Source organism: Cervus elaphus, chromosome 13, assembly GCF_910594005.1.
Source record: "Cervus elaphus chromosome 13, mCerEla1.1, whole genome shotgun sequence".
Lineage (NCBI taxonomy): Eukaryota > Metazoa > Chordata > Mammalia > Artiodactyla > Cervidae > Cervus > Cervus elaphus.
Genome location: NC_057827.1, coordinates 37386601 through 37456288, shown reverse-complemented (window position 1 = coordinate 37456288; position 69688 = coordinate 37386601). Strand labels below are relative to the sequence as shown.

General features: G+C 52.1%; 2 protein-coding genes and 1 non-coding gene across 6 annotated transcripts; 2 read left to right on the top strand and 1 right to left on the bottom strand.

The window, feature by feature from the left end:
• The first annotated feature begins 22190 nt into the window (after positions 1–22190).
• CCDC33 (coiled-coil domain containing 33) lies at positions 22191–48643 on the top strand. Of its 4 annotated transcripts, none has more exons than XM_043921843.1 (10): positions 22191–22293; positions 39947–40112; positions 40359–40447; positions 40683–40775; positions 40871–40961; positions 41995–42143; positions 42527–42622; positions 43571–43657; positions 46018–46131; positions 46991–48643. In XM_043921843.1, the coding sequence occupies exons 1-10, from the start codon at positions 22225–22227 to the stop codon at positions 47093–47095; spliced, it is 1059 nt and encodes a 352-aa protein (XP_043777778.1). In that variant the 5' UTR covers positions 22191–22224; the 3' UTR covers positions 47096–48643. The 4 variants fall into 4 exon arrangements, with proteins under 4 accessions (XP_043777778.1, XP_043777779.1, XP_043777775.1 ...); XM_043921844.1 differs by lacking the exon at positions 42527–42622 and adding an exon at positions 42758–42769 and having other exon boundaries at positions 40644–40775; XM_043921840.1 differs by having other exon boundaries at positions 40644–40775.
• A 131-nt stretch (positions 48644–48774) lies between these two features.
• LOC122706571 (cholesterol side-chain cleavage enzyme, mitochondrial) lies at positions 48775–62494 on the bottom strand. Its single transcript, XM_043921837.1, has 9 exons — positions 62106–62494; positions 58653–58808; positions 56751–56950; positions 55510–55713; positions 54461–54618; positions 50569–50735; positions 50206–50284; positions 49549–49746; positions 48775–49178 (listed from the first exon to the last, which is right to left on the bottom strand). The coding sequence occupies exons 1-9, from the start codon at positions 62372–62374 to the stop codon at positions 49047–49049; spliced, it is 1563 nt and encodes a 520-aa protein (XP_043777772.1). The 5' UTR covers positions 62375–62494; the 3' UTR covers positions 48775–49046.
• TRNAK-CUU lies at positions 50906–50980 on the top strand. Its single transcript has one exon. It is a non-coding gene; the product is annotated as a tRNA-Lys (tRNA).
• Positions 62495–69688: the final 7194 nt, after the last annotated feature.

Sequence of the window (69688 nt, the reverse complement as noted above, 5' to 3'; positions counted from 1 at the left end):
ACTTATATGCAGAGTACATCATGAGAAACGCTGGGCTGGAAGAAGCACAAGCTGGAATCAAGATTGCCGGGAGAAATATCAATAACCCCAGATATGCAGATGACACCACCCTCATGGCAGAAAGTGAAGAGGAACTAAAAAGTCTCTTGATGAAAGTGAAAGAGGAGAGTGAAAAAGTTGGCTTAAAGCTCAACATTCAGAAAACTAAGATCACGGCATCTGGTCCCATCACCTCATGGGAAATAGATGGGGAGACAGTGTAAACAGTGTCAGACTTTATTTTCGGGGGCTCCAAAATCACTGCAGACAGTGACTGCAGCCATGAAATTAAAAGACACTTACTCCTTGGAAGGAAAGTTATGACCAACCTAGATAGCATATTAAAAAGCAGAGACATTACTTGGCCAACAAAGGTCCGTCTGGTCAAGGCTATGGTTTTTCCAGTGGTCATGTATGGATGTGAGAGTTGGACTGTGAAGAAAGCTGAGCACCAAAAAATTGATGCTTTTGACCTGTGGTGTTGGAGAAGACTCTTGAGAGTCCCTTGGACTGCAAGGACATCCAACCAGTCCATCTTAAAGGAGATAAGTCCTGGTTGTTCATTGGAAGGACTGATGCTGAAGCTGAAACTCCAATACTTTGGCCACCTCATGCGAAGAGTTGACTCGTTGGAAAAGACCCTGATGCTGGGAGGGACTGGGGGCAGGAGGAGAAGGGGACGACAGAGGATGAGATGGCTGGATGGCATCACCGACTCGATGGGCATGAGTTTGAATAAACTCCGGGAGTTTGTGATGGACAGGGAGGCCTAGCATGCTGCGATTCATGGGGTCACAAAGAATCAGACATGACTGAGCGAGTGAACTGAACTGAACTGAACTGTGCTACAATTAAGACCCAGCATACCAAATAAATAAAATAAATACTAAAAAACCACAAATACTTCTTGAGCACCTACAATGAGGCAGACACTAGGGATAAGTGGGGGTCCCTATTCACTAGTAACTTGCATTCTAGTATGGGGAGTGGAGGAGGGAGGCAGACAGTCAACAAGTAAACACATTTTTTGAAAATGAATTTTCTGGTAAATACCGTGAAGACAGTAAAATGGGATAGTGTGAACAGAATGTATTGGAAGAAGGGTACTCTGGGTGGGATGGGCCTCTATCTCCAAGGCAGGGCCTCTCTGAGAAGATCCCATCTGGGCTGAGACCTGAATGATGAGAAGTGGATAGCCATGTAAAGACCTAAGGGACTCTCCAGGTAGAGAGAACAGCAGAGGCAAAGGCCCTGAAGCAGGAAAGAGCTTGACTTGTTGGAGGAAAGGCAAGGACAGTGTGGTTGGGGGAAGTGAGCAGGAGGCAAGGTGGTAGGAGGTAGACAGGGGCCAGGCATGCAGGCCTCCTGAGCCATGAAGAGGAATGGCTTGGGGGTGTGGAATGGCATGTTTATGGTAAAAAAAGTCACAGAGCCATGTCTCTGCACCTTCTCTCCACATAGGCAAGAAAACGTCTTGACACCAAACTACAGCAAAGGCCTGCCCGTCCTGGACCCCAAGATCTCAGATGAGAAGCTGGGTGTCATCCGTGAGTTCTGGTTCAAGGCCATGGTGAGCTCCATGACTGTGCCCATCATATTCACTTGGCAGGAAACAGAGGCCAAGTCTCAGGTGCCCAAGTTGTCCGGAGAAACGGTGAACGTCTCCCCGTCCCTTATGTCTTCTGGCTAGTAGGACCAGAGTGGGGATAGGGCCTGGGGAAGGGGCTTGCCTGCCGCCTGTGGGCTATTCACTCCTCAGGTGGCCAGCAGACCTTCCCTTTAAGCTCCTTCTGTATATGAGTCACCCTAAACAGGTGAATTCTTCATGTTACCTAGTCTCTTTTCCTTCTGAATGGAGCTCCCATTTGCACTTCCCAGGTGGCAGAGTGGTAAAGAATCTGCCTGCAATGCAGGAGACCTGGGTTTGATCCCTGGGTCAGGGAGATTCCCCTGGAGGAGGAAATGGCAACCCACTCCAGTATCCTTGCCTGGAAAATTCCGTGGACAGAGAAGCCTGACGGGCTACAGTCCATGGGGTTGCAAAGAGTCAGACACGACTGAGCACACACACACCAGGGATTTCTTTTCAAACAAACCCCTGCCACACTTGTAAGACCGGGTTCCTTTCTCTGACTCAAGTTGCCATCAACTCAGAACTTCCTTGGGAGCTCGCCCTCTGGGTAATGGGAAGCCCCCAAGAGATCAGTTTGAACTTTTGAAAAAGAAAATCGGGGCTCAGAGAAAAGGAGACTCGGTCTTGGGTCACAGAGTCTCTCCTTAATCCCGGGAGTTGGTCTGGCTTCCTGTTGACCAGATGCTGGGAGAGGGATGGTGCAGGTGACTGAAATGATGCCTTCCTTGGATGAGGGCTCATGGCCCAGTCCCAGGCCCTTGAGGCGGAAAGCTCCAGACTGGCCGCCGGAAAGACAGCATAGTCCAGGGCCCCCACTGAAGTCCTGCCCCAGCCACCACGGGTGAATTCATACGTGGCTTTTTCCCTTCTCCGCCAGCGGATCCCATGGGGAACGCTGCTCCGGAAGACACTGAGAAAAGCCCCAAGCCAAGGCCACCGGCCCCTAGGGGAGCCCTGAGCCTCTTCTTCCCAGGACTTACCCCTCTCCACCAACAGCCTCCGCATCTTCCCCTGGCACTTCTGCACCTTCCTGGAACACGTCCCACCAGACCAACAAGACGAGAGCCATCTGCTGGGTGTGCCAGGATGCCCCCATGTGGAGTGCCCCTGTCCACCCCCAACGGTGCCCTGCCTGGAGACCCAGAGCCCTCATGTCATCTTCTACATTCACTCTTTTCACCTCTGCCCCTTGGGAAAGCGACTCGCAGGCCTGACCTTCCTGCCCACCCATCAGTTGGGTTGAAAATAAAGATTCAGGCCTGACTTTGGAGACTTTGGGTAGTGTGAATAATCCAATGCCTGCTGCCCCCACAGCCCGGCCTCATGACACCCCTCTTGTACCTCTGAGCAGAGGATGTGCAGGGGAGAAAGGAGGAGGGGAAACAAACAGGGAAGAAAGGAAAAGGGAAGATGCTGTGGGAGAGGAAAGGCAGATCGGGAGGGAGGAAGGAGAAAGGCAAAGGCATTCCCTCCTTGGTCACAACCCTGCAGAGACCTCACCCCTCCAGGGCACTCTCCTCCCCTCACCTCTCCAGCTCCGGGGGGTCTCCCCTGGGATGCTGAGCCAGCCAAGCCTCGGTCATCACCCAGTGAGGCCCCACTTACTGCTGGATGTGGATCTCACACATCCCCAGGGAGCAGAACGAGCCTCTCATCTCAGTCACTGGATACTGGGCCAGTGGGACCAAGGAGGGAGCCGTATGGGCCCCACTCCGGGTACCGTGCACGGCAGCCCTGTCTGGTTTGGAGTCTGGTGAACATTTCTGCTTGGCAGGGGATCCGAGGTCTGAGTTGAAGTCAGTGGCTCTGGATTATTTGAGAAATTAGATAGAGATGGGGGCTTCCCAGGTGGCGCTAGTGGTAAAGAACTAGTGATGCAATAAGAGACAGATTCAATCCCCAGATCAGGAAGATCCCCTGGCAGAAGAAATGGCAACCCAATCCCATATTCTTGCCTGGGAAATCCCATGGACAGAGGAGCCTGGTCGTCTATGGTTCACAGGCTCGCAAAGAGTCGGAGTGACTGAAACACCTTAGCGCATGCGCACAAAGATAGAGTTGACTTAGCGTGGTCTTTGTATTTGGTAGGGGAGGGTATGACTTATTAATAGAAAGGGTTGGAATGGGCTGAACTGGACTTTTCATTCTGCATATAAAATGCAATGGTGATAATGGTGATGATGGGGGTAAAAAGAAGAAAAAATCAGAGCTGAGGGGAAAGGGCATTTACATATAAGATGGATCCAATAGGTAGGCAAATTTGAACATTATATATATATATATATATATATCCTTTAATACTTAAAGGATAATAACTTGGGTAGTGGGCCAGCTAGTCTTGATCTTCTCTAAAGGATTAGGCGGTGGAGATGAGACCAGACTGCACTTGAGAAGTCACAGTTAGCCACCAGGGGGAACCATTTTTGAGAGAGGGGTGGAATAAATATCATGAGTGACAGAGGGTAGGAGGAGAAATAAGTGGCCCGAGGCACTAAGGCAGGATGTGAGGAGGCCTGAGTATGAACAAGGGGGCTCAGGACTGCCCTGTACCCTGTCAGAGGTGCTGTGAGCTGGGTCTATATGGAGAACTAATTCAAGCGTGCCCTCTCTGGGTATCACCGAGGCACTCTCGTTGGTGGATTGAGTCCTCTCCCCTCCTCCTTGCTGGGTACTTGGCAAGGTCTCAAGCACTGGCTGCTCACCCTAGCTTCCTGTTGCATTAGGTACCCTCAGCCAGCACCTTCCAGGACTTGAACTAAGAGCCCTTTGGCTTCCTCATCTCTGAGCTCCCGGGCCCAGGGCAGGCCTGGTCCTACACAGATGTAGGTAAATGCTTTGGGGGCCATGTGAGAGAATTCCTAGCTGGAAAGGGCATCAGAAAGAACCTGAGAGAGAGTATCCAGGACAATCTCCTAGTTTTGCAAGATGTCAGTGAGGAAGCCCAGCCGTGGGACGACCTTGCCCGAGGCTTCCTGACTCCACTACCCCAGGGTGTCTTGCACACAGCCGAGCGAACACCAGGTGGCTGCAGAGGCCAACACATCCAGCCCTGGGCCCTTTGGCCACCCTGACACACTCACAGAGTCTTCAGGCCACAGGCCTGCCTGTCTCCCTTTCCCATTCATCCTGTCCTGGGCCCAGCTTCCAGCCTATTCTCTGCTGACTTTTGGCTCCATTCCCTTTACCCTCCAGCCCAGCCTTGGTCCTCCAGTGCATCATTGTTCTGTCTCTCTCTGTCTCTTATCAGCACAGATTTACCATGCCAATTATTCCCACCTCTGCCTTGGTTGAGTCCGAGACTCAGCCCCCAGCTCCAGTTCCAAGCCTTTAGCCAGAGCCTCGAAGGACCAGGGCAGGAGCCAGACAAGCATTCATGCAGCCAGTAGGGCCCAGGAACAAGCCCCAGTCCGTGGGTGGGTAGCAACCGTGCGCAGATCCTTGACAGGGAGCATGTAGCAATGGGTCGCTGTTCCATAGCAACCAAACAAAATTACATAGCAATCAGGGAGCTCATGTGACCGAGAGACACAATGACAAGCTATAGGACACGGCCAGGGGGCTGTGGAGTGTCGTTGCATAGCAATAGACCCAAGCCTTGCACTGATATCACACAGCTCGGCGTCAGAGGAAGACATAGCCATGGAACACGGCAGTGGGCAAAGACCACAGTGTGTACACTGCAGGCGGAGCCCCGGAATGTGGAACAATACCTGACTGCCCTAGAACACCTCCCGGTAGCAGTGGCCCTGTCCCAAGGCGTGTGACTCCTGGATGTGCCGTCAGGGAGCGGCCAGCAGCAGCCTCGGAGGCTGGGGGACAGCAGTGGGCCCCCGTGACCTGGCAGTGAGCACACGACTGACTGTGTCCCTCGGCTCTCAGCTGCTGTATGCAGACCGTGAGCCTCTTAGCACCACCTGATTCCAGGAGTCATTAATCTGTGTCTGGTCTTGAGCACACTCCCCAGAGCCCAGAAACGATTCGGCCACTGATTTCCTCTAGAGCCTAATAGGAAATTGAACATTTTCTGGAGAAAGGATCACCTTGGGAACAGAGAAGGGAGTGGAGACTAGGGTCTGTGCCCCCTCTTCCAGGAGGATTTCGCCGATGCTCTCTGCTGCCCTGGGCCTACCTGTCCCAACCCCACACCCCCCTTCCCTTACTGGCCGCCCTTACCCTAGTATGCCTTTGGATCTGCCTTCAGGGCGGTCAATTCTTCCTCCCTTCATTCAAGACACCTGATTTTGACACAGGCTTTTCAAGTTCCATTCTGTCCAAAGGGTGCAAAGTTCCAGTCCTGAGTGGACCCAACTGGGTCAGGGCCTTGTGGGTGTGACCTTGGGCCCAGAGTTAGTCCTGGACAGAGCTAAGGAAAGCTTTCACTTCCCTTCTGAGCAGCCCAGGGAGCCTTCTTTGGAAGAGGTGGGCTTTTGAGTGAAGGTGAAGAATGAGATATTAAGAATCATCCCAGGGGACTTCCCTGCTGGTCCAGTGGCTAAGACTGAGTTCCCAATACAGGGGGGACTGGGTTCAATCCCTGGTCAGGGAACTAGATCTCACATGCTGCAACTAAGACCCAGCACAGCCCAATAAATAAATAACATTTTTTAAAAGCCATCCCAAACATGCTAACTCTTCAAACTCCAAATAACTTGTAAGCATTCCCTGCTCGCTCCCTAGATACCCTGAGCCCACCTCCTGCTGAGCCAGGCAATAGATGAGGGGCCCCAGGCAGCCTCCAGACAGAGCAGCTCCATTCACTGGGGCCTGTAAAACCCTTGCCTCTGCCCAGATTTCTGTTCCCCAGCAGCTCCATCAGCAATTCCTCCAACCAGCCAGGAAAAAAAGAACTCGCCCCAGCACCAGATGCCCAGCCATGTGCCCAACTGTGCAGGGGTCTGGAAGGTGGTGGGGGGTGTGGGGTGGGAAGAGGCCCAGGCACCCAGCTCTGGGATTTCCCAGCAGGTAGGAGGGGCAGACTAGGTGCACAGTAGCCAGTAAATATTTGCCCTTTTCTCTGTCTCTGTCCTCCAGCACCACCACCCCCAACCATGCCCCCTCTGTTTCCTTCCCTCCCTCCTTTGCTCCACTGCTCAGAGGAGATTTGTGGCAGACCAGAGGGCCCTCATACCAGCAGATGAATAATTGACGAGGGTTGTTTAAAGATTCAGTGGAGTTTTTCCAACCTCAACATGCTGGAATAACTCATTTCTTTCATTCTCTGTTTGAAAGTCTAGCCCCCTCCCTTCATCTTTCCCCTTCTTGGTCCCCACATGCCTGCCCTGCTCTGAGCATCACACTTTTGTTTCTCTTCCTCTCTTGAGTCTGCTGAACCCCCGATGATCCCTTGATCTCCGCCTACCCCCTGTTTCCTTTGTGTCCCCTTCGCCAGCTGTCCCCACCCCCATTTAACCTAGTAGGTTGACTTCAGCTCCTCTGGACGTCATTTCCCCAAGACAAAGGGCCCCATTTCAAGGATGAGGTAAGGAAGGAAGGCGGCAGGCGCTGTGGCTCCTCCCAGGTCACACAGCTGTGGAGGTGAGGGCTCGGGCGACCCGGGGGCAGACCTCCAAGCCCAAGGACAGCTTCCTTCCCAGACAGGCAGAGAGGGCGTGGCTCTGCTGTGCCTTCCCAGGGTGACTTGGAGCCCTTTGTGTCCCTGGGCCTTGATTTCTCCATCTATAATTGAAGAGAACCACTTACCTGCCTTGCCTGCCTCTCAGGGTCAAATGGAACTGGTGAGGGGCCTTCAGGAAGGGCTGGCATGTGGCAGAGATACCTGTGAGCCTGGGCCTACAAGTCTGCCTGGCATGGTCTTCATGGCATCCAACCGTCCCTATTTCCCCAAGACTGAGGGATCCGGGGACATAGGACTTGCAGTGCTAAACCTGAGCCCCAGGCAAATCGGGATGGGGTCGTGGTGTGGGCGCTCCCCTGCCCCTGCCCCAGCCCTGCTCCTTTCAAGGTAGTAGCCCCCTCAGCCCCCCTCAGCCCTCCACAGCCATAGGACATATACCCTCCACCTGTCAGCCCAGCGCCAGACTGTGACCCACACTCACAGCAATCTCACCTTCTCCTTGAAGTGACCTTGAACTTCCTTCCCTTTTCTAGGCCCCAGTCCCTTCTTCTGTCTGCAGAGGAGGTTGGAGCAGATGTTCCCCAAGCCCCCTGGGGCCACTGGGCTGTGACTGGAACCTTGGTCCTGCCCCCCAGACTCTGGCCTGGGAAGAGGTCTGCAGACTGATGAGGTGAGATTCAGCACCAACCTCGGCTCCCCGAGCACCACGTGGTTAGCAGGTGATGGGTCCTGGGTAGGAGGCAGCTGCCAACAGTGGTCCCCAAGTATGGACGCCACGCACATCAGTGGCAGCCAGGAGCAGGAACATCAGCTCAGGTTGTGAGCATCACAAGGCCAAGAGTCTGGGGTCAGCCCCCAAAAAACCAGGAGCCCACCCTGGGAGGCAGGTCACCCGGGTCCTGAGAGTCTGAGCCCCACCCAGATCTTTGGTCCACAAGAGGGAGGAAAGATACAAGAGAGACAGATGGAGACAGAGCGAAAGCACAGCCCTCTGGTGCCCACCTCAACAGCCTCCAGTCAGATGGCCCTGACTCGGTGCCCGCTATGGGCCACCAGCTGTGTTCTAGGAACAGCACTGTCACCCCATCCCTCCTGCTCCAACACCCCAGTCTCCGTAGTCCCGACTCCGCAGCCCGGTGCCCATGGTCTGATGTGCCAGGTCAGGCTTCTGTCCCTGTCACTCCACAAGCATCCCTGTTCTGGCCACCTGGCTTAAGGCTCATTTAAGGAGCCACATGTTCGTCGCACACAGGCACCAGATCCACTCCCATCCCGAGCCCAGCTCCTGCAGGTAGAAGGTCTTCTCAGGACTCCAGCCTGCCTCAGCTCCTCCCCTGCACTCCTGCAGCCGAGTGGTAAGCCCTGCATGCTGGCACTCGGGGGCTGTCTAAAAATAAATCTTGTGAGGGTGCAGCAGTCACAGCTCCCGGGCTTGGCTGAAAGCCGTCACCAGCTCCACTCCGCTTCTACTCTGTCCTTCTCTTCCTCCTCCAGTCCCTACAGAGCGAGAGAGGAAAAGGTGCTTACCAAGCATTTGAGAGAAACATGGATCTCATCCTACCCGCCTCTGTTATCTCCCTCTGCAGACCCCTCCTCCCCACCTCCTCTCAGCCGTGCAGCTCTAGCTGGTCTGAGCCTGTCTCTACCTCTCAAGAGCTGTGTGACCTTGGATAAATCACTCCACCTCTCTGGGCCTGTCTCCTTGTTGTTAAAGTGCAAGAAATCCACCCCCTCCCCACCCACACACAACCTCTTGAGGCTGTAGGGAGGATTAACCAGAGAGTGGATGACAGCACAGTGCATTAGAAACTGTAAGGGGCTGTCCACTTTGCAGGAAGCTTATATAGTCACTGTGTTGGTGGGGCTTTTGGAGACAGAGAATGAAAGGGGGGAAGCACGCATCTCGCAGGCCTCCCCACCCTGACCCCTTCTGCAGAAGTGCTGTTCCCAGCCTCCTGACCCACTTCTCCCTCCTTCCCCCCATCCCCGGCATCTCCCCGGTGGGCCATTCTCCTCCTCCATCCATCACCTGGGACTAAAGAGATTAATAAACGAGACTCATAACTCAGCTGCTGGGATGCGGCAGATATTTACAGCTTCATTTCAATTTGCAGAAAGATTAAGTGTTTGTCGATTTATTGTCTTGCTGTGTGTGTGTGTCTGTGTGTGTGTGTGTAGCTGAACGAGGCCCCCTGCAGGCTGGCTCCACCTCCCCCACTCCACATACTCTCTCACTTGTGGGCTCACTCCCTCCCACACCATCCCACACCCCTGCCAGGTCCCTGGAGCTGGTGGAGAGCCTAGGGTCAACCAGCAACCAGTCCAGGGAAAGCCACTGGCCGCTGGAGTGGGTTTGTTTTTCTAACCAACTTGACCAGAGTGGCAAGTGGCTTAGCCACAGGAAAGGTCCCCAGGGCCCTTGGAACCAGGGTATTAGACAGGATGGGAGAGGGATACCATCCTTAGATGATTTAGAAGGGCCCTTTCTGGGCTCCCCCTAGCCTCATCTCTCCCCAGAGAGCAAGGGGTCCACAGGGCCAGGTAAATGTACTCTGGAGCCCAAGCCCCGCAGTCTAGACCAGTCTTTTGGTATCCAAGCCCCCAGAATTCCCTGCCTGAGTGGACCTGAGCCTGCTTCTGAGGGCTATGCAGGGCTCTTGCCAAAGTCTATCCTCCCAAGATCCAATAGTTTTGGGGCTGCACCCATAAGCCAAGGAGAGAGCTGTGTATCGGGGAGTGTGGGCACCTGCTGGTAGCCTCCATTTGGGCCCTTATCCTGGGCCTCATAATTGTCAGGGGCAGATCTAGAGATGGGGAGGCATGATTCCATGGAGAAGGCCCCCAGCCTAACTGGGAGGAGTCTGCAGAGGCCAAGGGAAGTGGGCCAGCCTGGGGAGGTGAGTGAGAAAGCAGTGCTTCCCCCAGGGACTGCAAAGGAGAAAGAGCTCTGCCCTGAGTCTGAAAGGGGCTTGAGGAGCTAAGACAAGGGCATGTGGGCACAGGGAACAAAAATGTCAAACACTCCTCCACCCCCACATGCCCTGAGACATTCCCCTTCCCAGCAGACTTTGCAGTCAGGCATATGAACTCACTTGTTCATTCATTCACTCATTCATTCATTCAACCAGGTTTTTGAGCATCTACTCTCTGCCAAGCCCTGTTATCTCCCCCTGCAGACCCATCTACTCATCTGCGCAGCTATAACACATTTGAGTCCTGTCTCCACCACTCAGGAGCTGTGGGACCTTGGAAAAGTCATTCTACCTCTCTAGGCCACCTCATCTGTTAAAAGGAGGGAATCCTCTCCCCCTACCCAGTTTTTGAGGCTTTTGAGAGGATTTATAAGAGAGTGGATGGCGGTACATGGGAAACTCTAAAGGGCTGTCCAATTTGCAGGAACCTTATTAATAGTCACTGTATTCATGGGGTCCTTCCAGATGGAGAGAGAAAGAGGGAGGTAGCACAACTCACCCAGACCCTGCCTTTTGATCCTTTTCCAGAAGCTTGTCCCCAGGCTCAGTGACAGCAACATGACGATAACCCCCTACAAAGGTCCCTGTCCTCAGGAAGCCCAATTCAACAGAACAGTCGTTGTTCAATCGCTCAGTCATGTCCAACTCTTTGTGACCCCATGGACTGCCCCATGCAAGGCTTCCCTGTCCTTCACCACCTCCCTGAATTTGCTCAAACTCATGTCCATTGAGTTGGTGATGCCATCCAACCATCTCATCCTCTGTCGTCCCCTTCTCCCCGCAACATCAGTGTCTTTTCTAGTGAGTTGGTCTTTTCTGATGAGACAGAAGAGACACAACAGAATTCACTGGAGGAGAGTGTGTCCACAGCTGGGGAACAGTCTGCTCAGGGGATTGATTGTAGGAGCACAAAAGGGAGTGTACCTAACCCTAACCCCACTGCCAGGCAGGGCACATTTCATAAAGAATGCCAAGTAGGGTCCACAGACAGCACTGCTGTCAGGGGTTGTTGGTATGAAAACTGTGGTAGATCATTGATTTGCCAGTAGAAGAGAGGTGTAGGTGAGTGAATTTGTTCCTGCAAGAGCAGTCTGTTGAGTGGAGATTCCATGTGTGTGTGTGTCTGTGTGTCTGTGTGTGTCCATATCCCCCAAGTGGGACCCTGGCCTAGTATCTCACCAAGAGATACTGTGGAGCCTTTGGGATAGTCTCTTCCGTCTCTGGACTTCAATTTCTTTATCTATGAAATGGAAATTGGCCAAATCAGGGCTTAACCCCAAGCACCCAAAGACTGGGCTCAGAGGGGGAGAGGATGAGGGGGCCACCAGGAAGAGGGGAAATTAACAACTGGGAGAGCACTGGATGGGAAAGGCATCTGAAGGCCTGGGGCCCAGTTTCTGCTCTGCTACTGACTTGAGGAGACACCCTAGCTGACTCCTTCCTTCTCTGGGCCTCCGCCTCCCTCCTCTGTGGAGTGAGAAGCCTGGTCTTCATGATGTCCTCCTTCATCCCAGCAACAAGGCAGGCAGAGGGCAGGATGGCCTTCTGGCTCGCTCCTTAGTGAGAAGGCTCTTGCTACCCTGTATCACTGTCCATCTCAGTTCCTTGATTAAACAGTGGGTGGGTGGGGCAGGAGTGCAGCTCTCTCTGTAAATAAAGCCAAGATGATGAGGCCATAAATTGCTGAGGGCTCCAATCATCGATTGCAGAGGGTAGGAGGGGACTACAGAACCAGGGGAGACTGGGAGAGATTTGCTAAGCTGGAAACAGGGACCCATCCTTGTCCACAAATAGCCAGCTTCGCCCTCCTTTTAATACTACTAGTTATTCCATCAGTATTTTACTGAGTCCTTACTCTGCTCCCAGATCTTTGTCATAATCTTATTTCATCCTTGAACCAATCTGATCAAGGATGTACAATGATCATCCCCATTTTCCAGTTGGAAAAACTGCTGGAAGCTTAATAACTGTCTCAGGGCCACAAGGTGAGACTGACGGAGAACATTCATTGGTCCAGCACAGGTCTGGGGTCTCAGCCCAGGGCCTGCTCCTGCAGCTGCCTTGGCCAAGCCTGGTGACTCAGAAGTCAAGGCCCTGACTCATTGTCTTCCCAGCCTGTTTGGGTGGGAGGACTGCCTTGGTCTCAATTAAACTCCTAAACAGACCTCTGTGGCTGCAGGTCCCCTCTGCAAGTCCACCCCAAGCCCTGGAGAATACACGTGGAGATAGATACATCACATTACCGACACCCCAAATAATAAGTTATAAATCAAGCCGGATCCCACTAACTCTTATATACATTCTATTCTTCTCTTGACAAATATATAATATATATATATATCTTATATATGTTAATAATATATGTCTTATATATGCATATCTTAGAAACAACCTCAGAGGATTCTCAGATTCCACACTGGATCCTGGCGACATGGGGAGCACAGCTTCCGGCCCCCACCCCTAGCGCCTCCACATCACACAGGAGGCACCCCCTTTCCTTCTCATCCGGCTCAGTTTCAGCCCCACACCCTACTGACCCAGTGGCGTGGGAGACCTTTCACCTGTGTAAGGGTGCACCGTCCCCTCTAGGAGGACAAGCACTAGAAGCAGGAGGGGATTCCAGGGTCCCCTGTACCAGGGTGTGGTCTAGAGCGGTACTCAGACCCTGCATGCGCACAACCCCTCGGCCCCACCAACTCCTCCCACCCCAAGGGGAGGGTGCGGCCCTAGGAGAGCTGGAGTAGGACTCCATGTAAGACGCAGGGCCCAGAGCAGGGCCCCTTTTTGTCCAGGGCCAAGGGCAGAACTGTTCCTCCTCCAGCTCAGTGACTCTATTAGGGTGGGCTCCTGAGCTCAGATTAAATGCTTTTCAGTACAATCCAATTTCCTCCCGACGTGGACTAGAAAAGCCCAGTTCATGCATGTGCATGCGCACACACACACAGACACACACACACTACACTTGGTGTTAAATATCCAATCAGGTCCAAAGATAATAGAGAAGGGCCAGTTCACTCCCAGTTTAATCAGATAAAATGCCCATTCATCGCTCCTCCAGCCGCAGCCCTCCCCTCCTCGGCGCTGCAGCCAGGACCAGGCTGACGGGGTGGGAGGGGTGCAAGGGGAGGGCTGAGAGGCCGGTGGGAACTGTGGGAGAGGAGAAGGGGGTGAGTAGGAGGGCTGTGCCTTTAAATCTTCAAGGAGGGGGGGGCAGCGTTGCCCACAGGGGACTAATTATCCTTCAGCCTTCAGCCAGCTCTTACTCAAACAGACAAAAGGGGGCTCGAAGCCCTGGTGGCGCTAAGCTTTTGCGGCAGAATGCTTTTTTTTTTCACCCTCAGATATGCAAATCCACCTTGATGTGGTGGACACTGGGGATGGCCAGATAGCGGCTCGGGGATTTTGAAGAGCCAGCCAGGGCATGGGCCTGGCGGCTGGACTGCCTCCGAGGACTGGCGGCATCTCACGGTCCCTGAGTCCTGCTCGCCGCTGGGGGAGAGTCTCCTGGAGGCCAAGATGAGGGCCCCTCCCTCTCACCTTCTCCTTTCAGAGGTAGGGGCTCCTGAGGCCTGCCGGAGGGGCTCCCTCGGGAAGCCAGCTCGGGGTCCAGGAGCCCACAGTCCAGGTGGGCCTCTCCTGTACACTTGACCCCCTCTGCCCTGGCACAGAGCCATCGGGTGTGTTGCTCCCAGCTCTAAGGAGCAACACACCCGAGGAAGGGAACCCTTCCACAGTTCCCTTACCTGCTGCATGAGCCCCTCGGCCTGATGACCCCTGTGACCTCTGAAGCCTGTGCCCCAGCCCAGAATATTCTACCCACACCCAACCCTACTCATGCTTGCTCACAGCTCAAGGCCTTTGCTCCTCTGCGCTCTCTGCCCACATTCTGGGGAGCCTGGATATGTGCTCCATAAATGGGTCCACGGATGCATAAAATGTCCCTCCTAAGCAACCACGTGACCTGGGGAGAAGACAGGTCTGGATCGGAGATAGGAAGTTTGCTTCCCACTCAGCACCCAGCCAGCACCTATAGGAACCTCAGTCTTTTCACCTGTGAAATGGGAATAATGATAATGCTTACGCTAATGCTACAGACTGGTTTTAAAAATCTCATGGTGACTGGAAAGGGTTCTGTGAGCTGTGAAGGGGCTTAATATTCACAGCAGGAGGTGAGGAGGACAGTATGGGATAGTTTGGGGAATGCGAGGTGGGGAGACCAGATTTCCTTTCTCAGCCCCTCCAAAACGCTCATATCAGACAACATAGCCACTCCCTTGGGGAATCCAGTCCCCCACTGTGTATGGATCTCTGCCTTACCCAACCCAGACCTTCCCAAATCCTCTGGAGCATGTGATCTTACTGCTGTCTCAGGAGGAGGGACTTGGGACCTGACATTAGAAGTGGGAGGGGAGCTGGCCCTGAGGCAGGACTTGTGCTTGGAGCAAGTCTGACTAGTCAGGATTTGAACCTGGGCCTTAGCTGGCCAGGGGCATGGGCACCCTGAGAGACTGGGTAGAGAGGGAGCCCTCAGCAGCAGCACCACCACCTCCCTCCACCACCCCATGAAGCCCATCCCCTCATTGCTGCCTGTCTGTGAGGACCAGGGCCCGGTGTGGGGTGGGTGGGATTCCCAGGATGGGGAGGGGGCGAGTCATGAGGGCAAAGTGCCTAAAAGAGGCTGGGTCACCAGTCAGGTGAGAAGGAGCTTTGAAGGGACCCACTTGCCTTGTGGCTCAAGCTTCTGAAGGCAAAGCGTAACATAGTTATCCAGAAGCACCACCCAGGAGCCTGAAAGCAGAAACACTCTGTGAAGCTAGGGGCTGAGCCTGGAGCCTGGCAGAAATGAGCCCAGTCTCTAGCACTTCCGGGCTGGAAGGCAGACAGGAGGGGACAACCAGCCAGAAAGGGTCCAGCCACTGAGGGTGTGGGGCAGATGACATAAAGGTTTCTTAAAAAGAAACTCAATGGGGCTAGAGAGGCACAGACAAGGTCAGTGAGCTCCCAGGGGTGGGGAATTACACCTGCCCATCCCCAAGTACCCTAGGGCATTGCCCAGGCATGCCAGCCTCCCCCAGAAAGTCCTGGGAGTCTGGCCCTTGGGTACATCAGGTCCAGGCCTTTGGAGTAGAGGACCCTGGCTTTCCAGAGGCTAAGGTGAACCCCGGAAAGAAGGAAGAGAGACCCCACCTCCAACTCCTCTGTCACCCCAGCCCCTCCCCATTCGCTGTCCCCCTCTCAGCTCCAGATTGTCTCAGCCCCCTTGAATCAGGCAGGAGGTCCAGACGTCCAGCCTGGGGCTCCTTCCTCCGCACCAGACACCTGGCAGGTAGCCCGAGAACCTCTCTCTATTGCAGTCTGCTCCAGGGCATCTTTGTTTCTGGCCTAGGGAGGGGATACTGAATGAGAAGCAGTGGACACACACCTTTACAGAAATGATGAACTGTGGAGGGGAAGGGTGCTGAAAATGAGTCTAGAAATCAGGCGTGGAACACACTAATCAAAACAAATGATGTTCTACAAATAATCTCAACTCCTCTAGCCGAAGATAACCGAGAAGGTGGGTAGGGACCTCAGGAAGCTGTGCTGGCAAAGGACAGGAAGGACTCGGGCTCCGGATGGGTGATTCAGGGGAGACTTCAAGGACAGAGGGCTTTTCTCTAGTCAGATGCTCTCAGGAGGGGGATAGTTCTATAAGCAAGGATTTTAGTGATTCTCATCCAGAAGGCAGGGAAACAACGAGAACTGCAACTGTTCCTGGTAAAGAAGCAGCAGGCACTTGTATTAGCCAGGGAAGCCTGCTGTCTTGTCACCCTTGTGGTTTGGGCAATGGTCACGTTTCATCTGTGTTCAGACATGATTACAGAGTGTCTTGCTGGTCAGAGAGTAGCCTTGTATGATGCTGTGAAATTATGTTCAATAGGAGAACACCAAGGTCCAGCTGGGCGTGCCAGGCCAGCTCCTGGCATGCAAGGGGCTGCTGCCTTCTTTCTCGGTGACTTCAAGCAGAGTGACCAAGAGGAGAGGGAAGGGCTGTGTTGCACATTCAGCAGTGCCAGGCACGGTGCTTGACTGTCACAGACACTGCCTGCTTAGTCTTCACCCCAGTCCTGTTCCCATTGTACAGATGAGGAAACTGAGGCTCAGAGTGGCCAAGTGCCTGGTAGAGCCAAGAGTAACTGGCAAAAGTGGAAGGCAAACCCTGAGCTCCCTGGCCTCAAAGTCCCTTCCACCCCGCTGCCTTTGGTCTGGAGGCTGAACCTCTGCCCACTCTTAGAGGCCTGGGACCCTAAGTCGTGTCCCCCTATGCTTCCCAGCTGGGCATCTCTTGCTGCAGCAGCTCAATCCGCCGTCACAGGCCAGCCGGAATGTCAGCAGCCGCCACGGCTCAGGTTGGTCCCCTGTGACTAGAGGTGTGAGGGGTAATGAGGCCCCGTAATTAAGGTTTCTGGAGACACGGCCAGATTTATAGACAGGCTTTGTCAATAACCGCGCTAGCGACTGCAGACCCAGGGAGACATCGATAAGTGCTCGTTACAGCTTCTCACCCGTCCTCCCCCCACCCCCATCCCTCCCAGGCCTGTCAGCCTGCCTGTTCTCAGCACCTATGTACACAGGCTTCGCTCAATTAATTTGCACTTGTTGGCACCATCTGTTCTTTTCATGTGTCCTTATCGGGAGTGTGTGGGTCCTGCCTCCCTGCCAGACGTGCTCCCGAGCAGGGCCACGGCTCCCCCCTCAGACTGGTGCTCCACAGGCTGGGGCACTGTCCCCTCCCTCAGTCTAGGACCACCCCCCTGAAGGTGGGGCCAAGTCTTCCTCGTCCTTCACCTCCCTCCCCACCTCTAGCCCCTCACCCTGGTGAGCCAATGAGCCGGGCTGACCTGAGGTCCTTGCAGACCCCCTCTGAGCCCTCCCCCACCAGGCAAGGCTTTGGTCCTCCCATCCCAATCAAACCGTCCCCCAGAAGGCTGGCTGCCCCAGGGGGAGCTGAGAGGCACAGCCTGAGGTTTTCAGGTTCCTGCTCTAAGAAGAGGGACATTACAGAGCCACAGGGTGGGAGGGGGCTGAGAAATCCTGGCTAAGTCTGCTTCCTGTGAGGTGAGGTCGGGCTGGCCTGGTGGCTCCAAGATGTCAGGATAGGTGGCCCACCCAGAGAAAGGGCAGTATCCTAAGTTTACCTGCCGGAGGCTGGCTCGCCATCATCCCCAGGTTCTCAGCGGCCAACATCCCAGCCCTACCCCTTCAGGGCCACTCTTTCCTCCAGAAGGTCTCCATCCTTCCCACTCTGATAGACTGTGATTTCCAACACCACCCACGCCCCCTCACCCCGCATGGACCCTGAGGCAGCCTGGCTTTCCCAACTCTGATGAGCTATGAATGCCAAGCTGGCTCTGCCGCTGAGGTCTGTGGGAGGCAGGGCAACTCCCTGCCCTCTCTGGGCTCTGGTGCCCTCTGCAGCTCGCTGGGCATGGTTACAAGGCAACCAGGTCTTATCCTGGGAAAACTGTGAAAGTGTTAGTCGCTCAGTTGCATCCGACTCTTTGCAACCCTATGGACTGTAGCCCTGTCCATGAGATTCTCTAGGCAAGAATACTGGAGTGGGTAGCCATTCCCTCCTCCAGGGGATCTTCCTGACCCAGGGATCAAACTGGGGTCTCCTGCATTGCAGATTCTTTACTATCTGAGTCATCAGGGAAGCACCCGAAGGTCTTGGGAAATTCATCATCAGGCTTGATGCCAGCATCTAGCTCCGGCCCAGCCCACCTCTCTTGACTATGACAGGCTTAGACCCCAGCCTGGCATTAAAGTCCCCATGACTGGGCCCTGGAGCCACACCAGCCTCATCTCTCACCACCCCTCCTCAGCACACATCCGGACTGTCTGCCCTTCACCAAGCATGCCAGGCGCCTCTCACCTTCCCGCCTTTGCTCCTGTGGCTCCCTCTGCAGGAACCCACCCCTTCCTCACTCCTTTCTCACCTGGCACACTCCTACTCACCCTTCAAAACTCATTTCAGCTCCGGGATACCCTCCCTTTACTCCTCTGCTTGCATGCATCCTAGGGTGAGGAAGGGCTGGCTGAGGGGCTCCCCCACTTATGTGCTGACCATCCTGTGTATCATATCACACTCTGCTTGCTGCCACACCCACTATAGGCTCCCTGGGGACAGTACAAGCCCCAAGCCTTGGTCACATCTGTGTCCCTGGTGCGCAGTAAGGGCCTGGTCAAATGGGGCTGCTGGGAGGTATGTGTTGAATAGATGAACCCTAGTGTCCTTATCCCAGGTTGGAGAAGAGAAGTACTCAACCCTCCCCAACAGGTGGGGGGCTATGCCTCACCTTCTCCCTGGGCTGCCTGCTGATAGAACCCTGGAGGTCTCAGAGGGGGCTGTGGATTCATTAGGGCCCAGTGCAATGCACCATGAGGGAGGTACCAAAGGAGTGGGTGCTACCCAGCTCCCTACTGACCTCCCCCAGCCCGACCCAGCTCCAGGCCCAGCACAAGAACCCCATGTAGATGTTGGTGTTAGAGTCATAGTGAGTCCCCTGCCACAGCTCCAAGCTTGTCCTGCCTGGGCTCCTGGAGCAGGGATTTGCCTGGGTGGCAGAAGGGGAGGGACGTGCGATTCATGGCTTCCATGTGTATTTCAGACCCACTGGTGGCATTTCTGCCAGGAGAGGCTTTTAGAAATGGAGACCCACACCCCCTCGGCATATGCCGGGCCTCTGGGGCATATGTGCATATGTGCAGGGACACAGAGCGCGGGGTGCCCACAAGCCCCCTCCCAGGCTGAAGCAGAGGCCCATAGCCTGGCAGGGCCCGAAGAAATATGGTAGCATGCCAGCAGCAACGGGACAAACCGCCTCAGCCCCGGTCTCCTCCTCTCCCGTGTGTTGACGTGCTTTATCGCAGGGAAGGGCAGCGTTCAGGACAGCCTCAGAATGCTGGAGCCAGACTTGGAGCCTGGAGGATGGGGGGAGTAGGGCAGGGTGGTTATTATAAGACCTCCAGGCCCTGCTCTGAGTTCCCCTGAGCTGGGAGCGGGGAGCCCTAGGCCCTGCAGTGGCAAGATCCCAGCCCTAGTCAGTGAGGAAGTGGGAAGCATAAGCCCTGCCTCAGGGGACCCGAAGGCCAATTGAGGACAGGAGAGCCAGCCTCAGAGTCTGGGCAGGTGGTTAAGAGAGTGGACTCTGGAGCCATCTCCTGCACTGGGACAGGTTCCTTGACCGCTTCCTGCTACACTGCCCCCTTCAGTAGGATAGATGTAGTGGCAGCTGCCTCACTGGGTTCCTACAGGGATGAAATCAAATTCATCTCTACAACATACATAGAACAGAGCCTGCCTATGGTGAGCGCTTCGGGTCTGGTTCAAGCTCTAGAAACTCAGCAAAGGAAGCTGCCATCCCTTCTCGCCAAGGAGAGTGGAAAGGCTTTGTCAGGAGGGAGACTCTTGAAGGAGGGATCTGCAGAGATAGGGTGAAGGCGCCTCCATCTTTCCTGTGGAAGAATTGCAAAGGCTCAGAGGAGAACAGAACAGAGCCTCTGTTCTTCCCCCAGCCTTGATTCTGAGACCGCAGAAGCGCTCGTGGAAAGGGAGCTGGGCTTTGAGGCTGGAGGGGGCAGGACCAGGATCACATTGGACCTTGACCACGGAGTTGGGTGAATAACCCCTGCCTCAGTGTCACCAGGCTTCTCTCTTCTCCCCTCAACTGCCTCCCCACCCCAGCCTGGTGCCTACTCTGCTTTCCTGGAACCCACAGAGGAAGGACATCCCGCAGCCCCACAAAGAACCCTAGAATTCACCTAGCAACTCTCTGCCATGCCTCACATGCTTTAAGGAATAGGGGCTCCTCAGCACCCATTCTACGGATGAAGTGACTGAGATGAGGTTTCAAGGGGGCAGGCTCAAGTCTTTGAGTCCGGCTTCTTCCCACCTCCCAACATCCCACATTTATGGGGTCCAGTGATGGACCCCCGAGGGCTCCACTCCTGCCTCCCACCAGAGCAGACTGGAAGACAGCCATGTCTGGGGCCTGGCTGATCTCAGCAATGCCTCTGCATGGTGCATTATTGATGGGGCTTCTAATTGTGCGTTTCCCAAAGTCTACAGGCCTTTGATGAAAAATTCATGGCACGCCCGAGGATGGGAGCAGATTCAATCGATAGCCAGCGCAGCAGGCGTGGGAGCCCAGGGCCCCTCTCAGTGAGGGGGCGGGTGGCTGAAGGCTGGGCTGGGAGGGGTTGTTACCCTGGCTTTGCCTGTATCCCAGGCTTCTGCCCTGGGATCTTGGGATGGAGGTGGGTGGAGATGGGAGACGCAGCAGAAGGCAGCAGCCTGTTTCCCCTGCGGGGAGGCTGAGAGGCAGGATCAGGAACATCTAGGCCCGTATCTGAGACGCCATCTGAGAGGCTGGCACTGCCCAGAGAGGGTGGCCAAATCCCTCACAAGCCTCATTTCCTTAGAGAAGGGTTAGAACCCCCAGGGGTCCCACAGAGGAGATGATAGCATTTCCAGAGCTGCTTAGAGCTCTACCCAGCCCCCTGCCCCAGCCTCAGTATCTCTGCCCCCCAGCAGCTCTGGGAGGTGGGTGTGGTCACACTCCCCATCTGACAGAGGAGGAAACTGAGGCCCAGGGTGGGACTCGAACACAGTGCTGGGCAAACACAAAACCCACTGCCTTCCCACGGTTCCCAGCCAGCTCAAGTATGAGCCCCAGAGCTGTGAGGGCTTATCCTGTTCCACACCCCTGCCCCTGTGATATCATATCCCTATGATAGAGAGGAAGAAACCCCATGAGTGAATTCTACAGGGTCTCAGAGTAAATTCAATGAGAAATGAGGCCTGCCAAGGAAAAGAGTAAGAGCCCACTCACAATACTGACAGGGGCCCCCACCCACGCAGAACCCTGGGCTAGCACCCGGCAGTTGGGGGTGGGGGTGCCTTAGACAGGCTGGAGCTTTGGAACCAGGTCAAGCTGTCTGTCTTGGACTGTCTTCTTGAACCACCACTGAAACCCCAGAAACCCCCGTCATTCCTCCATTCATTCATTAAACAGGTGAACAAATATATATGGAGTCCCAGCTTCACGTAGGCGTCTTGCTAGGGGCAGATGGAGGGGTGGGGCTATCAGAGAAGGCTTTGGGACCAAGCTTGCCTGGGATAGACAGGCTGGACCCAGCTCAGCTGGGGCAAAGCCAGACAGACAACTCCAAGCCCTAGGAGGGTGTCTCTGCAGTCCCAGGCCAAGGGCAGCTGTAGCAGATGGCTTTGCCTTGGAGACCAAGGCCGTTTCTAGGTGGTGGGCTGCCTTGTTTGGGTTTGTTTTCCATTTGCTTCCCAGGGAGTTCCTTTTAAAGACATCCACCCATGTTGTCTCCACTGAACTAACAGGAAAGGAATTTGTCCAGACTATCAGGACAGCGGAGATGGGAAGGCCTGGGGGGCAGGCTTGGGGCCCTAGGCCTTGCTGGGCAGCTGCAGGAGAAAAGTGAGCCCAGCCTGGACCACTGCAGAAGGTGGACCGCTGAGGGTTCAAGGGCCAGAGAGAAGGGAGACTGGGGGATCCAAATAGGAGGAGGCTAAAGGGAAGAGGAGAGGGGAGCCTGAGGGTATGGGGTAACCCGAAGGCAGAGACAGTGGGGATGGAGGGGCGAGACTAAGGGGAGACTGAGGTCTACATAGAGGGCAGGTCAGGGGAGGGTGCTGAGACTGGGGTTGGGGAGACGGAAGCTCAGAGCCCTTCAGGGTCTTGCCTGTTTCCTGGTCTCCTGGCCCCACAGCCCTTTCAGATCCTGCCATCTCCTTGCAGTTCCCTGGCTAAGGAATGAGCCTAGCCTGATTCCAGCCACCCCACCCAGATGCCCTCACCCTGGAACAAACGGGGGGTGGTCCCCTGGGCCAGCCTGCTTCCAGCTCAGGGCAGGGCTCAGTCACCAGGCAGGCACTTGTTGTAGCAACGGTCCCCTGGGGCCCATCCTGGGGAACAGAACTGCTAGCGGGAAAGATGGGGGAGCCAGAGTCTCCATCCCCTCCAGCCCCCCAGGCTGCCCCAGGCCTCCTGGACAGCTACTCCGTAAGTCTGCCCCCATACCTCTGGTTCTGGGAAGATGGGTTGGCTCACCTAGCAGCCAGGTGTGTTGGGGGTGTGTCGCCTGGCAACCAATAAAGGTATTCCCAGAGCAGGGCAAAGGGAGAACTAGAAGATCAGGCCCACAGCCACTGGCCATTGGGTGCCCGTGGTCACTGGAACCTCTGTGGGGTTCCCAGGCCCAGCCCAGGCTACCTGAGCCCACACCTGGGAACCCAGAAAGGGAAGAGAGAAGGACTTCTGGGAAAACCCCTTGAAGTGACCACTGCATCCTGCTAACTTGGGGCTTGGCTCTGGTCTCTTAGAGGTCCAGTCCTATATCCTAGAAAGTGGCTGGGGCTGGGCTAGCCTGGGGCAGTCAGGCCAGAAGGTCTTATTGATAGGGCCAGAGCTCATAAGGGCCAGTGAGGGTGAAGAGCAAGGCAGATTGTTCAGTCATTAAGTCGTGTCAGACTCTTTGCAACCCTATGGAGTGCAGCAAGCCAGGCTCCCCGTCCTTCACTATCTCCTGGAATTTGCCCAAATTCAAGCCCACTGAGTCAGTGATGCCATCCAACCTTCTCGTCCTCTGCTTAGCCCTTCTCCTTTTGCCTTCCATCTTACCCAGCATCAGAGGCAGATGGAGTCATCCAAAAGGAGGGGAGTCAGCCTTGGGCCAAGGGGCCTGCCTTGCCTGGGATAGGGACACCTTTCTCCTTCAGACCCCAGGAGCCAAAGCCTTTATTCTTTCTTCGTGGCAAGAACCCAGAGCAGGCCCATGAGGCAGCATATCTCCAGCCCGCAGATCAGGAGACCTGGAGTAGGTCAGGGCCTTGCTTAGGGTCACACAGCTGATTTGAGCAGAGGCTAGATTAAAACCCAAGATTCTGGACTCCAACCAGGGCTCTCCTCACACCCCACATGGAGCACTCAGGGACAGCAAAGCTCTAACCAGGGAGGAGGCTTGCAGCAGGAGGTGAGCACAGGGGCAGGGGTCCTTTATGGGAGAGTAAGCAGAGCCTGTAAAGCCAGGACAGGGATCTGTCTGCTCACCAATGCCATGAGTGCCGGGTCCTCGACTTCCCTGGGCTGAGGTCAAAGGCCAACTCCAAGCTGAGTCTAGGAGAGGCAGGTCTCTGATCTCCAAACCTGAGGAGGTGTGATGGAGGTGGCCCAGGAGGTCTTCCTGGAGGAAGAAGGTCCAGAGTAGAGCCTTGAAGGTCCACAGGGATGCCTGGGAAGGGAAATGGGAATGGGAGAGAGCATCCTCCAGGAAGCCCCTCCCCCAAGCCAGCCCCAGTGGTTCGGCAGGGGCCACTTAGGCAGAGCCTGGGGTCAGCAGCCAAGGCCTTGCCACCACCCCTCCAAGCTCCAGTGCGCTGAACACAAAAGCTTTCCAGGCGCCAGCTCTGCTGCAGCTGGAAGGAAAAGAAAGAACAGAAGAAAAGGAAATTTCGCTCCTTTTGTTTCATTGCTGTAACCTTGGGCTGAACAAAGAGGCAACCGCCTCCCCCTCAGGGAACCTGTTTTAAACTGCAATTTGCACAGATTTGCTTGTGTTTGAGAGGCTAACATCTGAGGAGTGGAGGTGTTGGGTGGAAGCACCAACTGGAAAAAAATATCACACAACCTGAGAACTGTGAGTTCAGTTTTATTTGGGGTCTTAGGACGATAGCTCAGGAGACAGCCTCTCTCGTAGCTCTGACAGAACTCCTTCAGAGAGGTAGTGGGGAGGTCAGCAAGCACATATGTGACTGTGGAGAAAGGGGTCCATGCCATCAAGCACACTTCTTGGCAGAAGACTGCTCTTAGCGACGAGGAACAGATATCTCAGTTAATGGTTTTAGTGCTTTTCTAAGGAGGGGAAGATGCAAGATTCTGGATTCATACAATTTTCTCCTGAAAATATACCTAACTATCTGAAGGCTTATTCTGCCATTTTTCCCAGAGCATAGAGTGCCTCATTCCTGATATTTGCCCTGACTTTCTTTCAGGGTGTACTATACACGGAACTGGATGAGGGAAAGCATTCATAAATTCAACCAAGTTTTGGGAGGCGTTGCATGACCAATTTTTAGTAGAAATGCTCTTTGCTGAGTCGGGCAGGGATTCCATTGCTAGGTCCCTCAATGGACTATTACTGGACTAGACCCTGTTGAACGCAGCCAAAAGTCTCTGGACATGTCTATCTGTTATGGTCCACAAGAAGATTCCCTCTTGCTGTTTCTTCTCGTATCTGCAATTACACTATTGCAATCATTGATCTTATGTAGAACTATTTATCTGGTCGGTCATTTCAAGTCACCCAGTCATCATTTTTATCAGTAGCTGTCACACATTGGACAATACAAGGAATAATAATCTTGTAAAATAGGCAGAATATAATAATATGCGAGTGAGTCTTAGTTGCTCAGTTGTGTCTCTTTGAGACCTCATGGACTGTAGCCCACCAGGCTCCTCTGTCCATGGAATTCTTCAGGCAAGAATACTTGAGTAGGTTGCCATTTCCTCCTCTAATATAACTAGTAGGCTTTATAAGGTCATAAGTAAGAATTTAAGCCAAGAACTTCCATTAGATGCTGCCCAGTACATCCCTGGTCAGCTGACCCAATCTGTTTAGTATCCATCGCTATCTTTAAGGGCAATGATGTATTGGCCCTGTTTGTAAGGCACCCAGCCCCAATTTCCTAGTGTTATTAGGCTGATTATCCTTAGTATGATTTAACTGTCCCTGACATAAGGGGAGGGGGGTACCTTCCATTTAAGCCATAATAGCCTGATGTAAGCTGTATAAATCCATCCCATAACTGAGGGGGGGTCCCTCCTAATAATCGAGAAGTTGTATTCTTTGATTGAAATTTAGGTCATTTCTCTGATTGAGCCTGAGTAAATTTAAAGATCTTGCTTAGAGTCAGTATGATTGATTGGCCAAGTGGGTTCCATCTAGTAAGATCAATAGTGACTCAGACAGAACTACAACTTCTTTCTTCTAGAATAAATTTCCTAAGGGCTATCCAATTAGAGCCTCAGAGAGGAGAAATCCACCAAGAAGTACAGGTCATATGTAATTGACCATAAACCCAACAAAATGGATTAATTTTGAAGTTCTGCATAGGCTTATGCTCATGGTAGAAAAAAACTTTTGATTCATGTGCAAAAGTTCAAGACCACAAAAACACTATAAATAATCACACAGGTCAAGTCCAGCACCTCGGAATTGCTGTTGACTGCTGTGGTCAGGCACAACCTCTGTCCTCTCCCATGCCTCCCTGAGATAGCTCCCCTGAACTGAGCTCTTGCTCAGACTTCTGATCTCAGGAACTACAGAAATTCATACAAACTGAGTGTTTCCATTTTAAAGAAATGTGGTTAATTCCCCCTTAAAGCTACAGATTAGCCAAGAGTGACCTCTCAGATATCCTGAGGGGACCTATAGGAGCTCTGCCCATCAAATGAGGACAAATCTGGCAGGGTCCTTGGCCACCAGTCTGGGGTGTGTGGGGCGGGGGTTGGTCTTTCTGACCCTACTTCGCCAACTCAGAATGGCAACCAGAGGTTGTGGAGAGGAGGAGAGGTCCTTCCATAAGTCAGGATCTTTCACGAGCTTGGTGGCTCACACAGTAAAGAGTCTGCCTGCAGTGCAGGAGACCCAGGTTCAATCCCTGGGTTGGGAAGATCCCCTGGAGAAGGTAATGGCAACCCACTCCAGTATTCTTGCCTGGGAAATCCCATGAACAGACCGTGGGGTCACAAAGAGTTGGACACGACCGAACAACTAACACTTTCAAGGAGCTAAGCGGAGACTGGTGGGATAAGGAGTGCCAAGCTAGACTGGGGGTGGAGGTCAAGGATGGCTTCTAGATAGAAGCAGTAAGATTTCAGAGATAGGGAGGAGCCCAGGAAGACTGGCCCATGAGCTTAGTGGCCAGGTGATATAGTTGTGCTGTGATAGATGGCCTTGAAATTGAGTTGGAAGTTTATTATGCAGGCTTGTGGAGCCATTGGAGAGCTCCAGAGGCCAGAGAGAAGGTTCCAGTTACCTGTTGCTGCATAATAAGCATCCCAAATTTAAAGCAGTAATGTCTTCTTTTGTCATTCTCAGTTTTGCGGTTCAGGAGCTAGGCCGAGGCACAGCAGGGAGGCCTGGTTTCAATCCATGGTATCTGGGTTCCCAGCCGCCATGACTTCCCAGCCCAGGGAGGCTGGGGCCAGGCAGGCATCTCTCTCCCACACACTTAGTTTGGGCTTCCTCACAGCGTGGCCACCTCAGGGTAGTGGTCGTTCTTCTCTGGGGGAACAGCAAGACCTCCAGGAGGAAGGGTGGAAGCTATGAAGATTCTGATGACCTGGCCTGAGAAGTCCCAGAACCTTGCAATGTGGCAGTCTGCAAAGTCTCTGAGGTTCATCCAGTTATATGGGGAAGGAGATTAGATTTGATAAGAGGAGGAGCACAGCCTTTTTAGCCCTCTTTCATTGATCAGAGAGGTAGGCTGTGTACTGAGGCAGCACAAAGAAAGACCAAATGTAAGAGAAGCGGAGAACCATGAGGCCTGCCTGCAGAAGGCTCCAGAGATCAGACCAGTCAGCCAGGAGCAGTGGAAGAGGCTGCCCCATCCTTGTGCCCTTCTGGGCAGATGGAATCCCTGAGGGGAGGGTGGATATATCTACATTCTTAGCTGGTTTCTCAGGGGCCACAGGCTTCCCAAGTGGCCCTAATGGTAAAAATCTGCCTGCCAATACAAGAGATGCAAGAGACGTGGGTTTGATCCCTGGGTTGGGGAGGTCCACTGGAGGAGGAAATGGCAACCCACTCCAATATTGTGGCCTGGAGAATCCCATGGGCAGAGGAACCTGGCAAGCTACAGTCCATGGGGTCGTGAAGAGTCAGACATGACTGAACACACACACACACACACACACACACACAAAGGCAGAGGGATTATGAGGGAATAGAAATGGGCCCTCCTTGCTTGTGTAGGAGTCCAGGAACACCAAGGCCTGGCCAGACCAGGGTAAGGGGTTGTGTGGGCAGGAATCGTTCTGGTCTCTGACTCAAAAAAGCAGCTTCTAAGGGCTCCAAAAACACCTTGCTTGAAAAGAATGTTCACACACCCACCCCCAGGCAGACACATTGCCTAGGAGATAGCCCCAGTCCTTGGAGAATGGAGAAGGTCAAGGGCAGGGTGGCAACTTATCCTGTCCCCTTGGAGACAGCAGCTCAGTAACCCTACCCCAGGCTTGGCTTCCTGGGCTCCATAGCAGCCTCCCTCAACAATGCCCAGAGCGCCCCAGGTAGAACTGCCGCTCCTCCTCTGTGAGTGGGGCAACCGTGAACACATCACTCAGCTCCTCCTGCTCTGGACCTCAGCTTCCTGCTCAGCAAATTGGGTCTGAAAATGCCTCCCTCACAGACTCATTGCTCAGGTCAGAGAAAAAGTATATAAGGGGCCTGGCCAGTGACAGATGTTCAACAAAGGGGAATTGCTGTCATGAGGCTCCATGACCCTTACAGGTCAGCCTGGACTTTGTGTATCTTCCTGGGTGGATAGAGGACTTGTAAAGATTTAGGCTTTGGGGTGTGTGCGTGAGGGGGTGGCGCACACTTTTTAACTGCATCCAAGTCCCTCTCAACTCTTCCTTTGGCACAATGGTAAGCTGTGTATGTGTCACTTCCGTCAGGGTCAGTTCAGTGGTTTGAAATGGCTCTTGTCCCAAGTCCCATCTCTCCCTACTTAACCCCATCATTTTCCCTGGGGCTGGCTCAGGACAGAAGTCCCAGTGGAAGATCAGGATTTGCTGTGTGACCTCAGGTAAATTACTGTACTTCTCTGGCCTCCCTGGGTAGTTCTCAGCAGAATCTCCTAGATAAGAGTTCTGGGGCAGGAGGTGTGAGATGGCAGGCTGGACTACCTGGAGGAGGAACACGTGTGCCTGGGGCTGGACAGCAAGACAGCACCCCTAGACGTGTTCCCCAAGAGCATCGGGCCCACTCAGGCCATCCTTGTTCCCACTGCAGGCTGAAGCCAAAGCATCCGTGGAAGGCGAGTGCCCTCTGCCGGCTGCAAAGGCAAACCACACTGCAGGTAGCCTGCCAGTCAGCCAGTCAGGGATCCCTGAGGCCTGGAGACCCAGATGTTGGGTGGTTCCCCAGGGAAGGGCAAAGTCGGGAGGGTGCATGCCCAGCCCTGCAAACCCACCCCCCTGGCTGGGCCTCCCCACCCACCCTCTGCACCCACTCCACCCCCTGCAGAGCCCTGTCACCCATGCCACCTTTGATCCAGACACTCCAGGATTCTTCCTTCCGCTTGGAGCGTGAAGCCCCCGCCAAGGCCCTCAATCCTTCTGCTCTAATCCATGACCCCAAACACCTCTCCCTGCGTGTCTCCTCATCCTCCAGAAAACCGCCTCTCCATCCCCAGGTCTCTCTTCCACCCTGTATCCCCAGCTACCTCTGTCCTTTCTCATCCTCTGTCCTCCTCCTGCACACCCTCCTCCTGGAACTCAGAGCACTGGCCAAGGTCACCAGGGGCCGTTTCCTTGAGGTCACGCCTGGAGGCTCCCTCTGCAGATTGGAAAGCTAGTGAACCTCACCTTTTATCAAAAGCCTTTTAAATTGTGAAATACAACCCCTATGGAGACAATTGTGCTGAACAGAAAAATTAAACACAACCAAATTATCTTAAAGTAAACATCCATGAAACCACCACTCAAATCTAGAAATGGAACATCACCAGCACCCCAAGACCCTGGTGCTGCTCATCTCCTAGACGTGACCCCTGGACCCGCTCATGTCTTATACTCTGCTGCTGCTGCTTCTTTTTAAATATTTATTTTGGCTGCGCTGGGTCTTAGTTGTGGCATGTGGCATCCTTAGCTAAGGATACAGGGTGGAAAAAAACCTAGGGATGGAGAGGGGATTTTCTGGTGGATGAGGATTTTTAGTTGGCCGCACTTGGGATCTAGTTCCCTAACCAGGGATCAAACCCAAGCCTCTGCGCTGGGAGCTCAGTCAGCCACGGGACCACCAGAGAAGTCCCATTTGCTTTATTTCTTTATATTATCAACACCTCCGTACACCTCCCTAATCACTATGGCCTAATAGTCCCTGTTTTTAACTTTCTATAAAGAGCATCACACAATGTATGTTTTATTTTGGGTATGGTTCATTTGCTCAGCTAAATGTGTGAGAGTCATCTGTATGGTGCTGGGTGCTGTGGGTCCTCTTTTACATTGCTATATAGTATTCTACCATATGGGTTCCTCCACCCCACCCCAGCCTCCTCTCTTACCTATGTCCATTAATTCCTCACTGTCACACCAGTCCTTTATATGTTTAAGAAGGTGATTTCTACTTTGTATCCAGCTTTGCAGCTTATCTACAAGGAAAGTTGGTCTGTGTTACTGCATCTGCCATTATCCAAAGCAGAAGGCTATCTCCCCTCCTTTCTTAAGCTCTGTGGCCTTGGCCAAGCCAGCCTGCACCCACCCCTTTTCCTCCCACCCCTCTGGCAATTTCCCTGAACTTGAAGTCTCCTGTCCCACCACCATCCTTTTCCTTTGTCCTTGAACCCCTCTCCCCACCCTACACTTCCTCTGACTCTGGAAAATCTCCTCCCTTCAAGGTTTCCATCACACTTTGGAGGCTGTCTTCCCACCCCTTTATCTCCAGCTGAGATTCTTTAGAAGCTTACCACCATCAGCTGCTTGTGACGACCTTCACCTGAAGGCCACACAGCCTCAGCCTCCGTACTCCATGCACACACCTCCTCCCCTGAAGACCTGCTGCCTCCCCCTGATACAGGTCCCAACGAGTTCACCTGGCTCACTGTTCTCAGCCTTCATTCTCCTGATTTGTCTTCTGGGCTCAGCATCCTGAGAGGTCTTATCACAGGCACTCCCTGCCTCACAGCTTAGGCCCTTCTGTGGCCTTCAGAACGGAGTCCTAGGCCCTGAGACTGGCCTGCAAGGCTGTCTTCTGTCTGCCCGGCTACCTCTCCAACTGAACCCCTATTTCTCCTCCCCGCACCCTGCTCTCATCTGCTTTGCTCCTAACCTCACTCTCTCTCACCTCCTTGTCTTGGCCACAGCGTCTCCTCTGCCCAGGGGCTCCCCAGGTGGGTCAGTGGTAAACAGTCCACCAGCCAATGCAAGAGGTGCAGGAGGCTCTGCACCTCCAGGGTCGGGAAGGTCCCCTGGAAGAGGAAAGGGCCACCACTCCAGTATTCTTGCCTAGAGAATCCCGTGGACAGAGAAGCCTGGCAGGCTACAGTCCATGGGGTTCCAAAGAGTCAGGCATGACTGATCAGTGGAGCAGTGTACACTCCTTTGCCTGGAGAGTCCGCTCTCCACCTCCAGAGAGCTCATTCCCAAGAGTCAACTCAGATGATCACTTCCTCCAGGAAGCCTTCCTGCCCCACCCTGCCCCGAGGCTGGGTTAAGAGCCTCCTCTGAGTTTCCCTCTGTCACGGGCACTTCCTGCCAACCTCCTCAGTTTAGAGGGGAGCCCACCACAGCCTGGAACAGTCTGGGCTCCTCTGAGTTCTGAGGCCCCAGCATAGCTCACACATGGCACTCAGCAAGTGCTGGTTGACTGGGTGTTTACTGAGCTGCTCCCAGTCAAGGCTTTATAACTGAGTCTCTGTGACCTTGGGCACACTGCTGCCTTCTAGCCTCCGTTTCCCCCTCTGAACAAAGGCATACCTGGGCTTCCCTGATAGCTCAGTTGGTAAAGAATCTGCCTGTAATGTAGGAGACCCCAGTTTGATTCCTGGGTCAGGAAGACTCGCTGGAGAAGGGATAGGCTACCCACTCCAGTATTCTTGGGCTTCCCTTGTGGTTCAGCTGGTAAAGAATCCGCCTACAACACAAGAGACCTGGGTTTGATCCCTGGGTTGGGAAGATCCCCTGGAGAAGGGAAAGGCTACCCACTCCAGTATCCTGGCCTGGAGAATTCCATGGACTATATAGTCCATGGGGTCACAAAGATTCGGACACCACTGAGCAACTTTCACTTTCACTTTGGTCAATATAGCTGGTTGTGGCCACAGGGATATTTGAACATCCCCAAGTGGCTGAAGTGCCTCTGATTCCACCATAAGAAACTTCTTTGTGGGGGAGAGGGGCAAGCTTTGCCCTCTTCAGGCTTTTGTGAAAGATCACCACTGCCCCTCCTCCTTAATTAAAGAGGGCGAGGTGGACGCTGGGCCTCGGCTTCTGTAAAAGGGGATCAGTCAGATAATCACATCTTCTGGACTTGGTGCTCAGGGCTATCACACAGGTACTTTTTTTAAATCTATGTCCAATAATTCCTCGTTGTCTCACCTGCTCTTTATATGTGTAAGGTGATTTCTACTTTGTATCCAGTTTGTAGGTTATCAAAAGTGGTACAAAGATGGGAGGTAGAGAGAGTTCCCTAGTGGCCTAGTGGTTAGGATCCCAGGCTTTCACTGCTGCAGCCCAGGTTCAATCCCTGATCAGGGAACTCAGATCCCACAAGCCAAGGTGTGGCCAGAAAAACAAAGATGGGATGTGGCGTCTCCGGGCAGCCTATAAACCAGAGCCAGGCAGGCCCTCATCTCACTTCCTGACTCCACAGCCGCCGCTTGAGATGAGACTATTTTCCCATTCCACAGATGAGGACACTGAGGCTCAGAGCATAGTCACCACCCTTCCAGAGCCAGAGAGGGGTTCATGCAGCAAAGGCCACCGACACCCTGTAGCGGGGGAGTTATGAACCCAGGGCCACTTGGTGCTTCTCACCTCCGCTGCTCAGAGAGCCGGGGTCCCAGTGGGTGAGGGAGGTACAGTGGGCACTCGGGGTCACGCACTGGTAGAGTCCTTGTCCCTAGAGGGTGTGCAGACCCAGAGAGATAGGAGTGAGGCTGACGTCCTGCCCACAACCCCCACAGCAGAGCAGCCTGGGAGCTGGACGGGGAGGGGGCAAGCGGAGGGGCCGCGCACCACAGGAATCTGGGTCGTGGTGTCCTGGGTTTTCGCAAGGCTGCGCTGTGACGCAGAACATGGCCCTGAGCCGGGAGCCCAGCCCAGTCTGTGGGGAGAGGTCAGGGCTGCCATCTAGAAGCACGGCTCAGCTGGGGTGAGTGGAGTTGGAGATGGAAGGAGGTTGCCTCCCCTCTGGGTCCCCTGGGACAGAGGGAGCCGGCAAGAGTGGAGTCTGAGGGTGGGTGATCCAGGGCCGGGTCCCTCTCCACCCCTCCAGAGGAGATTTGGCTGGGGGGGTGGTGGTGGAGCCTGTGGAAGCTCAGTAGGGCTAACCTCCCAGGGATGGAGCCCCCAAGAACCCATCGGCCATGTGGCTGATGTAAGGGCCCCACCACCACGTCAGCAGGAGCCACATTGTCCTTCTCCATTTCTTTTTTTCCCTTCCCCTGGACCTCATCTTTCTTTCTTTGTCAAGGAGGAAGGGTGTTAAGAACAGAGCTTTGTTCGCCCCCAGGACTCCTGAGTGAGAAGTAATAGGGCATTAGAAAGGGTGAGCCCTGAATAAGAAGAGGAGCTGATTAGACCCGTGGGGTAGGCCAAGGCCACAGCCCCTTCCCCAGGACTCCCTCCACACACACGTGCACAGGTGCACACACATGCACACTCAGGAGCACACACACTACCAGTCCTCATGCAATTACAAATTACTGTTGTTGTTCGTTCACTCATTCATGTCCAGCTCTTTTCGACCCCATGGACTGCAGCACACCAGGCTTCCCTGTCCTTCACCATCTCCCGGGCTTGCTCAAACCCATCTCCATCGAGTCGGTGATGCCATCCAACCATCTCATCCTCTGTCGTCCCCTTCTCCTGCTGTCAATCTTTCCCAGCATCAGGGTCTTTTCCAATGTGTCAGTTCTTTGCATAAGGTGGCCAAAGTATTCGAGCTTCAGCTTCAGCATCAGTCCTTCCAATGAATATGCAGGATTGATTTTCTTTAGGACTGACTGGTTTGCTCTCTCTGCAGTCCTTTAGACTACAAATTACTGAGTGAACTATAAAAGATCAAAGATTGGGTAGTGGAAATGGGGGAGAGGTTCTCTGCAGATATTAATAGTTCAGCCTGAGTAGAGATGTGAAGGGGGAGATAAGAGTGCTGGAGGGGAAGGGCAGGGTTGATGGGCATAAGAGGGTGGCTTGTAAGAGGCCTTGAATGCCAAGCCTTAGACTTTGCCTCTAAGTTGAAGCAGGGCAGGAAGAAAGCTGCTGTAAACCTCAGGAGCTCATTCTGAACCACAGCCGTGATGCTCTCAGCCCTCCCCACCTACACACACATAGACTAAGGTGCTCAGACCCCAGCATCCAGAAGAGTTCTTCCCTGCCCAGGGCCTCTCTCCCTCCACCCCTACCTTGGGCAGGACCCACTGAAGGAAAAGCTGGTGAAGCAGCAATGGGTTCAGGCCAGCAGTTTTCTCACTGTGCTAGGCAGGCTGCATGCCCACCTGTCCCAACACAGGGAGACCCGGGCACTTCCAGCTCCCTGAGGAGCAGGCTGGGGATGCCCTTCTTCCATCTCCACCCCAGGCAGCCTTGGCATCAGGGACAGAGGGTACCCTGGGACCTTGGGACATCATATGGACACTGGTACCTGTGCTGGCCACTTCCCCCATGAGTGCTCCTCAATTTCTGTAGACAGATTCAGCTACTGTCAAGGCAGGATCTCAATCTTCTTCCCTCTGGGTGAAGCCCCAACCTTCCTCAATCCAGTAGGTGAAAAGAGCACAGGTTTTAGCAGGGTCTGGGTACAAAGGCTCACTTCACATTTGCAGGCAATGGGAGACCTGAATTAATCTGAGTCTCATAGGATGTTCTGAGGCATCCTTTAGGCCCTCAATAAGGGTCAGTGTGTGGCCTGCTTGCTCTCAGAGGGCCCTGCCAGGGAGGTAGAGCAGATCTGGCCAGTTCTCCTGGACAGGACTGAGTAAGCCTCACAGGGTGGAGAGGCCATGATCAGGGCCCAGAATCAGTGCCCACAGGGAGCATCCAAAGCTCAGGGCTGGAAAGAAACCCACTATTGCTGAGAACCAGGATGATCTCCAAAGGGGTGGCAAAGTGGAGGCTTCCAGTACTTAAGCAAAGCTGAACCAGGATTTCATTTCTTTTTTAATTCATTCAGTTCAGTTCAGTTGCTCAGTTGTGTCCAACTCTTTGCAACCTCATGAACCACAGCACGCCAGGCCTCCCTGTCCATCACAAACTTCCAGAGTCCACCCAAACCCACGTCCATTGAGTCGGTGATGCCATCCGACCATCTCATCCTCTGTCGTCCCCTTCTCCTCCTGCCCTCAATCTTTCCTAGCATGAGGGTCTTTTCCAATGAGTCAGTTCTTTGCATCAGGTGGCCAAAGTATTGGAGTTTCAGCTTCAGCATCAGTCTTTCCAATGAACACCCAGGACTGATATCCTTTAGGATGGACTGGTAGGATCTCTTTGCAGTCCAAGGGACTCTCAAGAGTCTTCTCCAACACCACAGTTCAAAAGCATCAATTCTTTGGCACTCAGCTTTCTTTATAGTCCAACTCTCACATCCATACATGACCACTGGAAAGACCATAGCCTTGACTAGACGGACCTTTGTTGACAAAATAATGTCTCTGCTTTTTAATATGCTGTCTAGGTTGGTCATAACTTTCCTTCCAAGGAGTAAGCATCTTTTAATTTCATGGCTGCAATCACCAACTGCAGTGATTTTGGAGCCCAGAAAAATAAAGTCAGCCACTGTTTCCACTGTTTCCCCATCTATTTGCCACGAAGTGATGGGACCAAATACTATGATCTTAGTTTTCTGAATGTTGAGCTTTAAGCCAACATTTTCACTCTTCTCTTTCACTTTCATCAAGAGGCTCTTTAGTTCTTCTTTACTTTCTGCCATAAGGGTGGTGTCATCTGCATATCTAAGGTTATTGGTATTTCTCCCAGCAATCTTGATTCCAGCTTGTGCTTCCTCCAGCCCATTAAAAGTTTTTAACTTTTTAATGTGAAGTACAACACCCATTCAAACAAACACGCAAAACATAAATGTATTTAAGGAATGAATCATCGCAAGGTGAATACGCACATGTAACCCCCTACAGGTCCTACAGGTCAAGAAGAGCGCTGCCAGCACCCCAGAAGCTCCCTCATGCCCTCGTCATCTCTCTACCTTCCCAAGGGGATCTAATACCCGGATTTCTAACTTGTTAAAGTTTACTTGCTTTTAGAGAAAATCTGTATGGAACTGTAGAGTAGGTACTTTGTGTCTGACTTCTTTTGCCCACAATTAGTTTGAGAGATTCCTCCATGTGGTTTTCCGTGACCATCATTGATTCATTTGTATTGCTGTGTAGCATCTTATCATATGACTCTCCCACCATTCTACTGTGATGGGTACTTGTGTTATTTCCAGTTTAAGATTATCACAAATAATACTGCTAGTAATGTTCTTACGCCAGCTTCTTGATGCTTTCGCATGTGCATTTTGGGGGTGGGGGGGTGGGTACATACTCAGCAGTATAATTGCCAGATCATAGGCTATGCAGACGTTCAACTTGAATAGGATCCAGTTTCCGAACAGATCTGTGAAAGGATGGTGGCACTTCACGTTCCCCCAGCAGAGACTAAGAGTTCTACTTGTTCTACATCATCACCAACATGTGATATGGTCAGGATTGTTTTGTTTTTGTTTTAGTCAATGTGGCGGTGTATAGCAGAATCTTTTTGGTTTTAAAGGACTAATGAGGGTGGCCACTGATTCAGATGTTTATTGGCTTATTTTGTTGAGGGTCAGTTCAAATCTCTTGTCCATTATTCTATTATATATTCTGACTTCCTCTTATGGATTTGTGAGAGTTGTTTTTATAATTTTATTTATTTATGTTTTATGTATTCATTGGCTATGCTGGGACCTCGTGGCTGTGCAGTTTTCTCTAGTTGCTTTGAGCAGGGACAACTCTCTAGTTGTGGTTCGTGGGTTTCTCACTGTGATGGTTTCTCTTGTTGTGGAGCATAGGCTCTAGGGCGCGTGGGTTTCAGTAGTTGTGGTTCCCGGGATCTAGGGCACAGGCTCAATAGTTGAGGCCCTTGGGCTTAGTTGCTCTGCAGCATGTGGGATCTTCCTGGACCAGGGATCAAACCTGTGTCTCCTGCATTGGCAGGTGGATTCTTTACCACCGCACCACCAGAGAAGCCTGAGAATTGTTTTTATATCGGAATATGAGTTCATCTTTGGTTGTGTTTTTTGCAAGTATCTTCTCCCACTTTTCTTGCCCATTTCACCCTGTTAATGATGTCTTTACACGAATAAAATTTCTTAATTTAAATGTACCAGTTTATCAGTCTTTTCTATCCTGATTTGTGCTTTTGGGGCATATTTTGATTTGGGCTTTTTTTGTTTTGGGTTTTGTTTTGTTTTTTGCCACACTGCGTGACTTGTAGGATCTTAGTTTCCCAACCAGGGATTGAACCTGGGTCCATAGTGGTGAAGGCCCGCATCTCAACCACTGGACCACCAGGGAAGTCTCCCCTTTTTTTGAAATGTCCTGTTTTGAAAAACCTTTCCCTACCCCAAGTTCATAAAGATATTCTTATCCTTGTCTCCTGGAGGCTTTATTGATTTACCTTTTACACTTAGATCTACAGTCCATCTGGATTTATTTTTAATTATGGTATGTAATAGGAGTCAGGTTTCCCTTTTCTCCAGATAGATATCATATTGATACAGCACCTTTTATTAAAATTACTATCCTTTCCCTACCACCCTGTAACACCATCATATGTTTAGAGTCCGTATATGTGTGGATCTGTATTAGGGCTCTCTTATGCTTTGGCCTGCTTATCAAACTTTGCGGTTATATTACCCTGTCTTAATTACTGTAGCTTTATCATGAATCTCGACAGCTGATAGAGCAAGTCTTCCCACCTGTTCCTCTTCAAAAGTATTTTGGCTATACTTGTTCTTTTTATTTCTCATAGAACCGGTTCATCTATTTCTCCACATACACAAGAGGGTTATGATCTTAATTGAAAATACATTGAATCTATGAATCAGTTTAAGGAAGAACTAACTCTTTAAACATTTCATCTTTCAGTCTGTGAACATGGTATATAGCCCTCAATGTATTTCGGTTTAAATTATTTTCAATTAGATGAATAACATGGACAAATTCTTAGAAAAATGCAGAGATTAAGCAAGGTTTCCTTTTCCTTCCCAAACTGATCAGTCCTACTGTTACTATACGTTTGTATGTATGCACTCATGCATACAAGTGCACATATGCATTCACACATACACATACCAGTTGTGGATGTGATCATATTAATTTGCCACATTGTTATTATTTTTTTTTACTTAAAAATACAGTATGGACATCTCTGCCTCAGAACAATTGAATCTAGGTCATTCCTTGTAAGTACTGCCTATATCCAGAGACTGAGCATTTCCCAGAATAAAATCACAAATTGCAGTGTGTGGGGCATCCTTGAACTTGTTTTCTTGGACGAGTTGGGTTTTCTCTAAAAGATAATTCTAAATCAAGGAAACCCACTTGGATACTGCTGTAATTGTTCAGAGAAGACATGAGAAGAGCCTGAACTAGGCTAGGGAGGGAAAGGAGAGATGAATTTCCTTTTTCAAAAATATCATGTGATTCCTCTTGACAGTCTACTGAGCCTCCCAAACTCCTGTCCATCAGGGGGCTGCTATACATTGAAGATGTGGAACACAGCAGAGGAGGGAGCAAGGGAACCCAGGCTGAGGGTAGCAAGGATGAAGAGGAAGGGGTCTGACCTGTTAACTAAAGCTGGTACTAGAACTGAGATGGGGTGCAGTGGGAACTGCTGCCTCTAAGGCCTGCGTGCCTGAGGCAGAGCCCCTGAACTCAGAGCTTGCAGCAACTCCACGCTCCTCCTGCCAGAGGAATCTGAGGCTCAGCAAGGGGCTCGTCCCCTTGCTGAAGGGGCTCGTCCAAGCTCACTCATGGAGTCAGTAGCCAAGCTGGGCTTCTGCCTGGGGCCTGACCACAAAGCCCTGTGGGTGTGCAGTCTCTGGGCTGAGTGTCCTAGTTAACATAGCTGTCTGAGGGCACCAGATGGGCAGATCTACAGGAGCCAAGACCTGAAACGTGACTGGGGCAGGTGCTGGGGAGATGGGCCCAGCGCTGGCACCAGTCAGAGGCAGTCTAGCCAGAAGGCTAGACAGCAGCAGGTGACAAGTGGTATCTGATGAGCCCCTGCTGTCTGGAAACCCCACACTGGGAAGCCAGCAGCCCACCATGCAACAGGTTGGAGACAGTGACTGGGAGCCAGGCCACATCCCCAGTCAGCATGGGGCCCAGGTGGGAGTTGGGGACCAAGCTCTGCTTCCTGAGGACATGGGAGCCCCTTCCTGGCTGGAGCCCCCACCCCCCACCTGCAAGGCCTGCACAGTCTCAGAAAAACCACAGGCCACCAGGGCTTAGCAAGCTCCCCATGGCCTTGCTTCCCTCCTCCTGCTCCACCCCCAAACTAGCTCCTACCTCCTCCCCCTCCGCGGATCTTTCTGGCTTCACGTTTTGAGTCTCTTTTCTATTTTGTTGTACTGTTTATATTTAAGAAACTATCTTCACAAAGGTGTTTGTAAATAACAGTAGGGAATTTCTGATTATAAAGCAAATAGTGTAAATATAACCTATGAATTCTCCTATGTACAAATAAGGGCAAACATGCATTTTTTTCCCCCAAGTTGAGATCATAATTCTTTGTAGTAACCCGTTTTCATCACTTCTCAAAATATTGTGAAGTTTCCTTATTTGGGGGCATTGTGACAGGATTGCACAGAGCTTAAGAACAAGGATTCAAGGGCCAGCAGGCCTGGATTTCAGACCCTGACCCTGCCACTCATTAGTTTTGTGACTGAGCAGTCTACTTGCCTCTCTGGGCCTTGTCTTCATCGTCAGTAAAATGAGGATGATAATAAAACCCATCCTCACAGGCTAAATGAAGGAGGTGGGCCTGACCTAGAACATGGTAAATGTTCTAGGTAAAATGTCTAGAATACCAGATATTAGTATTGCTGTTACTCCTAACCTAATGACAGAACCTGGCATCCTGGCCCCACCTCATACCCTGGATCCTATAGCTGGATCCTAGCACTGACCCTGAGTCCTTATCTGGGTCTCCCAGGTTTACCTTGGGTCTCTTCAAGACCCCTGGGCTGGTTGGGAGGCTGGTGCCCAGGGGCAGCTCCCAAGGGGCATTCAGGGAGATTTCAGAGAGATTCTTCCCTAGGTTCTCAGTGACATGAGGAAGAAGAGGGATTAGAGAAGAAAGGAGAAAGGAGAAGGTGAAAATGGCCCTGATTTGGCCAGGCCCTGGAGAGCTGGCCCAGAGCTTTTCAAATCTCCACCACGCAGGGGCTTCCTCACTGGTGTCTGACGCCTGGGTCCCCGCTAGAAGGTATCTCAGGAAAAGAAGTAAGCCCCCAGAAGAGCACATTTACACAGCTCTTTTCACTGACCAGGAGGGGTGAAGACCCTGTCATGACCACCCCTCCAAAGAGTTGCTAAGACTTGAGGGCACAGCTTGCGATTCTTTCTGTTCTTTGGCCTCGGGAGTGACCCGCTGATTTCCAAGTGTGAATGTCGATGTTGGGTGGCAGCCACAGTGGGGCTAGGGGTTCAGCTCTGAGCTCTGGAGTCCACAGGAGATGAACAACTACCGGCGGGCCATGCAGAAGATGGCAGAGGACATCCTGTCACTGCGGAAACAGACCAGCGTCCTGGAGGCAGAGAATCGCATGCTGAGGAGCCAGCTGGCCCAGAAGGAGGTAGAAGAGGAGTCAGCCAGCCCCGACAAGGCCCAGAACCTGGGTGAGGGCGTGCAGGCCACCGAGGGAACAGGGAGGCGGGGGCCTCGCCCAGGGGTGCTGCGTGCTGCGGGACACAGGCTAATCAATAGGAGCCTGGGGTCTCTCCGGGGTGGAAAATTGAGAGTCCAGTCCTGTCTCAAGCCCCAGGACTGAGAGACACCTGCCCTCCCCACCTGCCCCCCACCAAGTATTCCAGTTTGAATTGGGCGGGGCCTCCTCCCTGAGCCAGCTCCTCCACCACCACCAGCACCCATGAAGCAGAAACTGCTGCTGAGTGAGCTGGACACGAAGAAGCTGAGGGACAAGGTGCAGCGTTTGCAGAACGAGCTGATTCAAGTAAGCCAGGGCTCGGAGGGCAGAGGGGAAGGGCGCTCGGGAGGGAGTGTCTGAAAGTAGAAGGAAGACGGACATAGGGACCAGGGGCCAGGGCAGAGGAGGACTGAGCAGAGAGGGCTGGGGTGGACCCTCGGGGCCAAGGGCACCCCTGTTCCCCCTCCTCTCCCCTCTCCCCCCTGCCCCCCCGCACCGTCAGAAGAATGATCGAGAAAAGGAGCTGCTCCTCCTACACCAGGCTCGGCAGCCACAGGCTGCGCTGCTGAAGCGCTACCAGGACAAGCTGCAGAAGATGAAGGCACTGGAGGAGACCGTGAGGCACCAGGAGAAGGCAGGTGGCAGAAGGGCCAGGCTGCCCAGACCCAGCCACTGAGGGGAAGGTGTGGTGCCCCCGGGCAAGCCCAGCCCCTGTGCTCCGCCCTCCAGGTGATCGAGAAGATGGAGCAAATGCTGGAGGACAAGCTGCGCAAGAGGAGTAAGCCCCTGCAGGACAAGCCGCAGGGAAAGCCCAGCATGCGTGAGTCTGCTCCCCGGCTGTCGTCCCGCCCCTGGGGGCCCTGCCTTCTTGGAGCCTCTCAGTTTCAGAAGCACCTTCAAACTGCCCAGAGGGTGCTAGTTCTCCATTCATTCAGACACTCAGCACTTCCAGAGGCCCCCTGAACTCCCTTCTCCTGCCAGGGAGCCCCTCAGAACACAAGGGAGGGGACACAGCGTGTGAACCACGCTGGAAAGAGGCTCTGACCTTCCAGAAGCAGCTCTGAGACTCAAGTGAACAGAGATGGGCTGCCTGCAAAGAGGGGCTTTCCCAGGCAGCAGTTCCCAACTTCTTAACTCCAGGACCCTTCAAATTATATACTCATCTCCCTATATCTTCAAAGAGTCAGTTTCTACAAAATAAACAGAAAAAAAATATTTTGGTTAAGTCTATGATTTGCTTTCTCCATCGATGTTAAACCAAAGCCATCTAGAACTGCCCATCTAAGGCAGCTCTGATAAGCAGAAGAGAACCAGGTCGCACGGGATCAGGTCAGCCCAAGCAGAGGATTTCTGTGCCACTTCACCGGGGACCCCCGTAAGCCCAGACCTGTGACAGCCTTCACTGCATGGGGTGTCAGTGAGGGGGCATTTTTGAAGGCCTGTAACAAACAATGAAAGTTGGGCCTGCCTTTCAGGAACCCTGAGGTTAGCATGAGAGATGAGAAGGCAATCTTGGGAGAGAAAAGAGCCAGGCCCTGGCCCAGGGAGTAAGGATGCCAGAAGCAGAAAAAGGAGGAAAGATAGAGATGAGGAACTGAAACAGACCCAGGACAAAAGGCAGGGCAGTGATTAGGGAGATCACCCGGGTCAGATTCTAAAGAGCCTAGAACGATGGCCTCAGGAGGCGTGTGAACCTGATCTCACTGGCAGTAGGGAGCCATAGCAGGCTGGGGAGCAGAGGATGAGCAGAAAGAAGGAAAACACTGAGGCAGATTTGATCAGGCACATGGAGGCAGGAAAGCCTATCTCATGCATATCTATGGCCACATTCACAACCTTCCCCATGCTCTCAGCCTCTGGCCTTCCCCCGGATCCTACGGGCGAGAATCTGCCTGTTGACGTCTACACAGTGCTGCTCATGGAAAACTTGAGACTGCAGGAAGAGCTGGATAAGAACTGCCACCAGTCAGCCCCCATCATTCTGCAGCCACAGGCCCTGCCGGTAAGAGCCACCAGCACAAGCGTGGTCCTGGGCCTGCCTACCCAGGTCACCGGGTGCCCAGAAACCACTCACCACACAATCCGAGGTGAAGCCCCAGACCAGGAGCTAGGTTACTCAGGGTCTCCAGTGTGCCTGGAATCTCTGGAGAGTCTCTAGCTCTCGGGCCTTGGCTCTCTTCCCCTGGGAAACACTCACGAGTCTGAAAGCTGCACCCTTACCCTCATCTAGTATCCTGGGAGAGCAAGCAAGCCCCTAGCCGACCCCTGACCCCACTTGCCACCTGGCTGGCCTACAGTGGGACTCCACAAAGGGCTCTCAGAACTCCATCCTGGAGCATTTCCTGGGATTGGGACAGCCTTGGAGAGCCCTTTCCCTGATCCCAGGTGGACCCAGGGGAGTTGGGAGCAAGAGGAGATCTGGCAGAGAGACTGCAAGAGACAGAAGCCCCAGGCCACTCCAGGGGCACCCTGACCACACAGGTGGGTGTCCCTGGCCCCTCTCTCCTTCTGAGGCTGTTACAGGTGTCCCTGCTTTATGCAAACCCAGAGACGGAACATTTGGAATTACAAAAGCCAGGTGAGCTGGGCACAGCAGAGTTTTTCTCTTCATCCCAGGATTCGCAGGAGGTGAGTTCTGTTTGAAAGCACCTTCGATGCGTGGACATCCAGGTAAAGTGCGGAAGATGGGGAACCCTCACTTTACAAGCAGATCCTTTACTTTACAGAAAGACCACCCCCCGCCCCAGATCAAGAGTCCCTTCTGTGCACTAACCTAGTGCTCCCTAGTATTAATACATTTTTTTAAAGATATATTCATTTATTTATGGCTGTGCTGGGTCTTCGTTGCTGTGTGTGGGGTTTCTCCAACTGCAGTGAGAAGGGGCTACTCTTCATTGTGGTGCATGGGCTTCTCATTGCAGTGGTTTCTCTGGCTGCAGACCACGGGCTCTAGGCACGTGGGCTCAGTAGTTGCGGCTCCCAGGCTCTAGAGCAGAGGCTCAGGAGTTGTGGCACATGGGCCTAGTTGCTTCCGCAGCATGTGGGGTCTTTCCAGATCAGGGGTCAAAGTCGTGTACCTTGCACTGGCAGGGGGGTTCTTCACCCCTGAGCCACCAGAGAAGCCCTCCCTCATATATTTTTAAAATTTTAATTGATGTACAAAAAATTTCATACACTCAAAACTATGTGGGGAGAACAGCTGTGAAAATGGCACATGCCAAGTGTGAAACCCTGGGCAGGGGCTTTGGCCCTGAGTCTGAGGTTCTGCAAAGAGTCAGACATGACTGAACGACTAAGCACCAGCTGAGGCTCTGCACTGGGAGCTGAACTTGGAGCTTGGACCTGGCTGATTTCTCCCTCAGTGTCACCTGGCCTCCTGAGCTCCAGCCCCCCACGGGGACCATGTGCGAATTTCTGCTTTGCCCACAGGATCTCCTTGCCAATAATTCAGACAAGTTTAGCCTGCTGGCCAAGCTGGAACAAGCTCAGAGCCGGATCTTGTCCCTGGAAAGCCAGGTAGGTGAGGTGAAGGGGTCACACAGGCCAGGGAGTCTCCACTCAGTTCAGAGACCTGGCTCCGCCTCTATATTTCAAGAGGGTTGGAGGCTCCGTATGTGAGGAGCGCCGAGGCTCCAAGTTTGAGGAGGGTTTGGGTCCATTTGTGACCAGAGTCGGGGCTTTGTGTTTGAAAAGGATCAGGGCTGTATGTGTGAGGAGGGTCAGGACTTAATTCATGACCAGGATTGGGGCTCCCCGTATTTACAGTATCAGGACTCCCAATTTAACTACAATTGGGCTCAATGTGTATGTGTAGGGTCAGGACTCAGTCTGCATCCAGGGTCAGGGGCCCATTTGTGACCAGGATTGGGGGCTCCGTTTTGGGACTAGTGCCTGCTGTGTGACTACCGTCGGGGCTCGCTGTGTGATCAGGGTTGGGGTCCAGTGTGTGAGGGGGATTGGGTCTCTGGGGGTGACCAGGGTGGGAATTTCCTCTGTGAGGAGGGTCTTGGTTCAGTGTGTGACTGGGGTCAGCACTCTGTATGAGAGGAGGAGGGTCAAGGCTTTGTGTGTGATCAGAGTGGGGGCTCTGTGTGTGTTGAGGGTTGGTGATGGTGGTTTTATTTTTAATATTTATTTATTATTCGGCTGCATCGGGCCTTAGTTGCAGCACACGGGGTCCTCGTTGTGTCATGCGGGATCTTTCCTTGCAGGGCACAGACTCTAGTTGTGGAGAGCGCAGGCTCAGTAGTTGTGGCACACGAGCTTAGCTGCCCTGAGGCATGTGGGAGCTTAGCTCACCTGCGTCCCCTGCGTTGCAAAGCAGATTCTCAGCTGCTGGATGACAGGGAAGTCTCAGTAATCAGTTTTGGTCTAGGGTTTGGACTCCCTGTGTGAGGAGTGTCAGAGCTCAGTGTGTGAAGAAAGTCAGGGTTCCCTTTGTCAAGGGTCAAGGCTGCATGTTAGAGTAGGTCGGGCTCAGGTCAATCTCCATGCATGACCAGGGTGGGAATTCCCTGTCTGACCAGGGTCAGAGCTCTGTGTGTGTCCGGCACTGGTGATGGGTGTTTGCTATGGTCGGGACTCCCTGTATGAGGAGGTTAGGACTCCAAGTGTGAAGAGGGTCAAGGCTTGCTTTGTGACCAGGATCAGGGATTTGTGTTTCAGGATGGTTAGGGCTCTGTGAGAAGAATTGGGGCTCCGCTGGTGACCAGGGTCAGGTCTGCATGTTAGAAGAGGGCTGGGGCTCAGGGCGTGAGGAGGGTTGAGGCTCCGTGTGTAGTCTCGAGAGTGGGGGCTCTGTGTGTTTGGAGGGTCAGGTCTCTGTATATGACCAGTGTCGGGGCTCCATATGTGACCGGGATCTGGGCTCAGTGTTTGTCCAGGGATGGAGCTCCCTGTTTGACCATGTCTGGGCTCAGTGAGGAGGGTCAGGGTTCAGTCTGCATCCAGGGTCAGAGCTCTTTGTGACCTGGGTTGGGGCTCCTTGTATGAAGGATCAGGTCTTCATGTGTTTGGAGGGTTGGGGCTCAGTGTGTGAGAGTTATGGCTCCATGTGTGACCAAGGTCAGGACTCAATGTTTGTCCAGGGTCGGGGCTCCCTGTGTGACCACATCTGGGCTCAGTGAGGAGGGTCAGGGTTCAGTCTGCATCCAGTGTCAGGGCTCCATTTGAACCAGGGTCCGAGTTTGGTGTGTGACTGGGTCCATGCTTCACGTGTGATCAGGGTGGTGGCTCTGTTTGTGAGGAGGGTCTGGGATCTGTGTGTCAGGAAAGCTGGGGCTCTATTTGTGATCAGGGGGGCTTCCTTAATGGTGAGACCTGGGTTCGATCCCTGGGTCAGGAAGATCCCCTGAAGGGAACAGCTACCCACTCCAGTATTCTTGCCTGGAGAATTCCATGGACAGAGGAGCCTGGTGGGCTCAGTCCATGGAGCCGCAAAGAGTTGGACACAACGGAGCCACTTTCACTTTCACTTTGTGATCAGGATCAGGGCTCCCTGTGTGACCAGGTTTGGGGCTCAGTGCATGAGGAGTTTGGGGGCTCAACTCATGACAAGTGTCGACGTGAGACGGGGCTTCCCATGCATATAAGGAGGGCTGGAGCCCCGTGGTGGAGGGTTGGTTGGACTCATTGTAATAATGTCTGGGCTCAGTATGCGGTGGAACTAAGAGAAGATCCATCAGTCATAGTCAAGCGGTCACTGAGTCCCTCTTCACCCACTCTTGTCACCCTGAGTCTCTTGGGAGGGTAGCTAGCCCACATGAACTCGGGTTTTGCTTTTACCCCAAAGAGCAGACTCAGGTAGGCTGTCCTAGCTCTCCGGGAGGGGGCCTGCTGCCTAGTGGTTCTCCATCTGTGCCTCTTCATAACTACAGTTAGAGGACACAGCTCGGCGCTGGGGACGAGAGAAGCAGGACTTGGCCACACAGCTGCAGGAACAAGAATATGGCTTGCGGCACCCTTCCAACATGGCCACCACAGACGCGCCCGTAAGTGATCCCCATGGGGGAGCTCCTTGGGGCTCAGGTGGTGGGTCTGGCAGCCACCCCACCTCCAGAGTCACTGGACCTTGAGAAAAACTGTCCAGGGGGTCCTGCTTCCTGGCTGGTAGTCAGAGGACCCAGGCTCAGCTTCTGCTCAGTTACCAGCCGAAGCTCTTGCCCCATTGCAATGCCCCCTGGTCTAAGGGGAATAGTGAATCCTGCCAAGACATGCCCTCCCCTTCAGGTGGTGATGAGCATCACAACCACAGATGGCTGTGGTTGACAGGTTGCCCACGAGGGCATTTCTCAAATGCCCTGGCACTGGCTATACCTTAGGACTGGATTTGCTCATGGGCAGAGTAGCTGTGGCCCCCACCCCACCCCACAGTGCCTAAGATTCTCCCATGAACATGTCCTTCTTGGGCAAGTGCAGTGCCGCACACTGCCAGAGATGGGATCGTACTGCCAGAGAGAAAGCTTGCCAGCTTCCCAAGAACAAATAGGCCCCTCAAGCTCAGCCCTGGACCACCCAGCCCCACAAAGCAAACCCCCTGGTTGCTCCTGCTCTTGAAGCATCAGTATTCTGCTTCTTTCCTGGCTCCTGGACACACCCAAAAAGGATGGGGGCTCTGGGGGTGGGAGGAATACCAGGCTACCTTAGTAGACTTACCCACTGAGCCCTAGAGACTCTGGGAGAAATTAGGTATGACCTACTGTGGTTAAATGGGCTTGCAAATCTTTGAGAAGTCATGACCCACTGGATTTCAGATTGTCTGAGGCATGGCTTTCCAGTAAAAATGCATTTTATTGGATCACCCCTCTGGGGGCAGGGGCATACTCATTTCATCTCACTTTGCCACCACAGAACCCTTCCAAGGACCAAACGCAACCCTCCAAGTTGGACCCCTTGATGCCCAGCTCAGAGACTAAGCTCAACAAGCTCTTGAAATCTCAACAGACTGACTCCTAGCAGGCCTGAGTCCTAGAGCAGACCACCCCTTCTGTGTGCTGGAGTCTCAGCCCCACCCCATTAAAATGACTTTATTAAATGCTGTATGTCAGTGAGCATTCACCCCTTTCCCAGAGCAGGGCAGCCTGGGGTACCTAAGCTTCCTCCTTCCAGACCCCACTCTGGGTCTGGGCCCTCTGCTGTAGCCCTATAGCCACCTGTCTGTTCCAGGAGCTACCCTCTTTAGAGAGTCAAATGCCATAGTGGACCCAGGACAGGAGTGGGCAGGGAGAGCGAAGAGGCCTTTCAAAGCAGAAACCAGGGAGACAAACCCCATTCAGACCTCCAAAAGAATTGAGACCACCAGAGGTCAGCTGGTAAGAGAGGCTGGGATTTTCTACCTGCCCCTCAACATGTATCATATCTGAAATCCTTTGTTTCAAGTTTGGTTTCTCTGTTTCTTGGGAAGGCAAAGACTTGAAGCCTGCCTGTGACAATCAGTTACATGTTAGTATGAAATACTCCATTCAGGAGGGATAGGCTGAGCTGGGAGTGTTGTGTCTAAACACATCCAGGGACAGAAAAGCAGATGGGGCTAGAAGGAGGAGCCCTCCACTGAAAGTTAGGAGGCCTGGCTTCTAGCTACAAGCATGCTGTGTGACCTTGAGTGACTCAAGCAACCTCTCTGGGCTAACATCTGTGACCGTAAGGCCCTCCAACTCTAACATTTCCAAGCAAAAATGACTCAAGCCTGGAGAATGGAAAAGAAGCAGGAAGGAGAGAGAAAGACAACAAGGAAGCAGACTGTGATGAGGAAAAGCAGAAAGGCTTCAAGAGTGAATTCAGAACCTGCAGATCCTGGTAGAAGAGGCCAAGCCATTCGGGCTGCTATCCTGAGCAGCACTAGCCCCTCATGTCTGCCTGACTTGGACTTGGGTAGCCAAGGGCCAGGGAGACTCAGGTACCTGGTCAAGTCAGAAGTCACAGAACTCAGAGGGGGGCCAAGGGGGTTAAAATTGAGACCATTGTCAGGCAGTCCAAGTAATGCACCAGAGACTCTGCCCCAGTCTCCCTGCGTAATGCCCAGAGCTTGGGCCTGTGGGCCTGTCCCACTGGTGTAGGAAGTTAAGTCCTGGGGAAGCCCAGAGAAGGGTGGGCAGGTGGGATAGAGGAAGCACGCCGGCCTCTTCTTCCCAGAGTCAGTCACCTCACACCAGCCCCTCACCCACAGCCTCTTCACCACATCATCCCCAGATATCATGCTCCAGACTCTCACTGGCCCTTGGCAGGAAGTCCTTGTGGCCCCACAGGGAATTCCCACCCAAGGCTCAGCCAAGCAGAGCACTGTAGGAGCCTCACCCCTGATAGGTGGGCCTGCCCGGGGAGCCAGGATTGGCCCACACCTCTCAGGCTGCCCTGTTCTCTCAGCAGAACTCAGCCAAGTTTTTGTACCTCTGCCAGCTGCTCCAGTGGTGCAATGGCAATAGCCATCCATCTGCTCTGCCTCATAAGCAACAGGACAACAGGGAGGTGGAGCCTGTTGGCTCCTGAGCTTCTATTAGGTGGGTGGGTCCCAGCAGAAATGGCTTCAAGGGTAGCAGTTCTCCATTCATGCTCAGATCTATCTGCTGACCTGGGTCAGAGAGCATCACTCCAGGAGTGATGACTACCTTAGGGGGTCAGATGGAAAATGAATGCACTTTGCAGTGTTCACCCATTTATTGCCTTCATGGGGTGGGTGAAGAGGGGGAAGAGGTAGGGTGAGACAGGGGTGCCTCAGCTGAGCTGAAGCAGCTGGCCCCCGAGTGCCAGCTCCATCTGGTCAGAGCTGGCCAGAAAGGTGCAAGGGGTGTGGACTGAGCGAGCAATAGAGGCATGCATAAATAAAAAGCCATGGCCCCACCCGCTCTGGCCGTCCTCCCACACCCCGGCGAGCTGGATTGGTGGAAAGGGCAGTGCCCGTCCTCTCCGGTCACACCTGGGGCGGGTCCTGGTTGAAGGGCCGGAAGACAAGGAAGATGGGCTTGTCCGGCGTCAGGATGAGGTTGAATATGGTGTTCACATCACTGATATGCTGCATTTCAACCTTGAAGTTCTCCAGAATCTGAGAAAGAGAGGTAGTGGGCTTAGGGGAGAGGCAGGGCGGGTCTGTCTCCCCCAGCCCAGGCTCATTCCCCTGGGAGCAGTTGCGTGTGATGTGAGATGCTCCAAGGGGGTCTACTTCCAGCTCCTACTGAGCCCTGTGCAGAGCCTGAAAATACCACTAGCACTCTGTCCCCCTGGTTCAGGCTTTCACTTTGGTTTCTATGAAAACTTTTCCACCCCCACCCCCTCCCATCATAAGTTCTGTGGGAACTTATGGCCAGGGAGCACCCGTGGATGGTGAGTGGATTTGCCCCAAAAGGAGACCGCAAGAGGTTGTGGGGGAGGGGAGACCAAGTCCCAGGAGACAGATGTCCCCAGGGCAGACTCACGTGGATGAGGAAGAGGGTCATCTCCAGCTCGGCGATCCGCCGGCCCACACACTGTCGCACTCCCCAGCCGAAGCCCAGGTTCCGGAAGTGGATGAGGTCCTTGTCTTTACCCAGCCACCTGGTTGGGTCAAACTTGTCCGGATTGGAGAAGAAGGCAGGGTCTCGGCCCATGGCATAGATGGCCACTTGCACCAGTGTCTAAGGACAAGGTGAGCCGAGGTCTGAGTAGTCCTTACCTCCTCACAGCCTGGAACAATACCAGCTCAGCATAATACCCACTGTGATCTTGAATAAGGCCCCACCTCTCCATGAGCCTCACCCATCCAATGGGCACACCAAAACACTAGGCTGGGGATGGCCCAAGGGATTGTCCTGCCCCTTTCCTCAGTCCCAGAGGACCCTCAGAAACCAAGGCAGCCCGTGGAATCTCCCTCCTAACCTAGGAGTCCAGCAACATCCCAAACACCACCGTCCACTGTGACCATCCCCTCTGCCCTTCATTCACCCTTGGACCACTGCTGCCAAGGACCCCACCAGCCAGCCCCAGGAAGAAAGGCAGGACAGAAGCCGCCCTCACCACTATCTTATGCAATTGCAGTCTGCCCCCGGCCTCCCCTGTCTGACTAACAGAACCGGCAGCCTTCTTGCCATACCTACCTTGGCAGGAATCAGGTAATCTTGAAGAACCAAGTCATTTTCAGGGTATCTCTGCAGGGTCACGGAGATGGGGTGGAGTCTGCCAGTGAAAAGCATTCAGAGGCTGATGCCCCAAGGCCTGGACAAAGGCCTGGCCCCCAGCACGGCAGCTCAGTTCCAGCTGCAGCACCCTGGTGGGGGTGGTCTAGAGGCAGGACCCCTCTTCCCCATTCCCAGCTGTCTTCCCCAGACTCCTCACTTCCTGCTACCCATCTTCTCCACCAGCCCATCCTTGTAACCCTGTGCCCAGGCAGCACCCTGTCCCTGCCCAGGGATTTGAGGGGGTGGGGTGGGCGGGGCAGGCATAGGTGGGAGTGGGCTTGCCTCAGCGTCTCCTTAATGCTAGCTTTGAGGAGTGGGACCATTTGCAGCATCTTGCTTATGTCTCCCTCTGCCTGGCGTCGGGCATTCAGAACCTCTTCCCGCAGCATCTCCTGCACTTTCAGGCTGCGTGCCATCTCGTACAAGTGCCATTGTAACGTCATGGATGTCTGGTGGAGAATGTGGGGATGCAGAAAACCCAGAGGGCTGATTACTCACGGTGCATCTAGACACATGCTAAATTTTCATTGCCGAACACTTCCCCTCACGCTCGTCCAGGGATCCAGAAACCACTATCCACATAAAGCAAAACACAATTCAGAAGGCAAATGTCAGGACTTCCCTGGTAGTCCAGTGGCTAAGACTCTGCATTCTTAATGCAGGGGTGGTCCAGGTTCAACCCCTGGTCAGGGAACTAGATCCTGCATGCTGCAACGAAGACCTGGTGCAGCCAAATAAGTAAATTTTTAAATTATTATTATTATTTTTTAAGGCAAATGTCCAAGAAGCTTTTCTTGTAGTCCAAGCAGGAATGTTTGGGGCAGCACTTATCCCTGCCCTCCCCACTCACATCACCAGAGCCATCCCATCTTCCCAGCCAGTAGAGGGTCATCCACATAACTAATGCCTTCTTCCAAAGGACTCCAGAGGCCTTAAGAGGCCAAATCCTACTTCTGTAATGGTTGTACTCCTGATGACTGCCATTCCTCTTGAAATGCCTGTAAATGAGCAGCCCTCTCCCCAGTAGAACTTCCACCTAAATGTAGCATCTGCCTATAGTAGTATAGCATAAAGTGAGGCTCAAGAATGCTGAAACCAGAACAACCAGACCTGTTTTACATCAGAGTTGCAATTAGCATGTGGTCTATATCGAGACTGACCAGCTAATCTCAGGGCTTTCACTGGAGGTATGAGTGATCCTTCTCAGGCCCCACAGTTTAGATTCCTCAGTAATGGAACTGGAATATGTCCTAGGGTTAGACACATGGTGTTGGCATGTTAACTTGCCAAGGATCATATTTTGGTCCAAGAGTTTTAGATATGCTTCTTCTTCCTCCCAGTGGAAGCAGTTGTGAAAAAAAAAGCCATCCAGTCGCTTCCCAGCTTGAAATTATTGCCTGGGTCCCTGGAGTCCCCAGATCAAGTCCAGAGGCTGTGACCAGACCCATGGACCCCCTCCAACACCTGCCGGTTGCTCCCAGCCCACTGCCACCTCCCTCCAACATGGTCCAGCCACCCTGAGCTACATGCAGCTCCTGAAGCCCAGAAATCTTCCTCATGCTGTTCCCTTTTCCTACAGTCCCCTTCCCCAGCCTAGGAAGCAGGTGTGTACCCCTCCCTCAAGGCTCAGATCAAATGCAAGTAATTGTCTCACTCCTTCCAAGCCTGACACAGCGTGGGTACTCAGGAGATACTTGTTTAGTAAGTAAGAGGGCTGGATGACGAGGCATCAGGTACTGACAGCCCTGAGAAAAGAGGAGAGACCAGCATGGCTGTTGCAGGATGAGAGAGACTACTGGCTGTATTCAACTAAGTTAGGGCTTCCCTGGTGGCTCAGATGGTAAAAGAATCTGCCTGCAATGTTCGACCCCTGGAGAGGGGAATGGCTACCCACTCCAGTATTATTGCCTGGAAAAGTCCGTGGACAGAGGAGTCTGGTGAGCTATAGTCCATGGGTGGAAAAGAGTCAGACACTACTGAGCGACTAACACTTTCACTTTTCACTTTCACCCGAATTACTGGTTGTGTGACCTTAATGAAGTTCCTTAACCTCTCTATGCCCCAGTTTCCTCATCTCAACAAAGGGGAGCAGTAACATACCGCAAAGTATTGTTTGTGAATACTAAATGAGTTAAGAGTTCATGTGAAAAGCTTAGGATCCTGCTTGCTATATAGTGCTTGCTTAATAAATGTTACCCAAGAGTAACAGCTGCTCTAGTGCAGGTGAGCTTTTAGAGGGGAATCCCTTTCACATGACTGACAATGAACTATGTTTAAAGTATGCTCACAGTCTCCATCTGCAGCCCAGGAATGGAAACTCCTGCATTAGAGATTAGAGCACAATATAAATAGAATACCTAGGAAATGAAGGTATTCACCCAGGGGCTTTGACACCTGCTTCTCCCCAGTCCTGAAATGCTTTCCTCTCTCTCCTCCTGGCACAAGAGGGAAGACAAGTTGACTTTACTCTGTGGAGGCTCTCCCTGTCCTGCAAGGCCATGTTGGTCTCTCCCCTCTTCTTAGCATTGTCAGTACCCAGTACCTTGTCATCCAGCCCTATAAGGTGAAGATGTGGTCGTCTGGGCCTATGCTGCCTCCTTGTCCTGGGCTGAACTGTGTCCCTCCCAAATTCATATGTTGAAGTCATAACCCCCAGCACCTCACAGTGTGACTGTATTTGGAGATAGGGCCTTTAAAAAGGTAATTAATGTAAAACGAGAGCTTCCCTGATAGCTCAGCAGTATAGAATCCGCCTGCCAATGCAGGAGACACAGTTAGATCCCTGAGTCAGGAAGATCCGCTGGAGGAGGAAATGGCAACCCACTCCAGTATTCTTGCCTGAGAAATCCCACAGACAGAGGAGCCTGGCAGGCTGCAGTCAATGGGGTTGCAAAAGAAGCGAACACAACTTAGCTACTAAACGAGGTAAAATGTGGTCATATGGGGGGGGAGGGCCTTAATTGAATAGGACTGGTGTCCATGTAAGAAGAAACGGGAGTGTTAGTTGCGGCACAGGAACTCTTAGTTGAGGTATGTGGGATCTTGTTTCCCAACCAAGGATTGAAGCCAGGCCCCCTACATTGACAGTGTGGAATCAGAGTTCAAATGCTGCAACTAAAGATCCTGCATGCTGCTACTAAGGCCTGGCTCAACCAAATAAATAATTTTTTTTGGAAAAGAAGGAAGTAAGGAAAATTATGTGAAGATGTAGGAAGAAGACAGCCATCAACAAGCCAGGCAGAGGGGCTTCAGAAGAAAGCAGCCTTGCTGATACCTTGATCCAGAACTATGAGACCCTACATTTCTGTGGTTTAAGTCACCCAGTCAGTACTACTTTGTCATGGCACCTCTCACAAACTTATACATGCTTCCTATCTGAGCCATTTAGGATATTTGAGGTCTGCTGTATTCATCTTTATAGTCCTGGGGCCTAACTCATAACTAGCAATCAAGAAACACTAATGAATTAATCCTCACCATCACATTCGCTTGAGGAAGTTTAAGGTTTAGGAAAAGGAAAGGCATACAGGACTGAGAAATTTTGACATTCAAGAACAGAAGCTTCTGGGACTTCCATGAAGGTCTAATCGTTAAGACTCCACGTTCTCAGTGCAGAGGGTCCGGGTTCAATCCTGAGACAGGGAACTAGATCCTACAGGCCACAACTAAGTCCTGACACAGCCAAGTTAATACAATAAAATAAATACTAAAAAAGAAGTTTCTTGGATATTATTCTGCCTGTGGACCTCTGGGAGACACCATGCATGATGCCTTCAGACATTGGGGGCATCAAGGGGGACTGAGGTCTGGAAGAGGGGGCTTGGAAGGCAACAAAAAATCTGGAGGGCGAGCCAAGGGCAAATTCCACCGGTTGGCTCCCAGCTTCTCTGAGATCCCGCTGCCTTCCTGATACCGAGCAAGCTGTGTCACCCACCTGTACCTAGTCACCCCCTCTTTACTGGCAAAGAAAAAATGGTGGATCAGCCTCGAGGCATGCTCAGTGGATGACTGACTTGACCTCGCCCTCCTAGAAGATTAGCATCTAGGAAGTAGGGTCAGGAAGGGGAGATGCAGCCCTCATGGACAGGGGTTTCAGACAGTGAGGAAGGCTGTGGGGAAAGGGGCACAGGAAGGGACAGGAGGTACCCCTACGGCCACCTCACTGTGTCCTCACCGTGTCCACGCCCCCTGCCAGCATCTCCGTAATATTGGCCTTGACATCCTCCAAGAGCATCTTCTCACTTATCAGGAGGCGGTAGAGGATGCCTGGGTAATTCCTAAACTCTGTTTTCCGTCTCAGGTCCTGGTAGAAGATCTCAGTGTATCTTTCAGCTGTGGGGCAGGAAGAAAGAAAACAGAGTGAGGCCAGGAATTTCCCTGGCTGTCCAGGGGTTAAAAATCCATGCTTCTACTGCAGGGGGATGGGCACAGATTCAATCCCTGGTCAGGGAAATAAGATCCCACATGTTTCCAGGTGGCCAAAAAAAAAGAAAAAGAAATAGCAGTGAGGCTCTCTGCAGAGTGGCGAGAAGGAGCACAAGGGCTTGAGGATTCTGGAGCCCTGCACTTTCTTGGCTGCTGTTTCTCTGAGGAGCATGCTCTATAAAGTTCCTCATACCTGGGTGGTTTTTTTTTTAATTATTAATTATTTAGGGTAAGTGCTATCATCCCCATTTTACAGATAAGGAAACAGAAGTCCATCTAAGATAATAACTTGCACAAGGTCACAAGGGTGTCAAGGGCAGAGGCAGGATTTAACTCCAGACCTGGCATCATCACCACATCCCAGTCAGCCTTCTTCACCCTTTACGAATCCCTGTCACCAAAGCCCTGCTCTGTCACCAAGCACAGCCGTGTCTGAAATGCTGGTCTTTAACCCATGTTGGGAATCCTGGCTCCTTGGAAGAATATGACAGACCTCGTTAATCCTCTTTCTCCAGAAAAATCTGATCATCCCCAGGAGCCAGCTTTTTGCCTACCATATTCAGGGGTTCCTGGGCCTTCCTGATGGCAATCTATCAGTTTTCTATACCGCAATCATAACTTGGGACAAAGCGGCAGGTCAAGGTCTGAGGCTTCCAACTGACTTTCTCTCCACCTCTGTGTCTTTCTCCCCACTCCCCCAACCCTCAGCCCTCCAACCCAGGCCTGGATTTCCCATCTCCAGAGGCAGATAGGGCTCTCCTGGCTCCCTTCTATGACTGCCCAGGGTACAGCCCTCACCTTTATGGAAAATTGTGTCCCATGCAGCTACATGGTCCCTCCAAGTCTTGGTTCTGAACAGACGGTACAGTTCTGGAGGGAGGTTGAGCAGAGGGACGCTGGTGTGGAACATCTGGTAGACGGCATCAATGAACTTCTGGGCCTCAGGGTTCACTGTCTCCTCCAGCATCCCCAGGCGCTCCCCAAACATGACATTGGTGATGGCTGTGGTAGAGGCAAAGTTGAAGAATCTCATCCAACCTGACCATCTGAGAGCCTCAGCTCCCAGGAAACCATCGCCCCCCCCCCCCCAACACATGGGAGCCCTTGCATCCAACTTCAGCCTCCTTCAGTAAAGTAACTAAGCTGAGTCCCAAAGGGCTGAAATCACAGGAGTAAGGAAAACTGCCTTTGTGGCAGCCAGTCAGGCCCTTCAGAGGGTCATGGGACAGACCCTAAAAAGGGATCCCTCGAGTGGGAGGCAGAGCCTCCAGCACAGCTGAAAAAAGGCTCAGGCTGGGAGGAAACTGCGCTGTCCCCCTTCCACCAGCACCCACAGCAGCCTCTCAGCTTTCCTCCTGGGAAGAGAGACTTCTCATCTATAATTGACCAGAGTGGCTAAATACTTCCTGGAACAGGTCAGATGGGTGCCTGGGGGGACATCAATCCCCGGTAACTGGCCATCCAGGGCCCACTCTGGCTGGTCATAAGAAGTCACAACAACCCCCAAGGGTTTCCCGCCTCCTGGGTCAGGAATTTTATGCCAAACCCTGGGCACTCCAAATCTCCTGCAGTGACCACATGATCCCCATCAAGCCACAGGGCCTTTGCATGTGCTGTTCCCTCTGCCTACAATGTCCAACTTCTTTATTCCACCTGGAAAATTCCTACACATCCTCCAGTACCCTGTTTCAGTTACCCACCCAACCCTCCCCTCCCCTCCCCTCCCCTCCCCTCCCAGACTTCGAAGGGAAGGTCTCTGTCCCAAGAGAGAGATTTGCTGAATGAAAGGCCAAGTCAAACCCTGGCTTTTGGAAGAAAGGGGCAATAGGGACCCACATTTTAGAAATTCTTGCCCCCATATCATGAATCAGATGAGAGCGTGCAGCTCTCCCCCGGCTAGCTGATGACAGAGAATGTGTTCAGTGGCTCCTCCCAGAAACCAATCCTGACACTTCTTCAGAGTCTATGCTGAGTCTCAAGGTGAGATGCTGGGTTCTCCAATCCCCAGGACTGTGGCCAGGTAGGTTCAAGTTCCTTACACTCAAAGGCAAAGTGAAACAGGTCTTCCTTGATGTCCCCTACAAACTTTCCGGAGCCCTGCTGCTTGATGCGCTTGTGCAGGAGGCTGACGAAGTCCTGAGACACTGGATTCAGCAGGGGGATGAAGTTCTTTATTGCCTCTGGAGCCATCACCTCCGTGTTCAGGACCACCCGGTCTTTCTTCCAGGTTCCTGACTTCCTGAGAAAACATGGGCCCTCGGGCCCTCATGGTCACAAACCCCAGGCCTGGCAAACACAGAGGGCGCTGACTAGGCTTTCCCAGGAGGCTGAGCCACAGCTCAAAGTCCAGCGCTCACATCCACAGCCCTCCCTGCCCTCCCCTCCTCCCAGCTTCTGCCTGGCCTGGGTGGGACAGAGGGGAGGGAACGGGGAGGCTTGTGTGACAGAAAAATAAAAGGCTGAAGTTCAAACCCCCAACCGTGCTCTCCTCCCTCTGCTGCTGCTGCTGCTGCTTTAAACAAGATGGCAATCCTATGCTTAGAGCATTTAAGTAACTGTCAAGCCCTTTAGTCTTGGCCTCTGCTACAGGCCTGCCCTCCCCACCACTTCCGCTTCCTCCTGGCCAGTCTCACCTCCTACCATTCAAGGGTCCCTCTACATCACCTTTTCTGGCCCCTTCACGGACACAACTGACCAACCTCTGCACCCCCAACACGTCCCATTACTTTAATTGGTGGGGAATCTCAGGTGCCCAAAATTGGTTAATACCCATTCCTAGTCTCAACTTACAGCCCATTCTTGAAAACAGATCCGTGCAAAGCCCTCTTTTTTATTTGGGGGCTTTTTTGTTTGTTTGTTTACAAGAATGTTATTATAAACTCACAATCCAACATGAATACTAGAAACTTGATGATAACTTTCAGATGCCTACCCGGTCCTCCCACATCCTGCCTCCCTGCCTCCTAACCTGAATCTCTTGTTTGCTTTTGTAAATAGTTTTAGCTGATCGACATATATTTCTAAAATGTGCTTTTTAAAAATGCATGCTTGTTTTCAACTTCTTATGAAAGCTGTCATGATTTGCTTTTTTCACTCAATTTATATCACTAAGTATCATCTGTGTTGTGAGATGCTAAGGCTGTTCTTGTTGACGGGGGTCTGCCACTGTCTCTCTTCATGCTCCTGTTGGGCATTTAGGTGGTTTCCCGGTTTTTGCTATCATGAACAACTGCATTGCAAACATTTTAGTACATATCCGTCTCAGTGGGTGGGGTGGGGGTATTCTTTGGAGTATACTCCTGAGAGCAGAATGACTGCATTATAAGCATGGGTTTATAATGGCTGCATTATAAACATTCAACTGCAGGAAGTAACGTTCAACCATTTTCCCAAGTGGTGGCATCGGCTTTCAGTCCCACTAGCAAGCTAGGAGCACTCTAGTTGCTCCATATCCTCATCAACACTTGTTATGGTCACATTCTCATTTTTTGATGAGCAATGTGGTGGAAAATGGTATCTATTGCATTTAGATACACTGATTTATTCATGCTTCTTACTGCTCCTTTAGACTATAAGGCACTCTCCTAGGGGCAGGGCCCTGCCCTGCTTGTCACTCAGAGTCTAGCACCAGGACTGGCACAGAGGAGGCACTCAATAAAATGGGTCTTACTGGATGAACCAATGAATGAGAACTTTTCAAGGTCTTTAATTACTCAGTAAGATCTTCTTCCTGACCATGTTCCTGAAGGTTGGCAGGGCAGTTCACCCTCCCCATCATCTGTTTGATGGAGGCAGGAAGATGACAGGGGTTTGTCTAGGGGCCCAGCTGTTAACAGAAAGGGCAGGGCAAGCACAGCCCCAGCTTCTCACCCCCAGCCTCTGCCCTTGCCCCAGCCACCCAGCATCTCCCTCCAGCCCCTGGGAGAGGGCCCAGGACTCACTTAAACAGGACTCCGATGGGTTTCTGATAATAGTGGTGATAGGCCAGCCAGGGTGGGACGTCATATCTCTCTGGGTAGGACCCCTCAAACTTAAAGAGACGGGCCACGTCTTCAGGGTGAATGATATAAACTGACTCCAAATTGCCGAGCTTCTCCCTGGAGGGGCAGAAGAGGGGTGCTGTGAGGTAAAGATCTGAGGAGAGTCCTGCAGACCCTGAGCAATCAGGGCACAGGGCTCAGCTCCTCTGTAACCACTTTGTGGCTGACAGCACAGAGCAGACAGGCCTGGGAGTGGATCCTGGCCCATGGTTTCCACACTGTATGATCTTAGTCTCGGTTTCTTCACTGGAGATAAATATAGTACCCGCCTGACAGGATTGCTGAAGGATAAGATGATATGAAATCTATGGGTGTGACTCCTATTGTGTGTGTCTGTGCTCATTCGTATCTGATTCTTTGTGACCTTATGGACTGTAACCCACCAGGCTCCTCTGTCCATGGAATTCTCCAGGGAAGAATACTGGAGTGGGTTGCCATGCCCTCCTCCAAGCGATCTTCCTGACCCGGGGATTGAACCCTCATCTCTCACGTCTCCTGCACTGGCAGGCGGATTCTTTACCACTGTGCCACCTGGGAAGACAGTCTCTCTAAGTAACAGCTTCGTGCTCATCTTATCATCACAGTGGCTCCTACACATCCTCAGGACCAAGCCCACCCCTACCCAGGGCCTCCCCTGGATCATCAGGTCCTCCAATGTTCATTCTTCCTGTGTGTCTAGCACCCTCCACCCTCTCACCTATGCAGAGCTCAGAAACATGGCACTTTCATGGCAGCTGGGAGTAACCCTGGACTAGAGTGACTCTGTGTAGCTTGCTAGGCAGGTCACACACCAGGCCAGGCAGTCCCTTCTAAGCTCTACGATTGAAGTTCTGGGACTGGTCACCCTCCCCCAGGAATTTGATGCCCAACCAAGTACTCTGTCACTATTAAAATAAAACTGAGGTAAAACATCAAACCCCAGGTATAAATATACCTTAAGGCACTTTGCATAGTATTAAAGTACAACTGTCATGAAACAACAGAAAATCCTGCTTCTCACTTGTATCTGCCTTTTGCATAAGAAAGTTAATTCAAGATACACTTCAAGGTAAAATATAAAAGCATACAAGTATAAGCCAAATTCTCATTCTCTCCCTCTCTCTACCCTCCTTCCCCTCTCTTCCTCCCTCTCCCTTGAGAATGGAGAGGGAGGGGGAGGGGAGGAGAGGATGGGGAGAGGGAGAGAGCATGGCTTTAGCCACTAACCCACAGAGCCCAGGCCTATCTTCCCCAAGTCTCCTTGGCCGACCATGGCCTCCCAGAAAATCCCCTCAGTGTTTTTCCAGCTGCCACACATCCTCAAACCACTGGCTCCATTAAAAACAGCTAAGCAAAGTCCTTGAACTGCTATTGTTATTATCAATTCTACCTCTGGGAATCTAGCCCAAGGCAGCTATCTGACATCAGTGATGCCTGATGGATGAAAATGTTCATAGGAAAAAAAATGGATAAGGATGTCTAATAGTTAAAAAAAAAAAAAAACCTAGAGTGGTCTAAATATCCACTTTAAAAAGCTAGCTTAAAAAAAATATGCCTTATCCATACTATGGGCTACTATGCTGCCTTTTAAAATTATATTAAAGAGAGAAAAGAGAAAAGAAGTCCTTGGTACATTGTTATAGGACAACACAAAATAGCATATAAATACATTCACATTCTGAATGGTACATAAATATTATCAAAACTGAGATTGTATTTGATATCAATTTTTCTAAACTATTGAATAAAGAACAGGAATAACCTTGTATTAAGGAAAAGTCCATGAAACTTGTAAATTCCTCATGTTCATTTAGAAGTTTGTTATTTCAAGGCTATAGTTAGAATACTGACACCCTGAATAATATAATAATGTGCATGCTCACTCATGTCCGACTCTTTTCGACCCCATGGACTCTAGCCTGCCAGGCTCCTCTGTCCATGGGATTTCCAGGCAAGAATACTGGAGTGGGTTGCCATGTCCTCCTCCAGGGGATTTTCCTAACCCAGGGATCAAACCTGCATCTCTTGAAGGCATTGGCCGGTGGATTCTTTACCACTAGCGCCCCCCTGGGAAGACTGACACCCTGAACTGGAAGCCAAACAATCAGGGTTCCAGCCCTGGCTTTGTCCTGATGAACTGTGTGACCTTGGCAAGACCCTTCTCTCTGGGTCTCAGTTTTCCCATCTGTGAATTGGGAATAATGCCAAATTTAAGGACAGGTTGCAAGACTCAGATGAAAGTGACTCAGAAAATAGGGGCTTTATAAAATGAAGGGTTCCTACAAGGGGCTAGGAATAGGAAGGAGGAGGAGGGGAGGATGCAGGGAATAATGAAAGATCCATGAAGTGAGACTGGGGAGAGAGGCTTAGAAGGGAGAGAAAGAGACAGAAAGACTAAGAAGAGAGACTCAGGAGCAAACTTCTTCCAAACCTAACATTCAGCCTGGGGCTAAGGGGCTGCCCTGTCTCCAACCAGTTCTAAAAAAGCACCTATAACTTTAAAAGGGGAAATTCCCTGTCAGTCCAGTGGTTACAGCTCAGTGCTCCCACTGCAGGGGACACAGGTTCGATCCCTGGGCAGAGAAATAAGATCCTACAGGCCATGTGGTGCATACCCCCCCTCCCCCACCAAAAAGAAATAAAGTAAAAGTAAAGCATTATCCTTCCTGGTATCCCCTCCCTGCCCTCAGCCATCACCTTTGCCACCTCTAATCCCCCTCACTTATGCTGTCAGAAAGGAACCCAAATGTCTCTTGAAGCCCACCTACCTTAGAAACTGCTAAGAACAAGTGAGGCCTCCCTCCCAAGGGCAGCCTCCAGACCTCACCCCCACCCCAGGGCAAGAAGGTGGGGTACACCGAGGCCAAAAGACCAAAGGCCCTCCCTCCTGTCTGGATGCAAGGCAGATGTTTGGGGAAGAGGGGCGGCAGCCAGGCCTAGCGGAAGGGACCAATCAGCCACTCAGAGCCCCACAGGCCAAGGGGTGCCAAGGCCAGCACCCCAGCAGGACGGGCTTCTAGCTGAGTGATGGGGCTAGAGTCCTAACCTCTCTGAACTTCCTTCTCCTCTGATAATGGGGATGACAACCACACATTGCAAAGTGTCCTGCAGATAATAGAGGTACCGAGGCTTATTCTCTTGGCCTCCCCACCGCCCCAAAGTTTCAAAGGTGTAGAGCCCGGGGACTGTTGATGCCTCAGGGCTGGGAAGTGAACCCACTGTCTGGGAAGCATTAACTCTACTCCTGCCACCCCCAGGCAGGAAGAAATAAAGTCAGAGGGGAACCAGAGCCTGGAAGGGGAGGGCAGACCTTTCGGGGAGGGGGCCACCACAGGCTTCCCTATCCCCCCAGCCCCCATCCTCTGCCAGGCTTACCTGTAAATGGGGCCATACTTCTGGAAGTTCTCGATGTGGCGAAAGTGGATTCTCTGTGAGCCCTTCTCCCTCCAGAAATGGTACAGGTTAAGCCAGCCATTGTCACCCGGGGAGGGGATCTCACTGTAGGGGCGAGGGGTCTTAGTGGAGATGCCAGCTCCCTCTCCAGTGCCCACCCTGTGCTGCCCCCAGCTCTCCCTCCCCGTGCTCAGGATGGGTGGGCAGCCTTTGACCAGGACTGAGCGGAGGGGAAGCCCCCTGGCCAGCATGCTGCGCCCACAGCCGCCGCTGTCCCTGCTCCTACTGCAGCAAGTGACTCTGGCCCTGGGGCCCTGGGGCCCAGCTTATAATCACCAGCTCAAGGCTAAGTGAGAAGCTGACAGGGAGGTCAGCCTCCTCCGGCTCACTCCAGCCCACATAGCTCCTCCCAGACTGGGTACTGGAAAGGAAAGAATGTAGCCAATCATTCCAGTTCTGTTAGGGGAAGCACACTGATTGAAACCGCCCACCCTGGCCAGGCACCATAATAACCATTTGCATGAGTTGTTTTATGACAGGAGATCCTGATAAGGAATATGGAACTAATAAGCCACCACCAGCCAGAAGAGTTCGGGAAAGGTGGAGAGGAGACACTGCCTATCCGTCCACTTCCCAGAATCCCTCTTGCTAGCATCCATCTTGGCTGAGCGATGCTTGTGCCACCAGGAAAGACAATGAATTAGAATGATTGGCCAAAGACCACCCAGAAACTAATCCCATCACCATAAAACCCAAGACTGCGAGCCACTGGCAGAGCAGTTCTCCTGGGTTCCCTTACCCTCCTGCTCTTCACCTGGGTGTCCTTCCCAATAAAACCTCTTGCTTTGTCAGCACATGTGTCTCCTGGGACAATTCATTTCTGAGTGTTAGACAGGAGCCCAGTTTTGGGCCCTGGAAGGTGTCCCCCGTCCTGAAACAGTTCTACAAACATCAAGCGTCAGCCACTATGGTCACCCACCTGAGGGGACCCCCTCAGTGCACCCTGAGGATACTTCAGGTTGAAGAAAAACAGGAAGCATTTGCATTGTACTGGTCCCTAGATAAGCTGTATATCTAAAGGAAAATTTCCATGACCCCAGATTCTTGCACACATAGTTTCCCTCTTGGCTCAGTCAGTAAAAAATCCACCTGCAATGCAGGAGACAAGGGTTCAGTCCTTGGGTTAGGAAGAGTCCAGGGAGAAGGAAATGGCAACCCACTCCAGTATTCTTGCCTAGAAAATCCCATGGACAGAGGAGCCGAGTGGGCTACAGTCTATGGGGTCGCAAAAAAGTCGGACAGGTCTTGGTGACTAAACAGCAACATATATAGAAAAACACTAAAATCATTCACTTGAGATGTCTGTTGTTTGGGATTAGCAGTAATCTTTTTATGTTTGACTACATGTTCATCCCCCTTCTCAAAGCAAAAAAAAAAATAAAAGATTGATATAAACCCTAGCTTTTCCCTTACTTCTTTGGAACAGATTGTCGGAGCTGGCTGAGAGCAGTTTCCTAAGCCAAAGTCCTGTAGGGGACCAAAATCTGCCACCCCAAAATATCTCTTTAGAATGCAGATTATTTAAAAATGAAAACAATCAAAGCCCATAAGACTTGGGAAAAAATTGGCCTTCCCTCTGTTAGGTAGTTAGAATAGGGAAAAGGAGTCCAGAATGGTGGTGACTAAAAGATCTGGAAGGGGAAAGCCCACGAAAAAAGAACAAAGGAAGGTCCGAGGACTGGAGTGAGAACCTCAGGTAAAACAAACAACATTCCTGGCTGGCCCAATTTACATAGGACAGGACAAGGGACAGAGAAACATATAAAAAGAGGAGCCAAAGCCCTCTTCTCTCTCTCTCTCCCGCGCAATGGGGTGCTCTTCTCTTCGCGTCTTTAGATCAATGTGCCCTCATGCCTCGAAGATGGATTTTCCTGCTATTATCTAAATAAAATAAAGCTGTAACACTGAGCTGTAAAACTGATTTATTTAAGAGCTATAACACGGTCCATTCGAGACCTGAGAGCTATAACACGATCTGTCCAAGACCCGAGGGCTGTGACCCGCCGAGGAGGGCTTTAATGTCCGTCACTCCAAATTTTTGTTGTGACGAGACAAAGAACCGAGGAGCATACACTCACCTGACATCTATGGTGCCGTGACTCGGATTTAACCTGGCTGAAACAACCTCCATGCGGAAGAGGCCAAGCGCAGCAGGAGCCCAACTCGGTGAAGCTCCTGCGGTAAAAGCGGAACGCGAAGAAAACCCAGCGCAAGGGAAGGCCTGTCGTGCTGGAAATCGGGGCAGCGGAAAATGAACTCAGCAGAAAGCCCACGTGGCTCAGCCTCAGATTCCAGAAGACCTCCGGTTAAGGTAGGAGGTCCTCGCTTCTATGGCTGGAGGGACACATGTCTAACAAAATCTTAACTCCTTTACAATCTCTCATTTCTTGTTTCCTCAAACCACCCCGCAAACAGGCGGGCGGCAGTGGGTACAACTGAGGGACTCTGGAGAGGCTACTCTTTCAGTATGTCCTCAAGGCACTATCTGCTGGGCCCCAGTAGCTGTTACCCAAGCCGGTGGGGGTTCTTCTATCCCTTCTCTTCTCTATGCTAAGAATCAGGCCAATGGAAACTGTGAGCACTGGTCAGATATCTAGCAAATTTTCCAGCAGGCTATGAAGGGGATTCCTTGGCATGTTTTTCCCACTTCTTTTTCCTCCTGTCCTTCAGCTCTTTCTCCCGGGGCTCGAGCCCGACCAAAACCCAGGATGCCTGGCTCAGGCTCTGAGGTCTTGCAAAAATTCAGTGAGAGACAAAGTGATAAGTGGGAGGTGGATTTGCTAGGATTCAGAAAAAAAGCGCCCATTCTACAGGGTAAGGGCAATGGAATGTGGCCTGGCTAGGTTTTGCAAGCAGGGTGAATTCATATGCTACTGAGCGGGAGGATCATCCCAGCCATTGGGGAACCACCTGTCCTCTGTCTTTTGGCAGTGCCTTGGAGCTATTCTGCCACTTCTGGGTGTGTCTTTTGGCTTATAGATTGGGGGTTAAGGTTAACTTGAATTTGACTTGTCATGTTGGACCCAATCGATTTTAGTCGGTATACGTTATGCCCTTGTTCTATGTCATTCTTTCAAAGGTTGTGCTCTGCTCCCCTTTCCCTCCTGTTTCATGCTCCTTTCCTCAGCCCCATCCAGGCCCACACTGTTGCCTCTACAACCTTCTAGAGGGATAACCAGAAAATAGCTGGTCTTGGGAGGGAAGTACTGTATAATATCCAACCCCTTAATCCTACCTTGCACTGGTCACGCTGGAGACCTTGACGATGCCCAAACTCCAGCCCAGGGGTCCCAGGAGGTCGTCACGCCTCGACCTGCCCAGGGACCCAATTCTCGGGAGGCCGTCACACCTCGACCTGCCCGGGGATTCGATCTCTAGGAGGCTGTCACGTCTCAGCCTGCCTGGGGATCTGCACCCTGACCCGGGGACACTGGCTCTCAGGTTGTGACAGTACTAGGTAGGATGAGCTTACATCATGGTATCTATTCCCATCCACGGTGGACAAACTAGCAATGAGTTACAACCCCTTAATTCTACCCAGTACTGGTCACGCTGGAGACCTTGGGGACGCCCAAACTCCAGCCCGGGGGTCCCAGGAGGTCATCACACCTTGACCTGCCTAGGGATCTGGTCCTCAAAAGGTTGTCACGCCTCAACCTGCTCAGGGATCTGCTAGTCCCAAGGGTCCCAGGAGTCGTCACGCCTCGACCTGCCCAGGGACCCAATTCTCGGGAGGCCGTCACGCCTCGACCTGCCCAGGGATTCGATCTCTAGGAGGCTGTCACACCTCAGCCTGCCTGGGGATCTGCACCCTGACCCAGGGACGCCTGGCTCTCACTTTGCGACAGTACTGGGTAGGATAAGCTTCAAAAAGCCTATTAGGTTTTTCTTTTCCTTTTCCTCCCTGTCATGACTGTTTTTCAGATGGGAAATAACCAATCCACTTCCCGGCAGACGCCCTTGAGATGCATCCTTGATAACTGGAAGCTGTTCGATCCTCTAACTCTGAGGAGGAGTCATTTAAAATTCTTTTGTGCCACTGTGTGACCACGGTATCCACCGGGGACAAGGAACACTGGCCTGAGGATGGGACTTTAAATTACAATACCATCCTGCAATTAGAATTATTCTGCAAAAGACAAGGGAAATGGACAGAGATACCCTATGTCCAAATTTTCTTCAGACTGAGAGATTTGAAGGAACTCTGTCTTAAGTATGGGATCGTTGTATGCCCTAAAAGTGAGCCCACTAGGCAAATGGTGTTAGGCACAGGCAACCAAGAGAAGGAAGCCCCCTGTGAAGGCTCACCTCCCACAGCTCCCGAGTTGCCTGGTACTTCTTCCTTGTATCCAAGCATGTCCCCGTATCCAGGAGCATCCCCTCCACAAAAGCCAGCTCGAGTATGTCCCTTAGTTGAAACTGGAGGAAAATTCGGACCAACTCGAGTCCATAAACCCTTCTCCCTCTTAGAACTAAGACAGATCAAACAAGACCTAGAAAGCTATACAGATGACCCAGGCAAATATATAGATACATTCCAACATATTACTTTGGCCTTTGACTTGATGTGGAAGGACATCATGGTCATATTTAGTCAAACTTTATCTGACCCTGAACATACTAGGGTCTTAAAGGAAGCCTGGAGGTATGCAACAGGGCTTCACATGTCAAGTGATAGATACCCAGTAGGGGAAACTGCTGTCCCCTCCTCCGATCCTAACTGGAATTATAATGACCCTGAGCACATCTGAGAAAGAGATCATTTTCTAATCTGTATAAAGGCAGGCCTGAAAGCAGCCCAGGAAAAAGTAATCAGCTATGCTCGGGTCTCAGCAATAACTCAGGAGTCCAATGAGAACCCCATTGCGTTTCTGGAAAGGCTAAAAGAGGCCCTCCAAAAGTTTACCAATTTGGACTTAGACTCTTACGAGGGACAGATGATTTTAAAGGGCAAATTCCTGTCCCAGTGTGCATCAGATATCAGAATTAAGTTACAACAGCTACAGCAGCAGAACTCTGCTGCCTCTCTAGATGAGATGATCCAGACAGCCACCAATACCTTTTATAACAGAGAAAGGAGAAGGAGGCCAAGGCCCAGGAGAGGGAGAGAAGGAAAGAGACAAGCCATGTCCAGATGCTGGCCGCCCTCCAGGGAAGCCCTATGGCACACCCCGAGCCCTTGAATGACAAGGCACGAGGCAAATGCCCAATCTGTAGACAGGCGGGGCATTGGGCCAAAGAGTGTCCTAACCGTGACAAGCCTCCTAGAACAGCTTGCCACAAATGCCATCAACTGGGACATTGGGCGGCACTCTGCCCTGGGGACCCAAGAGCCTCAAAGTCAAGCGCCAAGCCTTCCCTCACGATGGTTCAAGAGGACTGAAGCGGCCCGCTCCAGCCAGCCCGCCTGTCACAGATAACCATCATGGGGCTGGAGCCAAGGGTTCAACTGGATGTGGCAGGTAGGTCCGAGAATTTCTTGGTTGACACAGGGGCTACCTACTCTGTCTTGATCTCCTATTCCGGAGCCTTCTCCTCCCAAACCTGTACCATTTTGGGTGCTACAGGAAAAGCAGCTACTAAAAGATTCACCCAAGCATTTCTTTGTTGCTGGGATGGACAGATATTCTCCCACCAGTTTCTGGTAGTCCCTGAGTATCCTACTCCCTTAATGAGAAGAAACATACTCACTAAACTGGGCACCACCCTTGTGATGGGAAGCTTTTCAGCCCCTAGGGCCCTACAGCTTCTGGTTACTACTGAAGAATCCATTACACCTTCTCCAATAGAGAAAGAACAAAGACTATGGGAGGAAAAAATTAACCCCCAGGTGTGGGACCAGGGGATTCCTGGACAAGCCCACCAAGCTGAACCGGTCATCACTGTCCTCCGAGATCCCACTCGGTTTCCTAACCGGAAACAAGAGCCTCTCAAAACAGAGGCTCAGGAGGGACTACAGCCTTTAATAAATAAATTCCTTGCTTGTGGGCTATTGGTCCCCACCAGTTCGCCATGTAACACCCCAATCCTCTCAGTAAAGAAAAAGGATGGAATCTGGCGAATGGTTCAAGATCTCCGGATCATAAATGAAGCTGTAGTCCCCCTCCATCCCACCGTACCCAATCCCTATGTAATCTTGGGAGAAATCCCACCCGGTGCCAAGTGGTTTACAGTCTTGGATCTCAAAGATGCATTTTTTTGCATACCACTGGCTAAAGAATCCCAATATCTTTTTGCCTTTGAGTGAGGGGCCCCAGGAGAAAAACACCAACAGATGACTTGGACAATATTACCTCAGGGGTTCAAAGACAGCCCCCACTTGTTTGGACAGGCCCTTAGCCGGGATCTCCTAGATTTGGACCTGGGACCTAATGGGAAAATATTACAATATGTAGATGAACTACTAATCTGCTCTCCCGATGAGAAAAGTGCCCAACAACATGCAATTCAGGTTCTAAACTTTTTGACAGAAAGGGGATATAAAGTCTCCCGTACTAAGGCACAGATGGTCGAGACAAAGGTCACTTACCTGGGAGTTCAGATTACACATGGGTCCAGGAGGCTGTCCTCTGATCAGGTACAAGGAATCCTCCAGTTGCCCTCCCCCACGACTCAAAAACAATTGCGAGATTTCCTGGGGCTAACTGGGTATTGTAGACTCTGGATACCCAACTATGGTCTAAGTGCCCAGCCCTTATATAAAAGCTTAAAGGAACGAGATGATTCAATCCCACTGATGTGGGGAACTCCTCAAAAGAAGGCAGAGGCTACACTAAAACAGGCCTTAACTCAGGCACCTGCCTTGAGGTTGCCAGATCCAAAAAAGCATTCCAACTTTATGTCCATGAAAGAAAGGGAATAGCCTTGGGAGTGTTAACTCAAAGGTTGGGATCTGAGTCCCAGCCTGTGGCTTACTTATCCAGGAGACTTGATCCAACCACCCAAGGCTGGCCCCCCTGCATTTGAAATCTTGCGGCTATTGCAATAGAAGATGCTTTAAAACTCTCCTTTGGGGGAAAACTAACTATTTTTACCAGCCACCAAGTAAAACAACTCCTAAATGGGAGAGGCCATTTATGGATGTCTGATCAGAGAGCCCTCAGATATCAAGTAATACTGATGGAAAATCCAGGCCTCACTATATCCCCTTGTGAGGTTCTTAACCTAGCCACCCTCCTGCCTACCCCCGAGGGCTCGCTCCCCTTTCACTCCTGTCTAGAAACCTTGGGCCACTGGACAAAACCCCCAGGGGGATTGTCAGAAGATCCTCTGACCAATAATGAGGAAATCTGGTACACTGACGGAAGCAGCTTTGTCTTGGATGGAAAAAGAAGAGCCGGATATGCAGTAGTCTCCAATTTTGAAATCATAGAGGCTAAACCTTTGCCACCAGGTACTTTGGCCCAATTAGCTGAACTCATAGCCCTGACTCGAGCTTTAGAGCTGGGAAAAGGAAAAAGAACAGCCATTTACACTGACTCCAAGTATGCCTTTCTGGTGCTACA

Coding starts and splice junctions, on each gene's coding strand:
- CCDC33 (XM_043921840.1), top strand. CDS start 22,225: ATGGGGGAGCCAGAGTCTCCATCCCCTCCAGCCCCCCAGGCTGCCCCA. Junction 22,294..39,946: donor GCCTCCTGGACAGCTACTCC/GTAAGTCTGCCC, acceptor TGGAGTCCACAG/GAGATGAACAACTACCGGCG. Junction 42,623..43,570: donor GGGGCACCCTGACCACACAG/GTGGGTGTCCCT, acceptor CTTTGCCCACAG/GATCTCCTTGCCAATAATTC.
- LOC122706571 (XM_043921837.1), bottom strand. CDS start 62,374: ATGCTGGCCAGGGGGCTTCCCCTCCGCTCAGTCCTGGTCAAAGGCTGC. Junction 56,951..58,652: donor CCCATCGGAGTCCTGTTTAA/GTGAGTCCTGGG, acceptor ATGTTTTCTCAG/GAAGTCAGGAACCTGGAAGA. Junction 50,736..54,460: donor TGGCAGGGGGCGTGGACACG/GTGAGGACACAG, acceptor ATTCTCCACCAG/ACATCCATGACGTTACAATG.